We start from the raw sequence: 66,126 nt of genomic DNA on the forward strand, positions 1-66,126 counted from the left end.
TGGAACTCCTTGCCACAGGATGTGGTGCTGGTGTCTAGCCTAGACGCCTTTAAAAGGGGATTGGACAAGTTTCTGGAGGAAAAATCCATTATGGGGTACAAGCCATGATGTGTATGCGCAACCTCCTGAGTTTAGAAATGGGTTATGTCAGAATGCCAGATGCAAGGGAGGGCACCAGGATGAGGTCTCTTGTTATCTGGTGTGCTCCCTGGGGCATTTGGTGGGCCGCTGAGATACAGGAAGCTGGACTAGATGGGCCTATGGCCTGATCCAGTGGGGCTGTTCTTATGTTAGGCATAGATCCATCAGTAAATGAACCATATTGCTATTTAAGGTATAAAGTGAATGCAGTTGCTATCTGAAACATTTATGAATAAGCTATCCTGTAGGCATTTTGTTAATTTGGTGTTACCTAGGTAACCTTTTATTGCTGGTTTGGCTACTGCAGTGACATATCCAACTATAGCCTCCTACATGAACTACAGCAGACCCACTTGGTGGGTTGTGACCCGATTTTGGGTGGCTTGCAAAAACCTGGGTGATGCAATCTTGGATTCTGGCAAAATGAGCTGGGTGGCACCATCTTGGATTCTGGCAGCAGGTGCCACCATTTTCCAAGCCTGCATCAGTCGTGTATGGGAGAAGCTTCTCTCCCTCCGGGTCTAAAAGAGGGGCATGCACAGGAGTGAGACAGCACCTGTATCATTTCTCCAGTGAGCATGGCTGTGTTGGCAAAGCAGAGCCTGTCTCCTGAATTTCAGGTGTGAGTCTGAAGCTGCCCCTTCCCCTGGATGGGCTCCTTTGAAAAGCTTCTTGCACCAAGTTTGGGAGGGAGAATTCAGGGCTCAGAAAAGGATCTTCCTCCCATAATGAAGGATTCACTTGGTGAAAGCTTTGATGTGCAGCAAAATGCAGAAAGTGTATTTCTTCCTATACAGCAACTAAAGTACTGAGATACCCAGGAGAGGGAGGGGTGGGGGAACTAGACTGAGCATGTGGGTGATCAGAGGGCTAGAAGTGAGGGGGGAGAACTGGGGTGAGTGGACTGAGCATGTGGATAATCTGTAGGGCTAGGAGAGATGGAACACTCTTCTAGGTGTGCAGCCAAGTCTGGTTTTGCTCTATCTGTAGGAGTGCTATGAACACTGATGGGCATATTCAAAATATATCAATGCCATGTTCAACACTAGCTGGAAGCAAGCACACCCTTCACACACACCTCACTACAAAAAGTATATTGAATTTTACAGGTGGAATGCTTGGTAGCATGGGACAGAGAATTGGAAAAGCTGTGCTGGAATGTTTTCTCTTGTCATTTGAAGTTTGAGTTCCTAGGTGAGAACCTGGAAGAGATGTCCCTTCCTGCTTAATGACATCACTTCTGCCATTGGCATCACACTGATGTCACTTCCTGCTTGATAATGTCACTTCCAGGTTAATGACATCACTTCTGGTGGGTCCCAGCCAGATTGTCATCATGAAAATTGGGTCCTGGTCCAAAATGCCCAAGAATCACTGAATTATAGAAACAGTTTCTATTGCATAATCTACTTATTCAAGAGGAAAAACTGTTTACAATCAGGTACTTTTGTTTAAAGCTATTGTGTACTGTAGCAGTTACACCAACCTCTAATCTTGGTATTCCTTTATTTAAGTAAGCCCTTTTATTTAAGCTTGGACAAAGTGAGGGTGCAAAGGCAGAGTGCATGGCAGCCTCCAGTAGCTTTACCATTCACCTTTTCTCAACAAAGAACTAGATAAGCCATTTGACAAGTTTTATAAATAATGTCTTTGACAAACAGTATAAAAAAGTTAAAGTTGAAAATCAGATGACAACTGCAAGGAAGGGAGTTAGTGCCTTAGTTGAAAGCTATTCATTCAGCGGAGCAACAGCTCAGTCATCCTCTTTAAGGCCTCCAAACACAGCAGAAGGGACACACTTTTGCTCCAATTGTACCTCTGCAGGAGAGAGAAACAGGATAGTCAGTGCAGAAGAGAGGCAGACTTCATTAATCCCCACAGCCACCTTTTCTTACCGTCAGGCTCATTATCTTCACTCTCATCACTCTCATCTAAGTCAATGTCTATCTCATCAGGGTTGGCCTGTCTGGAGAGTTCAGCCAATTCACTGCGGGAAGCATCACTCCTAGGAATAAGCAAGAGTTCAGTAGTGAATCAAAGGGGTCCCCCCTGCAAATATTTTTCCGGTGAGCACTATGAGCAAGTACTTCCCTAATATAGGAGGTTGTTCTTCTGCACCTCCTAAAAACCACTAATCCAAACTAGCCATCTGTATGCCCAAAATGTTTAAAGTCTGAAACATTTAGCATAGGGAAGAAGCTGGGTAAAGCATCCAAATGTATGCTTGTAGACCTTACCTGATGCTGTCTTCTACTATCTGACCTCTCCCCTCAATTAGAATTCCAAGGAGGTGGTAATCTTGAATGGATGCCCAAGTGAGAATTATCACAGGCATCAGTCATGTAACTGTTGACTTCAAGCCCAATCCCGCTCTTGCAAATTCCACTGCCTTTTCTATCTTGTGGGTGGGCAGTACTCACACACACAAACTAGAAGCACTAGTTTTGTTTCAAAGCCTACAACTATTTGGAAAAGTGAGCATAATGAAAGCCCCAAAAGATGTTTCTTTAACTCTCAACTCTACTTCATAGCCTTTTCCCTACCACAATCAAATTCTGGGAGACTAAAAACTAGAACCTATAGCCCAAAACCCATACATTATTATTTATAAACCACTCAGTGCACACTATGAACATGTTCTAGAGCCTAATTTTCTCACAACACCAGCAGTGTCCACTTTGTCCTATTTTCCTTAAGGCTGCTTAAAATAGTAGGCAGGGCATGCACCATTATTTCTTCTGAAAGCTTACAACATATGGCTTAGTTCTTACCAAGCTTAAAATCTTGTGCAACCCCTGTAATCAATGCATGCTGGGCAGTGACCCACAGGGACAAACTAAGATAATCTCTTCAAGGCTGAATTATGGTACACTCACCTGACAAACAGGATCTTCTCCTTAGCTCGGGGCTGGTCTCTCTCTGCTTCAGCTGCCAGCTGCTCTGCCCTTTGCTCCAACAGCTTCATGTCATCCATGCCACTCTGCCCAGGCGCCAAGTCAGACACTTAAATGAAGAAGCAGGAGGGAGGGGCAACAGGTGCAGACAAATGTTAGAACTGTCCAGAAGATTAAGCTGGTAGTTGGGGGAGGGGGCAGAATGTAGAAGAAAGCTTGTTACCTGTGCCTGTGGCATTGCTGTAAACTTTCAGCATCTGAGAGGCCATAAAGTTGACTTGAGTATTGTAGGTGGCCTGCACACTTCGTTTAATGCGTAACATCTCCCGGATAGTGTCTTCATTACCATGCCGGATCTCAAACTCCTTCCATGTCTGCCAGAAGTTGGCAGTTGTCTGGAGAAAGAGGGGAAAAAAGTATGTGGGAGGGAGCCGTGATGGCTATGCTCTATACTTTCAACTTCACTTGTTTTCCTTAAACAAGGGGAAAACTGTGCTTAAGCTATGTACCATCTGCCCCAAGAATAGACAGTGATGAGTAACGGACATGGAAAAACAGAACTGAGAGCCCCTTGGGAAAGCAACACCAATTCCCTTATAAGTATCTTTTAGGGTACTTAAAGACAGGTATAGAATATCTATAGGGTTTAAAGACAGGGTATAGACTAAGTATTGGTCCTTCCATTATTATTGTCATGACAAGGTCTATTATTACTGCCAGCAAAGTAGCCTTTGAACTGGATGGGAAGCTGGTATTTCCCTTTGCCCTAGAAAAGAGGCCCCTGTCTTGGCCAGTCTACCTAATTAGCCCCCTAGTCAGTATATGGGACAAGTAACTTACTCGGGGATCACAAATCTGTGAACAGTAGGAGTAGATGGCTCGAGCACGATCAATTTCACCAAGCTTGCATTCCATGTCAGCAAAGCGCTGGCACATCTCCCGGGCATGCTCATCTGACAGCACCTGCACCAGAAGAGCAAGAACAAATGTGGTGGTGATGATGATCAGAGGAAGTACCAACCTGCTACCATAAGGGACACTGAATTTATTTAATTCTTAAGTGCAAAGGACATCCCCTGCAAACAAGAGTGGGCAGTCTGATTAGGGGACGAGTTCAAAGACACTGTAAATGTCAATAGTCTGCATGGTTTTTAGAGAAGAAACCAACCTCAATAGCCTTTTCATAGATGCTACGGGTGTGTGTGACCCCATAGATTTCAGCTGCCCTCTTGATGTAGATATTGTACATGTCATACTGCTCTGAAGGCTGTACAGCTTGAGTGGCCCGCTCATACACTGCCATGGCATGGCGTGCCAGCCCATATTCCTCTTCCAGCTTGGCATACAGCAGGTAGATGGCTGTGAAAAGATGGGAAATTAGAATCAACACACTAAGTCTTCTACTTACGGAGAGGTTAGGTTCTGGAGATCTGTTCGTAGGTTGAAACACAGCTGGTTCTTGCTGGCCTAGTGCTATTGCGCCTGTGCAGAAGAACCAGCAAAGAATGTCCTGTTTCTGTGCAAAAGAGGTCCAACTGAGACCTCTGTAAGTTAGGGAATGTGTGAGAGAAATTGAAGGCCATGTCTTTTAAACTATGGCTCTTGTAGGACAGACACTAATTGGCCTCAAACCAGATGGATCATGGACACAGATTCCCAATGCCTCGCCTGCACACTCTGACCAACTCCCAGAGCAAGTCCATCAAGACAAGATGCCCCTGTGACCCAGCCCCTTAGGCCTTGTTGTTTCCTGCATCCCAGCTTCCACTGGCCAGGAGAGCAGAACAGGATTTTTCCTCCCACACACATGTTGGGATTAGCAGATGGGACAGGTTAATATCTTTGTCACAGGAGAACACAGTTCCACCTACTTTTAGCATATTTCTGGGGACAGCCATCCAGGGCTTGTTCAAAGAGGTCCCGAGCACGCTCCAGCTTCTTGCCACCATAGCGGTCAATGAATTTGGTTAAGTAGGTGTTCCAGATGTCATACACATTTGGCCATTTGAACAAGGAGATGCCCCTTTCGTATGCCTGCAAGGAAGAATGGATAGTGAAAATGAGACACTGGCACTTTATTCAAATTCTCCATAGAACATTCCTGACCATCTTCCCTACTCATCCATACAAAGCGGCCCTATTGAGTCAGACCATTGCTCCACGGAGCTAGTACAGTCTGCCCTGAATGACATAAGTTTTCCTGCTGACAGAAGTATTTTCCCAGGTTGGCCACTACTTTTAAACCAGAGATACTCGAAAATGAAGCTGGGACCTTCTGCATACAATGTGTGTGCCCCTCCACAGTGCTATGGACTTCCCCTGCCTCCCTGTTAATTTGGTCTAATCTGATCCCAACTCTTGCCCTACACATAGACTAGGGGAGGCCAAACTGTGGCTCTCAAGCCACATACAGCTCTTTGACATATAATGTGTGTCTCTTGGAAATATGTTGGCTGAGTTCCTTTTTGCATCACTCTGGCCCACTGACTGGGACAGACTTCAAGATCCAGTGACCTCCAAACTGGCCAGATGGGCAACTCCCTACTTACCCCAGCTGCCATGAACAATACAAAGAGGTCCTGTCCTGGCCAGGTCAACTTACCTTGAAGCTCTCCTCAAAGTAATTATGCTCTTCCAGGAAGAGACCATAGTTGATGATGATCTGAGGGGTGGCAATGCGCAGGTCCAAAATTCGGTCATACACAGCTTTAGTAGACTGGGGGTGCAAAACAGAGAAACTTCTAGGCTGAATCACTACAAACACTGGCATTATAGATAGAACTTGGGGCTCTCAGCCATCCCTTTCCCAATTGTATTCAGATATGAGTGAGCCAATCAGTGGTGTACCTGGGAGGAGCAATGCGGGCAAATGCACCAGGCACCAGGCTTGGTCCAAGCATAGGGGAAGTGGCAACCCACTGGTTTCTGGCATGATGTCATAGCCACTGTTGGCACGGTTCTGTGCCATTCAGAGGGCTGCCCTCCTCTCCTCCCCTTTAAAGAGGAGAGGAGAGCGGTCCTCAGAACAACTGGGGAGCCGGCCTGGCAGGAAGCAGCACCCATTTCCTCCTGCTTCAAGCTCTGATAGAGCCATTTGCACTGCTGCCAGGAGGCAAGTGCCTCTGAAAGCAGCACAAAAATCTCTGATGGAGGCTTTAGTGCCAGTTAGCAGCAGTGTGAAAGCTCCATTGGAGCCTGTGCTGCCTTCTTCTTTTTTTCCGAAGGGGGAAGGGAGGAGGCAGCAGCGTGGAAGTAATTGCAGTGAGGGTGATGTCACTGCAATTACTTCCGGATTGAGGGGGGCAAATTGGGTGGCCCCGGTGGGAAAACTACCAGGACCGCCACTGGAGCTAATGCCTGAACATGCACATGAGTTCTTGCAATAAGTACAGCAGAGCCCCCCAAGCAAGGGCTGCTACTTACAACAGGTTGACCCAGGCAGCTACCCTGGGGCTTCTAACAGATAAGTTTAGATGGCTTTACAAGGGGACCTGAGAAATTTAGGAAAGACAAGTCTGTCACTGTCCAGTAGCCATTATGGCTACATTCTGTCTCCCAGATCAGAAGTAGCATGCCTTTGAAGACCAACTGCAGGTCAGCAATGTGGGAGAAGGGGAGTGCCTTCCTGTTTGTGGACTACCCAGAGGCACCTGGGTGGCCCACTGACAAAAACGGGATGTTGGGCTACATGGGCCTTTGGCCTGATCCAGCAGGTTGGTTCTTATGGGAGCAAATGAAGGTAGCAGGAAGAAGAAAGGCCTGGGCAAGAGGGAGAAAAATATTGATAGTCTGAAGCAGGGCTCTCTAGACTCTGGCCTGTGAGTCAGATCTGGTGCCCTTCCAAAGCTCTGCCCCACATGAACGGTACTTACCATTCCACGGAGGAGCTTCCGCAAAGCGCCTCCATCTGTCCCCATTCCTTGCCATGTCTACCTGCGTCTGGTTTCCAATGCTCCAGCAGGCTTCGTGCCCAGATTTCTGGGCAGAAGCAGCTGGAGGAAATGGGAGTGCATGGAAGTGCTTTGTGGCAGAAAGGTAAGCGCTGTCTGTGCCTTTGCCAGCATGCAGCGGTCTCCACTTTGGAGACCACTGGTCTGAAGCAATGGGCTCTACTCAAAATAAGTTAATGAAATATAAAAGAGTTCCAAATAAAAGAATTCAAATGAATGTGCTTATTCAGAGCCTTAAGCATTTCTGTACATAAGAAAATGTGAAAGTCTTTAAACAGAAACTTAGTGTTAGGGACCAAGAGCCCAGGCTGTATAAGCAGCAGAAACCCACGCCAAGGATTTAGGACAGCTACATACAATAGGAGCCAGTTCTCTGGCCATCCCTCTACTGTCCCTCTCTAACCACTCACATGGGTGGCTCTGGTACAGGAGCCTGGCGATGGCCCTACTGCCTCCTTCCAGGATTATTTCCACCTAAAAATGTGAGAGGGGGTTAGATGTCAAAGGAACAGTGCAAGTCTTTCATTTTGGATGACTTGGAAGAGCTCCAGCAGTTGCCAAAAGACAAAATTGGCCCCAGAAAGTTCAGGTTTGATTTCATGCTAAGGTTTGATTTCATGCTAATTTCTAGGAATATTCATTCCAATTCAACCTTTTTGTGCCTGGCTGAAACCTCTTTTAAAAGGTTTTCCAATCTTGAGAGACCTTAAGTAGTCCAAATCATTCACTCCCAGGGCAGCCTGTCCCAGTGGTTAATCCTATTGCCTGCTCAACTGGGGCAGATTTCTAATTTGTCTTTAGTCTAATTCCCAGATGTTGACCCTTATTGCATCTCTCTCTGCCATAAGGAGGTCTTTATTGCCCAGTACTTACTTCCTTGGAAGGTTCTCAGACACTTAGGGGCAGAAGGGGATTATTTTATCAGCTTAACTGATTAAACCAGTCAGAGAGAGTGTGCTTCACAGGGTGACCATAACAACAAAGAAAATGGATGAGAAGCCCCAAAGCTGATACTTCTACTATCAGCCACTGTGTATGCTCCAACCAGGGGGCTGGCACTACTTTCTCTTTCCACAGCTCCAGAAGGCATGGGGGGGGGGGATGGTGGAGTGAAGAATGAAAGTCAAGCAGTCTCTCTTACCTTGAAGGTGCCCAAACTTTCCTCTAGATCAGCCAACATGGACCAAACCTTGAGGGACTTGTATACACGGTTCTGCACAGGTTCAGAGGAATCAAAATACTCCGCCTTCTTAGCTGGGATGGCTGTGGCTTTCTGAAAGTGTACAAAACAACAGATGCAGGTGAAAGTAGGCAACACAGTGTGAAGGTGACAGGTCCCTATGGAATCCTACCAGCACACATCAAAGGTTTGAATTGTTCTCCCCAGAGGACTGCACACAGCACCGTCTCAGACAGGAGAAAATCCCCACTGTCTCGCTTAACCTTGTGACTATAACAACAAAGGAGTCTCGGCTTCCTACATTCTTGTTCTAGCCTGGTTGTGGAGTAAAAGGAAACCTGCTTCACTTTCCCTGTGGTCCAGACACTAAACCCCTTTCAGAAAGATGTGGTTAGAATAAAAGGAGCCCTCTGCTTTGATCATGGGACCATTTGTCCTTTAACTAAAAAGGTACCCTTCAGGGGAAACTTAAGAGACCCCCTGCTTGATCACCAGACCTTGTTGCTCTCCTTCCAGCCCCACTCTCCAGAATCTACCACCATTTCCCCTCACCCGTAAAATGCGCAGTGCCTGGTCATAGTTCTCATGTCGCAACTCCATCTCACCATACTCGCACCACACACTGGCCAATTCATCCACTTGCTTGAAGTTCACTTTGGTGGCCTTTTCGAAAATGGTTCTCGCCTGGGACAAGGAAAGCAGGCAACATGAGGGGAAAGCCAAGCCAGGAAGAGCTCACTCATCTTCTCAGGCAAGGCTACATATATTGTGGCAGTCATCTGGGCAATGTCGTCCTATCAAGGATGGATGCCCTCTCCACTCTGGAGCTGTAGGAACTCTGCACATGGAGAACAGCACCACACAGTGCTACAAAGCACATCTGCAGCCCAGAATGTAACCCTCTCTGTTGAGGAAACTGGAGGACGAAGCACTTCTAAAGTCAAGGGAAGGTGCAGAACTGGTCTCCACCCCAGCCCACCACTCACATCTTCTATCTGTCCATTGACCTCGTAGAACTTGGCAAAAGACACCCACAACGTGTGCGTTTTTCCAGTAGCTTTAAAAGGATCCACAGTCTGCACAGCTTCTGTGTACGTGTTGATAATCTGGAGGGAGTTCAAAGAGGGAAGGGGGGAAAAGGTGAGCACTGGAAGAAGGATCCTTCCTTTCTCTGTGCATGGTTGGGTATTCTAGTAAAGCACAGCACAAAGAGAGGCTCTTCACATCCAATTTCCAGCACAACCCAATAGAATCATAAGTACCCATATTGGTCCTATCGGTGATTACTCCTATGAGCAACTGTGCTGATCACCAGTGTTCTCATCAGCAGATTTCAGTCTGATTCTTGGGGACACAGAAGAGAAGCTCCAAAATAGTCAATATCCTGCATTTTCCATTAAGCCAGTATCCTCCTGTTTTCACACACAAATGCTAATGAGACAACTGTCTCCACTGGCCTGGGCATAGTTGGGAGGCAGCAACTCTGAGAAGAAAGTTCAGGTAAGCGCCAAACTCTGAACTTTAACATTCATTTTTGACACAGACATCACAATCCACTTTTCCAGGAGAGCTGTGGTTGAACACTTCCACTCCAACTGGTCTGATAGCCCAATGGTTCCCTACCTCCCGGGGTTTGCCTTCATACAGTTTCACCCGTTTGTGCCACTCGTGAACATTGTGAGGATTCTGGCGCAGAAGAACACTGTTGAGGAGCAGGGGCCGGCGGGTGATCAGCTGCTCGAAGCGAGCCAAGCGCAGTTCCAGGTCCACATCATCTATTTCCCCATGGAGAAAAGAGCATGGGTGAGGCAGGATAGGAAGGCAGTGCCTGTAGCTAGAACTTGCCCTTTACTTTCTTGTCTAGAAACACTCACGATTATAAACCCCAAGCTCCACAAGTTAGGAGAAAGGAAACTGGGGGCTGTTGCATCCAGAGTCACAGGAGGGTGAAAAATGAGTGGCCAACTCAATACATAAAGTGTCATCAGTGACACAAACACCAGAAATAAAATTTACTCCAAATGTTTACGAAGACTCTGAGACAGGCCCAGGAGTCTCTCACAAACAAGGCAGACAACCCTGAGAGAGCATGCTCCCCTCCCTCAGCTAAACTCTAGCCAAAGCTTGCTCTTCCTCCTTCTCCAGGGCAGCAGCATATTTTCCACCAGCTGTACTGCTCTCACCCTCCTCCTCACGTCCCATCTCAGAGGTCGTCTCCATTTTAGCAGCGATCATACTCTCTTCAAACTGGGCATAGCTGTCAAACACCTGAGTGAAATCCCGCACAGTCATCACTGTTTGGATTGCTTCTTCATACACATCTCGAGCCTAAGTAAATGGAGAAAAGGGATCAGTGGTGCTGGTCCACTCCACAGAGGGACACTGGTGGAATATGGTCTCCCCAGCAGCTCTTAGTTCTCCAACAATGAACTTGAACTCCAACACCTTTCCAAAGAGTTGGTCTTAGGAAAGCACAGACCATCATCTGCTATGCATCCACCTCTGAGGAAGGCAAGCTCTTTCCTTTGTACAATGTGCCAAGAAGCAGCCGTCTCTGGGGTGACAGTGTGATCTGCATTCAGAGGCAAACTGTAACAAATTTCTTGTGCTAAGAAACAGCAGCTCTTTAACAGCTGCCCATAACTCAGCAAGAAGTGATATCACAACATCTCTGAGTTGGAACCTTAACTGAAAACCTAAGTTCAGGCTACAGGAAATGATCTGCTAAGCTGTCCATTAAATCCAAAGTCTGCTTGCTAAAATAATGCCTTTGTTCTAATTTGAGAAGGAATTAAGTTGCAGAATCACCCAGATGATTTACTCTGAGCAGCTAGAGGGCTTGTCACTAAAGGAGGAAATGCACTGCTGAGTGTTAATACTTGGCTTCCTCCTGCTGTCCAAACATCCTGGTGTCCCTTTCCCTCCTGCTGACCTCAGTATATAACCTCCCAGTCAAGGTGAGCTGATAATTCAACAGAAGCACTGCTTGATATCTAAATCAGATCCAGAGGCTTGTAGGATGTGTCTACTTTTTCTACTTTAGCCACCCCCCCCCCAAAAAAAAAATTACAAAGGCGTACCACAGTAATCAACAATTTTCTTAAGATCCAATGAAACCAGACTTAAACCACATTTATTGCTAGTGGAATCAGGAATTAAAGGCCCAATCCAGATGGTGCATTATGCTGGCAGGCGCGTGTTCAACTGGAATACAGCACTCTCAGGCTGTCAAAATGTAACAGTATTGGAAAGCATGGCCTGGCCGCTGAGCCTGTGCAGCGATGGACCATGGATGCCCACTGCCTCAGGTAAGGCCATGTAGGGGTTCAGTGGAAAAAGGGCAGAACAGGGCAAGGGGTGGGCAGAATAAGGAGGCAACGAGGAGGAAGCTGATTGGGCCAGAAAATGGAGTGGGTGTGGTAGTGGTGGCATCCACCAAATTCTTACCCCCTTCCTGAGCCTGATCTGCCTTCACAGGTCCATGCGGACTTGTGCCAGTAATACCGCTAACACAAGTCTAAACAGACCTATTCGGCTGGCATTGGCCCTTCTCAGGGCAAGGGAACAAATGTTCCCTTACCCCAAGGAAGCCTCAATATGCCAAAACTACCCACAGGATAAAGTGGACACCATGTTGGCACAGCTGCCTCGCTGTGCAGGGAGTTATGGTGGTTTGGGCTGTAAGTGCTTCTTTTAAAAAGCTTCATTGGCAGAATGTGTTGAAATGTATTAGTATTACACTAGACCTGCACATATGGTGCATCCAGTAAAGAGTCCTATAGCATACGCAATGATACCCAACCAGATTTCAACATGTTGGAATTAGTAAGCATGGTGAAGACTAGTGCTGAACTAGAATTCAGTGCATCTGGGACTGCCCATAATTCAAACAGGTCTGGTGTGAAACAGATGCCAGCTTAACACTGCTTGGTCTAGCATGATAACGTTTTTATTTATTTACAGCAGGGGTGCTCAATTGGTGGATCGCGATCTACCGGTAGATCGCGAGGCAAAATGAGTAGATCGCAGAGCCCTGTCTCTCCAAACTGTTAATATGTCAGTTTCGTCTAGTGACTAGACAAAACTGACATATTTAGCTGACACTAAACTGACACTGAAACTGACACTTTAGCTGCTCTTCAGGCATGCAGCAACAAAACTGACGAAACTGACTAGACTCCAGCAGGGGCTCCATACAGTAAAGGGGGTGTCTGTCAGGAGCTTCCTTCCCCCCGGTAGATGTCCGGGCCTTGCTGGGTTTCAAAGTAGCTCTCGAGCCAAAAAAGTGTGAGCACCCCTGATTTACAGTATTTTTATTCCACCTTTCTCCCTGAAGGGACCCAAAAACTAAACATGTGCATAATAGGTAGGGCACATAATGGGCACTTTCAAGAGCCTAGTGTTCTGGATCTACACAGTTAAATTAATATCCAAGTTTCATTTAGCTCACTATGTACCAGTGGGGTCAGTTCCATGCTTTTTCTTTGTGCTACTATGGTAGGATTCTTTCTATCTCTTTGAGTTACAGACTAGTGATATGTGATGTACCCCACACTTCACGTCCCAGGCAATGAGGTCTCCACTGTTGCCATATTTTTGACCCTATCCTTACCACTTCTTTTAGCTCACTAGCTTCTCTCTCCCTCTGTCCCCTTTTAGGTGTTTCTCTTGACAATCTTCCATTTCTGTTTTCACTGATTGGTCAGATTCTGAGGAGTTATTTTGTTTTACGATTTGTTAACTGTTATCTGCAAAAATCAATACAAACCTTGCTTTAAAAAATATAAATGGAAAAAGGGAAAACCAAGTTTAAAGTCGTCTAAAAGAGGCTTCACTTCCTATTGTACACACGCATTTGTTGTGCTTCACTGTCACCTCAGACAGAACATGTTTTTAAGGTTTTTGGAACAATACAAAAACTTGCAAAGCCTGCTTAATAGGAGTGAAAGTGAAACACCACTGAAAAGGAAGCTCTCTTTCAATCTGCCTGCAACTCACAGTAAAAAGGACTGCTTTGTCTGATGCCAAGCCAGAGTTTTCCCCATAAAGATCAGAGTTTAGGCAATCAAGAGCCAAAGAAAATAGTTTAGGGTCTTGAACATTTTGTCATTGGGGCCATTGTGAACTGCCCACTTAAAACTGGCCTCAAGTCAAACCCCTACAGTGATGTAGCTTTTATGCCTAGACAACTACCTTCTCAAAATGGCCACTGCGGATGTAGTAGTCTGCTAAGGAACACCACAGCTTGCCCAGCTGGTCGGTGAAGCGGGTCAGGCCACCTCTGATTATGGCCCCCACATTGAGAGACTTCACCTTGTCTGGATTCTGCGAAATGAGGTCACAGAGTTCGTGCCACAGCTGCAAGGGAGAGCACAAAATGTCAGAGAGATCTTCAGACCACTGAGAAACAGGAAAAGAAAAGATCCTCCACATAATGTTGGAGGTAGAATGGAGTGGGAATTCCAACAGTCTTACTTGATAGTTGGATTTGCCCTCCTTGGAGATGAACCGTTCATTGTTCACCACAGCAGCAAGGCGGACAGCTGCCTCATCCAGTCGGTCAATGGAATGTAGGTACTCAATGTATTCCTCAGCATTCTCTGGGCTCAACTATAACATTAAAAAAAACAAGTTCAGAACCCACTATGGCTTTCAGTGTTCCAAAGAGGTGGCAGCTGGAGAGCCGTGGGTTAATCCTTGCATTGCTTTAAAGTGTAAATAAAATGTCCAACCTTCTCCTCTTCTCTCTAGGGCAGGGGTGCCCAAACCCCGGCCCGGGGGCCACTTGCGGCCCTCAGGGGCTCTCAATCAGGCCCTCAGGGAGCCCCCAGTCTCCAATGAGTCTCTGGCCCTCCAGAGACTTTTTGGAGCCTGTGCTGGCCCAACACAACTGCTGTCAGCAAGAGGATGACCGTTTGACTTCTCACCTGAGCTGTGGGACAAGGGCTCCCTCCACTACTTGCTGTTTCACATCTGTGATGCAGCAGTGGCAGTGAAGGAAAGGCTGGCCTTGCTTTGGGCAAGGCCTTTTATAGGCCTTGAGCAACTGTAAGACCTTCATTCATTCATATAAGTTCCATCTCTAGTATATTCATTTATGTAAATGTATTCAAATTTAAAATGTAAATTAATTCGGCCCCTGGACACAGTGTCAGAGAGATGATGTGGCCCTCCTGCCAAAAAGTTTGGACACCCCTGCTCTAGGGTAACCAGCTGTAAAAGAGGAAAGGGACGCTGCGTCTCGGACACATAAGAAATGTACAAGACAGAATTATGGCAGGTGCAGCTCATTATATGTGGATGAAAAACTACTAAAGGTGAAGGAATGCTGGCCTTGTTGCAACTGGTCTCTCTTTTCACTGAAAAGAAAATTATGATGGTGTCAGTGGTGCAGCCCACTCGTATTTAACCTAGTTGTAGCTCTGAACTGAACCTGCCCTCAGCTCCTTAGAGGAAGGGCAGTATAAAACAATGAGAAAAATAAATTTAAAGATAAATTTCTTCACTGCTCCTCTTTGATGTCACTTAAGAACAGCCCCACTGGATCAGGCCATATGCCCATCTAGTCCATCTTCCTGTATCTTACAGTGGCCCACCAAATGCTCCAGGGAGCACACAAGACAACAAGAGACCTGCATCCTGGTGCCCTCCCTTGCATCTGGCATTCGGACATAGCCCATTTCTGAAATCAGGAGGTAGCACATATACATCATGGCTTGTAACCCGTGATGGATTTCTCCTCCAGAAATTTGTCCAATCCCCTCTTAAAGGCATCTAGGCCAGATGCCATCACCACATCCTGTGTCAAGGAGTTCCACAGATTAACTACATGCTGAGTAAATAAATATTTTCTTTGTCTGCCCTAACTCTCACTCAATTTTAGTGGATGTCCCCTTGTTCTGGTGCTGTGTGAGAATGAAAAGAGCATCTCTCTATCCACTCTATCCTTCCAGTGCATAATTTTGTATGTCAATCATGACCCCCCTCAGGTGCCTCTTTTCTAGGCTGTAAAGGCCCAAATGCTGTAGCCTTTCCTCATAAGGAAGGTGCCCCAGCCCATAATCATTTTAGTTGCTCTCTTTTGCATCTTTTCCATTTCCACTATGGCCTAAGAACAAAAGAAGAGCCCCGCTGGATCAGGCCAAAGGCCCATCTAGTCCAGCTTCCTGTATCTCACAGTGGCCCACCAAATGCCCCAAGGAGCACACAAGACAACAGACACAACCTGCATCTTGGTATCCTCCCCTGCATCTGGCAATCAGAGGCAGCCTGCTTCTAAAACCAAGAGCTTGCACATACCTACTATTATTTGTAACCCGTAATGAACTTTTTGAGATGTGGTAACCAGAACTGGACACAATACTCCAGGTGTGGCCCTACCACCGATTTGTATAAGGGCATTATAATATTAGCCGTTTTATTCTCAATACCTTTTCTAATGATCCCAAACATAGAATTGGCCTTCTTCACTGCCGCCGCACATTGGGTCAACACTTTCATCAAGCTGTCCACCATCACCCCAAGATCTCTCTCCTGATCTGTCACAGACACTTATGAAAAGGAGCCTTCGGGAGCAGAATCCTGGAACTGTTTGCTTAGCCATTGCACAGAGAATGCAAACCCTGCTTTCAGAGAAGTACCCAGTTGCTCAGAACTGGAAATTCCTATGCAAGAGATGCACTAGTTGGAGGCAGGATAGTCCCTTACCTTCAGATACCTGCGATAGACCCGAACAGCTGTCTCAGGTAATGGATACAGCCGCACAAACTTCAGGTAGAGCGGCCAGATGCGATGGTGCTGTGTTATAGGAAGGGCTCGAAGTGCCCGGTCAAAAGTCCTGCGAGTGCGAGTGATCCGACACTGGTCCATGAGAAAATGGCAGTAATCTAGCCATATCCGAGGCATCTGCAGACAAACAGAATAGTCAAGATATTAACAGCTCCTGTCTTGGATCAGACTGAAACTCCACCAAGGCGAGTAATTTGTTTCAAGAAGGACTGTCTCAGACACCATGGGGAAGTCCACAAACAGGCTGTGATGGCAATACCTGCTCACTTTCAGCATGTGGTAATTAAGGTTGAGACTGCCTCTGCATACAAGTTACTTTTATAGATATTCTGCCTAATGGTTATCGACAGACCTAGCATCCAAAAATGTATCTCTGTTTAACAAGTCCTAGCTGCAGTCACCACTTATATTACTTATATATACATAACTTATATGTGTTATATTGAATATTTTTTTCTTGTTCTGAACTTCTCCCTCCAGTTAATTTCACTGGACGCTGCCAAGCTTCTCTGTTCCATAAAGGACCATTTTTATTCATTTTGTTCAAATGGGTCATTGTTCTACAAATTGTGTCTCCCACTAGAGTGTTTTCCCCCAGACTCAAAAGCCTCCAACTGTAGAAGAAAAAAAGGGCGCCCTTTAATTTTGGATACCTACTGGTACTTTCTCCAGTCATATTCTTTTTGAGAAGAGCGCACAGGATTTTGCATGTGGAGGCACCAAAGATTTAGGCTGAAGACAAATTGTTTTTCAGAGTTGGAAATGTTATACGATCAACACTGCCTGCCGAGTATACGAACATATCTTTTATCCAAATTCTGTCTCTCTGGTCAAACAAAGTTTGCATATTTTTGAAGTATTACACAAACCTATTGACCAAAAGAAATTGTGGAGTGAAAATACTTACCATTTACAATAATAGTTCTATTATATGAATTTGCACTGTTATTTGTGTCTAGACTTAAACGGCACTATGATAACTTCTTCTATTTTCAGTTTTTCGTATTAATATCGAACACTTAGATTTTCCATAGGTGTGGCATTCCAACCTAACATTTACAGAGCATTTTTCTTTACCATGACCCCACTTTCTCTTTCTCAGTAACTAAAGCTGGTTTAGATACCTTCAGAATATCTGCAGTGCTGTGGAATTAAACAAATAGGAGCCCTTTGCACAGATGCCTGCAGCAACCCTGTGGAAACACTAGTCATAATGACTTTATCACCCCTCCCAGGCTTTACCAGCCCTGAAAATTCACCAGCAACCACTATACCTTGTGCATGAAGACAAGGGCACGCTCGTGACAGTTGTTCACCTCTTCATAGCTGGGGTCTGTTACACACCTGTTCTTCACCTGTTTCCGCCGCTGCTTCAGATAATTATACCAAAGTTTGTAGCTGCAAAGCACAATGGGGAGGGAGGAATTGCTAGCATCACAGTAAACTATGCATCATTCCTAGTTCTCACTGTTGGATGACCCTGCTAGCTTAATTTTTGCTGAAATTAATCCTATAGAAACACAGACTGAACCAGCAAAATGCTCCATCTTTCTAGGATATTCCTGTCATCTTCTGGCAGACTTCAGAAAAGAGGTGCTCACAGATTCCCTCCAAACAGGTTACATTATTACTGCACTTTTAAAAACAGCCTTATGAAAGACCAGGTTAGGAAAAGTTTTCTTTTATCTGTACAGACAGAGAACTTGCTGAAGCCATCTCCCCATCAAAGAAACTGAGAACTTCATACCTGCCTGGCAGCTCCTTGAGAGCTCTCTCATAGATCAGGTTCAGGGCATGCTTGGGAGCATTCTGCTTAAATTCTATGTAGCGGATCCAGCACTTGACTGAGAAGGGATTGCGCAAGATCTCTTCCTCATACTGTAAATCTTCTTCCTCCTGTGGGGGGGGGGGGAGTTGATGAGGAAAGCAACATTAAGTTCGCAAAAAAAGGGGTCTCCTTCCTTGTACAGTACTGTCTACTAGGCACTATGTACTAGTAACAGAGAAGATTTAAATATTTTAGATGTATGCTGAGAATATAAGAGGAGCTCTGCAAGATCAGGCTAAAGGCCCATACAATCCTGTTGCCTGTAGCTTACAGTGGCTTACCAGATGCCTCTGAGAACACATAAGATACCTACATTTTCTTACCACTCTCTTGCAGCTGGTATTTAGAGATGGACTACTTCTAAAACACAGAGGCTGCATACAGTCATCATGAAATCACTCCTGCAAACAGCATCCCAACAACGTAATTCACTAGGTGGTCTTAGAAAAGCCTCTCAACCTCAGCTTCCCCTGCAATATGGGGATAATAATACTTGCCTATGTTAGAGGTTCAGTATGGATTACAATGGCCCAACTAAACAGTACAGAAAACATGAAAGTGCCTCCCATCTTTGTCTCTTTCCTCTGCAGATAACATGCAATAGGATGTCACTACATCAAGCACTCTGCTCTTCACATCCCACATCATGGAAGGCCGGAGGCAGAAGATGCCCACTGCAATGGTGCCATTCACCTGATGTTTGTATCAGAGATGACAAGAAAAACAGTCAAGAAAAGACCATGTCTGGTAGTCCCTGTTCCTCAGATACTTTGGGGAAGGCAAACCCAAACTGAGTTCTTCATGAAGCCCACATAGTCTCATAGTGTCTGTTTGAGGGCACAACCCTAACCAGGTCACATTTTCACAATGGAGAGAAGTGAAAAGCGGTGTGCCCCAAGGATCTGCCCTGGGACTAGTGCTTTTCAACCTCTTCATAAATGACCTGGAGACAGGGTTGAGCAAAGAGGTTGCAAAGTTTGCAGACGACATCAAACTTTTTTGAGTGGTGAAGACCAGAAGTGATTGTGAGGAGCTCCAGAAGGATCTCTCCAGACTGGCAGAATGGGCAGCAAAATGGCAGATGCGCTTCAATGTCAGTAAGCGTAAAGACATGCACATTGGGGCAAAAAATCAAAACCACAAATAGGCTGATGGGTTCTGAGCTGTCTGTGACAGATCAGGAGAGAGATCTTGGGGTGGTGGTGGACAGGTCGATGAAAGTGTCGACCCAATGTGCGGCGGCAGTGAAGAAGGCCAATTCTATGCTTGGGATCATTAGGAAGGGTATTGAGAACAAAACGGTTAGTATTATAATGCCGTTGTACAAATCGATGGTAAGGCCACACCTGGAGTATTGTGTCCAGTTCTGGTCGCCGCATCTCAAAAAAGACATAGTGGAAATGGAAAAGGTGCAAAAGAGAGCGACTAAGATGATTACGGGGCTGGGGCACCTTCCTTATGAGGAAAGGCTACGGCATTTGGGCCTCTTCAGCCTAGCAGAGAGATGCCTGAGGGGGGACATGATTGAGACATACAAAATTACACATGGGAAGGATAAAGTGGGTAGAGAGATGCTCTTTACACTCTCACATAATACCAGAACCAGGGGACATCCACTAAAATTGATGTGGTGATGGCGACTGGCCTGGACGCCTTTAAAAGGGGATTGGAGAAGTTTCTGGAGGAAAAATCCATTACGGGGTACAAGCCGCAACCTCCTGATTTTAGAAATGGGCTATGTCAGAATGCCAGATGTAGGGGAGGGCACCAGGATGAGGTCTCTTGTTATCTGGTGTGCTCCCTGGGGCATTTGGTGGGCCGCTGTGAGATACAGGAAGCTGAACTAGATGGGCCTATGGCCTGATCCAGTGGGGCTGTTCTTATGTAGGTCTACTCAAAAGTAAGTCCTATTTTGCGCCATGGGGCTTACTCTCAGGAAAGTGTGGTTAGGAATGCAGCCTCACAGCCCAGTCCTCTCCACACTTTCCTGGGAGTAAGCCCCATTGACTCTAATGGGACTTGCTTCTGAGTAGACATGCACAGGACGGGGCTGTTGGTTGCCCAGGACTGCCGCTGAATGAAGAAAGGCGGCTGCTGCTGGAGCACAGAAACGGCGAGGGCTGCCTGGAAAGGGTCCATCACGAGCGCAGCCTGCTGGCACCCCACCTGCAGGCCGCCCTGTTCACCCTTCCCGCCCGACCCACAGCCAGGTGTGCCCCGCCGGGCAGGAAGGACTTGCACCAGCGGCTCTCCAACGGGGTGGGCAGCGCTGAGGGGAGCGCTCTGCACATGCTCAACGCACGTCTCGCGCTCCCACTCCAGGACTGCCCAAGACCCGGCACCGAAAGCGGCTCCGAGGCCGTCCTGACAGCCCCGGCCCGCCCTACTCACGAAGAGGAGCTCGCGCTTCCCCAGCACCGTCTCCAGTTCCGGCATCTCGCCGTCCTCCTGCCCAGGCCCAGGCCGAGCAGGGGCGCGCGGTAATGACGCGCGAGCGTCATCCATCGCCCGCTCGCCCTCCCCCTCCGCTGACGTCACGACCCCAGCAAGCGTGTCATTGGTCGCTCGAGAGCTGAGCGTTCCCCTCCCGCCCCCGCCTATAGGCTCAGGCGCCATCTTGGTTGCGGGCGCCATCTTCGGGCGGCGGCGGAGGGGGGTGGAGTCAGTGCGAAAAGGGCGGGGAACGAGTCCGGGGACGCGATGGGTGTGAAGCTGGAGGTGTTCCGGGTGGGTGTCGCGTGGGGGGCACTCAGGAGGACCACCCCGGCAGTCGCTGCCTCGCACCTCCAAGCTTGGGGAGGCTCCTGGTGGCCCTCTGAGGCCCGGGGCGAAGGCTCCCCGTGGGGGCCTCTTGTGGTGGAGGCCCCCCCCGCCACAGCCACAGCCACGTATCTCCTTCCCTGGAGCCCTGCAGTGTTGCCCACACACGCGTGAAGTGCCAGCTGACACCTGCTGTGGGCACCTGTGAGGAGGCCTCCTTCCTCTCCCCGGACTCAGTGCCCCACAGCTGCGACTCTGGGCACTCTCCTGTGCTCCTTCGCGCTCCAGGAGTCCAGGATGGGGAAGCAGCCCAGAGAGTTGTCAGTGGCTGCCTCCTTTTGTCCCTGTCCCTCAAAGATCAAGCATTCATCTGGAGCAGGGGTGCCCAAACCCCAGCCCTGGGGCCACTTGCGGCCCTCAGGGAGCCCCCAGTCTCCAATGAGCCTCTGGCCCTCTGGAGATTTGTTGGAGCCCACACTGGCCCAACGCAACTGCTCTCAGAGTGAGGGTGTCTGTTTGACCTCTCGCATGAACTGTGGGATGAGGGCTCCCTCCACTGCTTGTTGTTTCATGTCTGTGATGCAGTAGCAGCAGCAAAGGAAAGGCCAGCCTTGCTTTGTGCAAGTCCTTTTATAGACCTTGAGCAAGACCTTCATTCATATATATGTTCATCATTAATATATTCATTTATGTAAACTTATGTAAATTTATTCAAATTTTAAATGTAAATTAATTCTTTTTTTCCCCCAGCCCCCAACACAGTGTCAGAGAGATGATGTGGCCCTACTGCCAAAAACTTGGACACCCCTGATCTGCAGCATTCCTTTTCTGCCACATTGCTAACCCAATCCTATGCACGTCTACTCAGAAGTGTCCCATTAGAGTCAATGGCATCTACTCCCATAAAAGTGTGAATGGGATTGGGCTGTGTGTCTTCCTGACCTCTAGGTAAAGGGGGTGCTGGGCACAGGACTCCTGTCATTGTGGGCCACTTTGGGCAGAATCTAAAGAAAGTTTTGCGTCTCCTTGGTTGGGTTTAACCAACACACTCCTGTTTGCATCTGACTCTTCTTTTTCCTCCTTCGCTTGCAGATGATGCTGTATCTGTCTTTTCCAGTCGCCATGTTCTGGATTTCAAATCAGGCAGAATATTTTGAAGAATATGTCATCAAACGGAAGGTTAGTCTTGAAGTTAAAGAAGGGAGAACCGTATAATCATGCTGGGGTGACCGGATGTCCCCATTTTCCAGAGCATGTCCTCTTCTTTAGCCTTGTGTCCTGGAAAAGAACTTCAGTGTCCTCCTTTTCCCTGTGAGCAGGCCCCTGGAGGCAGCTCATAACTTTCTTGTAATTAATAAATTATACTTAATATAGTTTTACATTTAATAACATAAGAACATAAGAACAGCCCCACTGGATCAGGCCATAGGCCCATCTAGTCCAGCTTCCTGTATCTCACAGCGGCCCACCAAATGCCCCAGGGAGTACACCAGATAACAAGAGACCTCATCCTGGTGCCCTCCCCTACGTCTGGCATTCTGACTTAACCCATTCGTAAAATCAGGAGGTTGCGCATACTCATCATGGTAACATAGTGTTTAAACCACATGAAATCAATATATGTTTTTAGCTTTTATTTTGTCATGTCCTATATCTTTTGGATGTCCTACATTTTTTCAGACATCGTACGTTTTGGGGTGCCTTGTCCTCTTTTGCAGTTATGGTGTCTGGCCACCATGAATCAAGTGCAGTGGTTTCCAAACCATTCCTGAGCCACATTGCCTTTTTTTGGTTTGTTTTTGAAATCTTTGGTCAGTTCCCTACCTGACCAGCCTATGCACATCATGGCCAACGTGACTTGCATTGAGAGGTGGTTGTAGGGAGCAGCAAACAGATTCTCAATGTCTTTCATACCAAGTCTGTCTTTCAGGCTACAAAACAGGAAGCGTAGGACATAGTGGGAGCCCATGAAACAGGGAAATGCTGTATTTTTATATTAAGTGGACAGAGACTAGTGACACAGGGATACTGGCTCTCCCTCATTATAATTTTTTCCCCTAAGCGTGATGCATGCTGAACATTGCATCTCCTTCAAAGTCTTTATATGTGTGGTGCTGCAAAGAATCAGATAAGGTACTTTAAAAACTTACTTTCAAATATTTCTGGAGTTGAGAGGATTAATCACACATTATGGGAAATCTCTAATATGCTGGCAATTTTTAAAAATACTGGTCAGGAATATGTGTAAAACAAGCAATAATCCTAGCAGATATATTGGGCGCTTTTTGCTCCTGGTGTGGTTCCCTAAATAGTACCCCATGTGCTTTTTTCAATTGGAGAAAAAAGTTTCCTTTACTGTTAGTGAAAACTTTTTTTAAAATTAAAATAGCACACAAGGGACAATTGAAATCAGAATCATGTTAGGAGTACAGTCCTGAAGCCCCACTCCCCCGCCATGGGTCCACCACATCTCATGGCTTTAGCTGCCATTTCAAAAAAGCTGCTAACCAACTATCAGGCCACTTTAGAGATTTTCTGTAATGAGCAGTTAATCATTTCCCAGGGAATATTTTAAAATCTTCACAGCTTAAACCATTCGGTTCTATGCAGCACTGCTTATAAGGAAATTTTGATGTGGTAGGTATGGTTTATAATTTGACTTATAGTGGTGAAATAAAACTGAAAAGGGATGAACACCCAAAAAGCAACAATTGAAATAATGGAGGAAAGGGCTGGTGAAGAAAAAAAAAAAGTTCAAGATGTATAATAAAAGGCAGGCCTTGTATGGCACAGCTTATTTTAAAATCATTACATATCTACTCTTTTCAGTGTTTGTTTTTTGTTTTGTTTCTGGTAGGGGGTGTACCACTGCTGTTTTCAGTGGCACAGGCAAAACCCTCTCTCAGTGATGCATTTAGTGGGACAGATCTGTACTAGATGTTAAGGAAGAGCTTTCTGTTCCAGATGCTGTATGTTATGTTCTCTCTGCATTTAGAATTAAGTGGGAAAACCATCATAAGCGAAATTGATCATTTTGCTAGTTTCCTTTAAAAAAAAAATTATGTGTTATGCACATGGCATGGCCTGTTCTCTTGCGCCAGCTGGATTTCTTTTTTGCTGGTAGCTTTCGTGCCAGTCATCAGATCTTTGATCATTTGATACAGTAAAATCAGATGGCGTGGACTAATCTGTCTGGGCGCAGAACATAACTTTCAAGTCATGTTATCTTGAATAATGTAATTCTGTTGTTGATCCTTTTGTTGCAGAGGGAGATCTATCCACCTGACGATGATTACCGGGTAAATATGTTACAGCTATGAATATTATGTATGACTGAGAGCCTGGGTGACAGTAGTTCATTAGCAACAGTAGTTTAAGGGCACAATCCTAACCCCTTATGTCAGTGCTTTCCAGCACTGACATAAGGGCAATGCAGCTCTGAGGTAAGGGAAAAAACATTCCCTTACTTTGAGGAGGCCTCTGTGAATGACACCCAACTGCAGGATGCAGCACATGCCCCATTGGCACCGCTATGCCAGTGCTGGAAAGTACTGACTTAAGGGGTCAGGATTGCGCCCTAAGTGACTTTGTGTGAATGATAAAATTGACACAGCGTTTCAGTTGCTGGTCTGGTTTGATATTAAGGGTCCAACTACCTGTGAAGTGCAGGTACATATGACTTTCCCCTCATTTTTTAAAAAGCAGCTGCAGGAGGCTGGAATGTTGAGGACAAGACTGCCAGGTAGCGAGGAGGTGCTTTACCCTTTTCCTTAAAATTGCCTTTATTGTATGCAGTATGCCTATAAGGTGATTATTCTGTGTGCTCTCCAGCATTATGTGTGACTAGTGACCCCTGGGCTTAGGACACGTGTAGGTGCGGCCAAATAGATTCTTTTGTATTAATATTTGGGGGTAAGGTAAAACCAAACAGATATTGTGCCTTGGAGCTTATCTGTGAGAGAATCTGAGAGCCCTTCCCTCAGAGATACATTAGGATCAAGCAAGAACAGATATGTGGTGAAGCTGTTGCTTTTGTCTTCTCCAGAGAAAGGAACTGGAAGACTTCAAAGAGCGAATGAGGAAGATGAAAGAGGAGCAGCTACTGCAGGCAGCTAAGGAGTAATGCTGTGGTATTCCCCTTCATCATATGCTTGTCGGGCAGAAGATGCACTTTTAAGAACACTGTCTTCACTATCTACTTCTTTCTGCTGGCTTGATTGTGTTCAAATGCCACTCCTAAAGACTCTGTCGATTGTGGGGTAAAGAGAATTGCAATACAGTACCACTGTATTCCTTGTAATAATTCCCTTGTAATGATGCCTTTTAAGGCATTACAGCTCTTCTGGAGTAGGATGCGGCCAAAAGGGAAATGACTGTAGCCTTTTTTAAAACAAGGGGCTGATCTTCTGCCTCTTGTTCCCATGCCACCATTGATCTTTGTCCTTGGCTGGGCTGAAGGTAGCTGGTCTCGTTTGAATCACTTTTCAATAAAAAATGCTAAACCTCATTATAGCTTCCAGGCATCCTAATGTCTTCAGAGTTGTATACTGTGTTTCATTTGCTCATCTTGGGTTGATGTTCAGGCTATTTTTGCCCCCAGGTAACAAAAGCATCCCTACAAGTCTTACTGTCTCTTGTTGAGAGGAAGAAACTAGAACTACATCTGGACCATGATGGTTGCATTTTTAACTTTATGCTTGGTGCATGTGAGAGAGAAACTCCAACATGAGATTTTTTTTTTTTGTGACTTCATAGGTACTATTTTGAGAACAAATTTCACTGCTCTGTCATACATACGAGGGTCGCCCAGAAAGTAATGCACCACATTTTTTTTCTTCAACAATTATTTATTGAACACAATGAAACTTACACACAAGAAAGAATGATGTTTCTTCTACACTCCCTATTTTTCCACGTAATCTCCGTCCAGTTCTATGGCCTTCCTCCAGCAAGACACAAGGGCATGTATGCCCTGTTGGTACCACTCCTTGTTCTGGTCACGAAGCCATTTCTGCACTGTGCGAATCACCTCTTCGTCATCCTCAAAATGTCTTCCGCGAATGGCATCCTTTAATGGCCCAGACAAGTGGAAGTCTGAGGGAGCTAGGTCAGGGCTGTAGGGTGGATGGGGTAACACAGTCCAACCCTGTTTAGTGATGTGTTCCAAAGTCCTCAAACTTGTGTGAGGCCAAGCGTTATCATGTTGAATCAAACATTCACCTGGGTTGTTATGGCGCCGAAGTCGCTGGAAGCGCTTCTTGAGTTTGGTTAATGACTTCACATAAGCTTCAGAATTAATGGTGCTGCCTCTTGGCATCACATCAATGAGTATGACGTCCTCACAGTCCCAAAACACAGTGATCATGACCTTACCGGCGGAAGCAGTTGCTTTGAATTTTTTCTTCTGTGGAGATTGAGGATGACGCCATTCCATCGACTCGTTTTGTTTCGGGCTCAAAATGGTGAACCCAGGTTTCATCACCTGTCACAATCCTGGACAAGAAGGCTTCCCCCTCATCTTCAAAATGTTTCAGCAACTCAGAAGAAATGTTTTTTCTGAGAGATTTGTGGTCCACCGTAAGACAGCGCGGAACCCATCGTGCACACACTTTTGAGTAATCAAGAGCATGGATGATTGCATCCACACTTCCTTTGCTGATTGACAGCTTCAGTGCCAACTGCCTAGTCATTATGCGTCGGTCCTCGCGAATGAGCACATCAGCAAGCTGCGTCTTGTCAGGTGTGACAGCCGTGGATGGCCGCCCCGAACGCTGCAAATCTTGAAGCTCTGCTGAACCACCTTCTAATGGCCTCACCCTCTGTGCCCAGCGACTAACCGTACTTCTGTTGACTGCAGATTCTCCATAAACTGTACACAAATGTTTGTGAATGTTCCCAACAGTTTCTTTCTCCGCAGTGAGAAATTCAATGACGACACGCTGCTTGTACATCACTTACAGACACCATTTCGAAACACTGCTGCAGCTACGCTATCTGTCTGAAGAAACCAAAAATTTGTGTGCGCACTCCTGAAAATTCAAAGAATGTATATCTAAAGTTTCGCATTCGTACCATTACTGTAGGCTGAGAAAAAAAATGTGGTGTATTACTTTCTGGGTGACCCTCTTCAGCACTGGTTCAAATCCTTAAGGCTTTGAGGATTTAAGGATTTCTTAAGACTGCAGATTTGAGTTGGACTGGAGAAGATCCACCTCGCTAAAGCACTTACTGATTGGTGCTGTGATGTAACAAAACTTCATTCCCCCCCCTTCAAAAGGCATTGGAATACTTTCACAATTCTTTTAAAAATGTTTACAAACTTTTTAAACAAAAATAAGGCATTTTAAAATGTAAATAAAAGGCGGACAACCTGCCTGGAATATGGGAGGGAAGGGAAGGTTAGTGGCTGGAATACTTCACCATGGGCATATGCCATGGAAATTGTGAAGCTAGGAGAGTGTTGGGTTCTCACTGTCAGTGAGAACTGCTCTGTACTGTGACTACTCTTTTTACTTTAGTCCTATTGTTGCTGTTTGTGATTTTAACTACATCTTCTTCCAAGGACTATATAATTCTAGCAATCCTCCTGCCCATTTACCCAGTGCTTGTGCTGTTTTACGTGGTTCAAATGTACTGGAAGCTAGACTATGTTCTCAAAATCCACACTTTAGGAAGTATTTTCCTGTGTTCTGTTCTTGCAGAATGTTTTCCTGTGCCATAAATAATCATCCATCATATATCTAGTTCTAAGAAAGTTTGTTTTATTGCAAGTGTACATTGAGGCAGAGCGAAAGGAAGTCAATAAGAGGGACAGAAACATGTAGTGGGAGGGAAGTTATAGGCAAACTGGAATTTTGGATGGGAAGCCCATGTATCCCATGGCTAATAGTGCATGTATTTGATGGATTTGAGAGAAGAGGTATGTGTAAAGGTGGTAGTTCTTGAGGGAGGTGACATTATGATAGGTTTTGATGAAGTCAAGATGGGAGAAGCTCAAGGAATTTGGTATCTTGGGAGAAGATGGAGAAACACTGGTCATCAAAGGTGATGGTAGATTAGGCCCCTAGATCTAGGGTGGGGTGTTTGTCATAGTGAGGTTACAATGAAGACTGCCAGATCTCAGTGAATGGTAGATGTGTAGGATTTGGAGGTCATATGGATCTGGGTCTCTAGGATGAAGTGCTAGGATCCTGGGCACTGGCAGGTTTGGAGGATGGATTTTTTACTTTGCCTGTAACAGCTTCCAGCTGCTTGCCATGAATGCGGGCGATGAAAGAGAAGTAATCATCTATAGGTGTGATAGGGGCAACTGGGATATCTGAAGCAGCTCCTTCTGGTGAGGCCAAGGTCTTGCCCTCCTGTTGAAGCAAACAGACAGGTCAGATTTGTCCCTTAACATTTCTTATTCTATCAACTGGCATCTTAAGAATGATCCTAATACTCCACTTGAGTGAACATTACCTATTTCCTTCTGTACATCAGATTACAATCACTTTGTGCATTAAATAGCATCTAATTTCCCACTCTAGTCCTTCTTCTGTGGCTCTTTGATACCACACTTTCCTACTGATAGCTCCTGGCACCAGGTAAACCATAGCCTTCCAATTGTTTGTCCTCATAAGGGCATGAGACTCCAGCCCAGTGTTCCAAGTTACATTACATCCTAACTATTTGGGAAAGGTAAAATTACAAGTATATTGAAAGAAGTTTTAGAGCAGGGGTTCTTAATCCTTTTATGATTGCAGACCTGCAATGGATTGACCAAAATACCCCCATACCACCAGACTGTAAAAAATCATGATTATCACTATTATGTAAGATGTGAATAGCTTAGTTTTACTTTACATATGGATAACTCAGAACAGAATGCCCCAATCCAAATTGATAATGGTAATAGTTAATAATCTAACAATTTTTTTGTTTATAAAAACAATTTTTTTAAAAAAATTGTTCAGAGATTCAGAGAACCCACCATTTGGTCCCCATACCCCCAAGCGGTTTGGATAGCCCTGGTTAAGAATCCCTGTTTTAGAGGTTCAAGGCTGGGTAAAAGATGAAAGGGACTACTATTGGCTACTACATAGAAAGAAAAAATGCAAACTTCGGGCCTGGTTCTAGCTAACCTTCCAGTGCCCATGCAGCCATGCATGAGCTGCATCCTGTGGGGAGAGGGGGCTAGTCATGGAGGCCTCCTCAAGGTCGCATTGCAGCTACATCAGCGCTGGAAAGTTGGATAAGTTTGGGCCCTTAGTCTGTACTTTAATTTTGAAGGTAAGCTTCCTTACCAGTTTGCATTAGCTACAGTGATCATCTTTGCTGATTTGACAGGTACCAGGCTGCTTTTGTTGATGATAATACCTAGTTAGGGGATATATAAACTGTAAAAGGGAGGTTGTTAATCCTGGTCTGGTGTGTGTCTAGAAAGGAGAATTACCTTTTTACATGTAAACTGTGTGTACACCAAGAGTATCTTTTTAACTGGACACTGATTCTTTTTAACTTCATCAACTTAAGGGCTACTGGTTTGTGGTGTGCCTCAATCTTAGGGGAATTGTAGTGGAGAGATGTTACACTCCTTCTGTAAATATTTTGCCATTCCAGAATGTATCTAGATGCCACCCAGCTTTAGTCTGAGCTTTTCCCCTCCCAGATGTTAATGAGAATTTATTATTATTCTGTAGTCTTTAGGAATCTTTAAGTATTTGTTAGATTTAACAAAATCGTATTTTCCCTAATATTTTCCAAAAGGCATCTCAGGAACTCTTCTACTGAACCTGCAGAATACAAGAAAGGTTGATGAATTTTGATATAGCAAAATAGTTCTGATTATCCAGAAACAGTGCTCACGTTTCCTGTCACTGCTGTTGGTCATGGGGTCATAGTTCAGTAGAAGAGTTCCTGCTTTGCATGGAGAAGGTCTCAGGTTCCAGGATTTTTAGGAAGTCCAGTGAAGCACCCTAGCTTAAAACTCTGGAGAGCCACTGCCGGTCAGTGCCAATGATACTGAGCTAGGTGGACCATTGACTTGGTATGAGACAACTTACATGTCCATATGCCAACATTTCAAGTGGTAGCTATGGAATCATCTGCCACAAGGGGGTTCATCTTAACCCTAACCTCATTGCTTGGCTTTAGCTGTAGAATTTGTCCTTCTCAGAACACCTGTTCTGTATGGAGAGGAGGACCTCTAAATGTTCCTGGGTGAATCTGAATGAAATTATAATTGTACAATTGTGAAATTGTACTGTTTTCCCAATTTAAGATGACTTGGGGGCGGTTGTCTTGTGGCAGACGGCCACATTATGTCTTTTTTCTTTATTCCTTTAGCATGAGATGGCAGAGTAGAGAGGTGGCAGTTCTGAAGAGGATGGGCCTCTTCAGAAAAGTGAGATCAGCATTTATCTATGATGCAGCCACAAAGTCTTTGCAGGTAGCTTTGCATCTGCTGGGAAGTGCTAGATCCAGCTCAGCTCCAAACATGTAAATTCTTGGAAAATGAAGCAACCCAATTTGTGCTTTGACTTGGCCTGTAATTCTCTACATATATACCTAAGCATAAGCACCACTGAATACAGTGGAACTTACTTCTGAGTAAACATGTTTCATCTTGTGCTGTTAGGTACCTAAGAGCAATGCTAAACTGAGTCCATTGCATTTGGCAATTTGCATTTGCATTTTTTTCTGTGCCTATATTTCTACTTTCTTAGTAAAAATAAATGTTTACATATTCCTATAGTTTTGGCCTCAAGTGGTCTTCAGTATACACTACACCTCTAAGCTAACATTACTGGGTTAAACTATGTATGAGGTGCGTTTATATAAAGGTGGCCTGAGATAGCTGGATGATCTCAGTACTCAAGGAGTAAAAGAGACAGACAAGCAGAGTAATGACCCCTGCTTGTTTAGCCTTCCTAACTTGAAATATAGAAGGTTGGTAGTGACAACCTTCACTGATTTGAGATTAGTTCAGACTCTGCCTATTCCTATCTTCTTGGGAGTTCAAGAGATCAGCCCTCATTCAGTCACAGACACTACTTAACAATATTTCAATTGCATTTTAATAGGCTATTTTTCTTTCTTTCTTTTTTTTTAAAGGGGCTGACACCTTTTTCTACTCATACCCTGGAGACAAGATTTTAAATGCAAATAACCAGATAAAATAAACATGGCTGCTAAAATTGAACCCTGCTGTGTTTATATCTTTTGAAGATTTTTATCCAACCTTCGTCGCAGAGTTGCAAAGCAACTAATCAGCACATCATATTGATGTGGATGCCACATGTTGGACAAATGCCACAGCACTTCAGTCACATAGGTGAGGAGTACACTGTGCAATTATATTTTTGGAGATGAATTTCAATTATTGTGACCTATGGACAAGGTGCTTGTACTCAGGGGTGTAGCATACTACCAGTTTGTTCAACCATTCATCATTATTCATAACATTCAGTGGAAGAGGATGCAAGAGGTGATTCATAGCATGACAAGAGAGGGAGTGGTCTCAGTCATCTTGAAGGAGACAGCTGTAAGAGAGCTCCTAAAGAAACCCTGAGTCCCAAAGGTTGTTGTAATGATTTGCTGATCACAAATCTTCCTTTCCGGGCCAGGTGCTTCACTGTGTGGTTTTAATAACTCCAGGCATTCTTGGATGAAACCAAAGATCCATCTCTGTTTTCCAGCACAGGTTTGACACTGAAACCATCTTCATTGCTCTATTTAATGTCCTGCACTGGGCAAAGGATAGGGAGAGTGTGTCCCTACTAATTCTCCTAGACCCCTCAGCTGCTTTCACTACTACTGACAGAAGCTTTCTGAACTTGTTGTCAAGGACAAGAAATGGTAAGGGTCAATGCTTCACTGGTTCTATTCCTACCTGACAAAATGGCACTGAAGGAATATTGTTCTGCCCCATGGTAGTTATGCTGTGAGTGTGTACAGGATCCTCATACTGATGACACCCAGCTCCATTTGTCATTTTCATCAAATTCAGGAGAGCAGCAGACATACCAAATGGGTGTCTGATCTCACAGACAGAGTGAATGAGGTAGAGGTACTGTTGGCTAGGTAGACTGACTCTGAGGTGGTGGTCAGTCTGTTCTGGATGGGGTTGTACTCACCCTGAAAAATCAAGCTGGTGGTGTGGGATTGCTCTTAATGCTCAAATGCCATCTTTGGCACAGCAGTGTATTTCTTCACTAACTGAGGCTAGTGTGCAAGCTGTGGTCCTGGACTGAAAGAACCAGGCTACTGTTACCCATACCCTGGTAACAGATTATTACTAATGTGTAGGGCTGCCTTGAAGAGGTGGGGAGAAAGCCCTGTCCTAGAGGGTGTAGTAGTTCTAAGTGTTAGACCTGGAAGATTCAGATTCAAATCCCTGCTCAGCCATGAAGTTTCCTGAATGACCTTGAGCCAGTCACTCTCTCTCTCAGCTTCACCTACCTAGGACAAAAGCAACCATGTACACCATTCTGAGCTTCTTGGACCACTTTCTCCCGCATGTACTGTCTGTTTGCGAAAAGCATCACTAGAATTCTTTCTCCAGGTCTTACCACCATCATAAGTAAGGCAGGTGGTAACTGGGAAATTGGTCTTTGCAAAAGTGACTCTAGAATGCTCTCCCCAAGGCTGTTCACCTGGCACCCAGTTTAATGGGTTTTAGGTGCTAAACTGAGACTTATGTTTGCCTGAACTTTTAGTGATTAGGACATTTGGCTTTCACTGGTTTTGGCTATTACTGGTTTTGCTTTTTTCTTGCTGTTATGTTGTTTGATCAATTTTCAGAATATTTTAAAATTTCATGTTTTTAACTGAACTGTAAAGCTTCTCTGAAATATTTAATTATAAGTTGGGGTTAGAAATTAAAATACAGAGTTATTGCAATTAAATGTATTTCACTGTAAGTTGATATTACAGAAGTTTCTACAGTCTGTTGGTGCACAGCACGTCTTCTTTGTGTGTTTATTAATTGATTCTGTTGCCAGTTTTACTTATGTTTACATGACTTGAGAAAGGATGGCACTCTTGTTGGTTGAGAGGAAAAGGGATTCAGGTTCAGTATAGCTGCTGAAGCTTCTGGGAGCTGGGGGGGGGAAACACCCAGTCTGACCTCCCTTCATTCACAATGGGTCTGGTTGTTTGTCATAGTCTAATGCTTCTCCAGTAACAGAATTTGAAGTTATGTTATCCGGCAATGGATATATCTGTAAGTAGATTGGGAGATAGGGGATTTATGTGACCTAAACACAGTGTCCATAGCATCTGATTAGATTTATCTCCAGAATCAGAGTGACCATCCTACACATGGCAATTGGGTTTTCTGCTTTCTGCTTGGATATGGATTATCTAAATGACAAAGCCAGAACCATAACTCAGTAAGAAGCCCATTTCTGCCAATGGACACAATCCACTGTGTGTGTAAGACTATTGATTTCAATGGGCACCTAACTCCATGTTGGTCTGCAGCCAATATATGTGTGATTGCACTGTTTGTTCCAGTGGGCATCTTTGTATAATAACCATATGGTTAGCTAGTGGGTGCATCCAGGGCTCCTTATTCCCATGTATCATAATGCTACAATTATCCTAACTGCTCACATGCATAATGTGCACATGTCATGTGTATGCATGCATACATTCTCTTTTCATGTATTTCTGGTTATATTTACGCTGTAAATATGCATTCAGTGGAGCCGTGAGTAAACAACTTCTTTCTACAAGTTGTTCTTGTAGAACAAGAGGCTTCTTTAACAAGCCTCTGCCTCTCTTTGTCTTTTATTGATAGCAGTCAGCTGGGTGAAGGAGATTTCATGGGGTGATACCCAAAAGGGCGTCTGCTGCTCACTCTATTCTGCTCCCCCCATCACCAAATAGGAAAATATTTCCAACAGCAGCTGTATTCCTTGGATGGAAGGGGGCTAGGCAGTAAGTGAGTGGCTAGTTGTCACATAGCCTTTGAGAAGCTTCAGTGGATTCTGACTTCTTATTGGCCGATGACTGAGAGCCCGGTATAAAGAATTACTCCATTTTGGGAGGGTGCTCTTTGTCTTTTCCATTCTCATCATGGACACCTATCTGGCCAGATGTGGTGAGGAAGGATAAAGACCTGTCCAGATTGGGCTAAGAGGTACCTACCTGGTTGAGTGATAGGAACCAGTAAGTTAGCTTTCATTATTTTTCTTCTCTGTATTCTGTATATACTCATGCTAAAGTGCCTGTCCTTTTGTTCTTTTACAAGCAATCCTATTTAAAATCCTAAAAATAAACCAATTATATCCTTGCTGTGTTTCATTGAGCACTGGAGAGAGAGTGTGTATGGGCTTGGCTGTTTTGCCTGCCACCAATACACTGTTCTAGACCAGCTGCTTGCACCCTTGGCTCTTGCCAGTTGCAGAGTGCAGGGAGGGAGCAAGAGCTGTGTGGGCCCATAGACCCAGCTTACTCTGGGAGCTGGAGAGTCTGGCCATTCTAAAGTGCTGACACATGGATTCCGACAAGGGCTGTTCCCTTGATAAAGCCAGTTAGCTGATGTTAATGTTAATTAGTGAACCCGGAGTAGAAAACTGTGTACTCAGCTGGTTTATACGCAAGAACTGTGCCCAACTGTATCTGAGACAGCTTGCCAGGGATGGGAACTTGAGTCAAATGACTCAAGTTCAAGTTGCAAAACGTGTTTTTTGCTGACTTGTGTAGACTGGAGTCACCTGCGTGGATGACTCTGGCATTGACTCAGGTTTGAGGCCACTGACTTGGCCCTTGGTCCCCACATGTGTAGACTCGAGTCTGTCTGTGCTTGCTTACTTTTTTTGCAGCGTGAAAGACCTTGTGGGGCCATCATTCAGACCTGGTGAGCAGCAGGGAAGTTCCATCCAGGAGGCAGGGAAGGGTTAATGTTTTGCTTTTGCATCGAGTGGGGGGGGGGGGGGAGGTCCAACAGGCTCTCTTTTCCATTTCTGAAGGTCATTGGAGGAAGGATGGGTGGTCTGATCTTTTTCTTTGTAGGAGGAGGAGCCCAAGGGGGTTTTTGCCCTACAATTGGCTGGAGAAGCCCGGGGGGGGGGAGGCAGGGAAGCTGGGGAGGAGATGGTTCATAGAGATCACACTTTCCGAATGCATGACTCCTTTTGGCCTTGTTGTTACTTGCAAGGAGAAAGCCTCACTGAACAACTGGTGAATATGGGACTACTTCTGAGTGGAGCTGCAAAGGATTGGGTCATACTGGTAAGTCTCCCAGCTGCTGTGCACGACCATCCTCCCTCTTGCAGCTTTTGTCCCTGCTCTCATGCAGTACTTCCCACTTCCTCTCACCTTACTTTCAGATGGGATGGGGATATCAGGGGAGTGGTTAAAGAGAATTCCAACACACACACACACACACACACACACACACACACACACAGAGCCTGGTAGCAGCTCCATTTTTTAACATGGCATCGCAGCTGACTTTTTAAAGGGAAAGACTCATGACTCAAGCCTTTTCAAGTCTCGGAAAGTCCACCTGTTAGGACTTGTTTTTGTGTTAAGTTGCCAGGAGCGGAGACTCGTGACTTAAGTCAAGCCGTGCTTGACTTGCCCATCCCGGCATCTTGCTATTTTAGATTGGTTTGGGAACAGAAGAAACCCCTTTGGAATCAGTAGCCATGACTCTGTGAATACATTATATGAATTCAAGAGCTACAGTTATTTGGAGAACTAATTGGAAGTTGTGCCCAGGAGTGGAAGTTGTGCTGAGGAGTGAAGCGGTAAGCTGGGATTGCACCGCACAATAGTGGCTGAGAGGGGAATTAATGGGTTTATGACCCCGCCTCTAGGCTTTCACACTCTCATTTGCACATGTGTGTTATCCACTGCAATTTACTGGGGAATGTCACCTTCAACCTGCCATTTGTTTCTGCAAGAAGATAACATTGTGAAATATGCCAGTACTATTTTGCTGCAGTTGTAGGTATTGGGAAGCCAGTGGGTGCTCTTCCAGGAATGTGCAATTCCCCTTTCAGCCCACTCATTTTTCTTTCCAAGTTTATCACTCTAGACAGTGCTTTATATAATATCTATTTTATAATGCATGTAAACATCAAAAAAGAAGGATTGTTTATGAGTTTTCTATGTTCTGTTTTTTGTACAGCTATGATTTTCCTGCTAAGGGTGAGTGTGCCCAATGATCTCACCCAGTGCAGCAGGGAGCTTGGAGCAAGAGCTCTCAGAGGGGCGAGCATCTCCCTCCTTCCCATCATAGTGGGGGAATGATCTTTAAATGCAGAGTGGATGGTCATTCAGATCCTTCCATTGCTGTGTTTCACTGCTTACTTCCGAAAGGAAGCTCTGAGTACGTGGAATGTATTAAGGAAAAGTGATTTATATCTGAGACGTTACTTACTTTTCCGTACAGTGTGAACAAAACTTACTGTCAGTACTGCTCAATATCTCCAGGAGGAAGCCAGGATTCCAGGAGCATCCTACTGAATCCTTAACTATGTTGGTGAGCTGCTGAGATTACTTGGGAGGTGCAATTGATTGGGCTCTCTTTTCCTTTGTAATTGACAAACCACTACCTTCCTGTACCCTCCCCCATGCAATATGATGGTATGTTACCAGCAGTGTAGTTCCTCTTTTGCACCCCATCACTAAGGGATATTTGCTAAGGAAATGGACAAGGAGGAAACCAAATGAGCCTTTATTGGAAGGGTAGGCAATGTACAGAGAATGAGTGGGGCAGGTCCTGTAGGAATGGGGTGCGAGTGGGCGAGTGGTGGAGTGCTGTGCTTGGTGGCATCAGGCTGGTGTCTGGCTGCTGCTTTCCCTGACCAGGATTGGGGAGGTACTCATTTCTGCAAAGAAGAAGATAGGGCAGTGGTAGTACTGCAAAGGTGGGAGCATTTCCCTCTCCTGGAACTGCTGTACTAGACTCAGACAGACAGACAAGTACAAACATATACAGATTAAACACAGCCTAACACATGTTCCAAGAGGCTGTACGTGTTCCCTGTTCTCTAGTCATTGCTGATCTGCATTTTCCAGTGTGACCTGTCACCATCTACCGCAGTTCCTTGTTGTCCTGTGTTAGTGCTGGCTTCTCCACCTTGTTTCAAATATGTGCTGAAGAGAATGTACTAACATAGTTTTGCCTTTGTTCAAGACACCCTTCAACAGCCAATTCCTCCAAGTGCTGGACTTACCTATGTCAGAATGTCTCTTTGAATGTCACACTTTTTTCTGGAAAACATGGGGACCCATGGTGCATTAGTGAATTCTTGGTAAGGTCACAGTCTACATTAGGTCATAGGACAGCATTTCTCAGCCTTTTAAGGTCAAGCCATATCCTTTAGGTCTCCCCCCACACCAACCTATCACCAGCTATGAATATGCAGAGATCCCTGGACACCGTTCTGTGCCAACAAGCCTGCTACTATCTGTAAAGGCCTGTGGATTAAGGCATTAAAAGAGGAATATAACAGTATCTTTTTGGCTTCTCTTAAATCCCATACAAGATAGCATCGTTGTAAGTCAGGCTGGGATGCTCAAGGAAGAGGTTGATCACTGAAGATCCATAGATTCATCTATGGCTGGAGAAAGGAGAGGCTCTATTCGGCTCCAGATTCTCTCTCTGCTGCTGTTTTAGTTTATTTTATTGTTTAATTTATCTATGTACTGTAAGTGCTTTGTTGGTTTTCATGAAAAGTGGGATACAAATAATTAAAACAAGCAAATGGTTGCCTTCCAGGCTAGCTCTTCTGTTTCCTAGAGGTCTGGGGGGCATGGTAGGGGAAAGGCTAGATTTGCCATATTACTCCCTTTCCCCCTCTTCCCAGATTTGCTCATCCTCCATCTATTTTCTGCAGAATCCCACCTTTCATTTTCGTGACCCTAAGAAATGCACCTAGCTTTTCAGGACCTTTTTGCAAGGGCTGAATGCTCTCGCCTTGCACCTGTGTCTCAAAGTCAGGCCTAGCCCCAGGGTTTTAAGGCTTTGTAGAAAGTGCCAGCTTGAAGAAGCCTCTTGTGGACATGACAGGACACAGAACAGACAAGGCCTCATGTAGCTCCAGGCAGAAAACACAGGACAGACAAGCCCCCATGTAGCTACAGGCACAGGAAAGAAATAGAAATAAAGAGTTAACCAGTTGAACGAGTAGAATATTACAAGAGAGCCCGTAGCAGGGCATGGTTAGTGACAGTCTGTCAAAAAGACCCAACAAGTAAGGTTAATACGTGCATGGATGTGTTGTTAACTGAGTCACATAAAACAAAACAGTGAGTGTGTAGCTGGGAGGGGTTCCTTCCCCAGAAGCCTACTTTGCAGGCTGTATTTCCATAGCCAGAGGTCCCAGCTTCTACTTTCATGCAGGAAGAAAGTTATAATTGGGCACTTTGCCAAGCAAAGTTTGGAAAATACAGATGTGGAGATGGTTGAGACGGTTACCAAAGCATTTAAAGCATAGATGCACTGTGTGACTGATTAGCACACAGTGAGTCATTCAGATACTTTTCCTGGCAGTGATGGTGATGTTGTGGCTAATCCCAGCTTCCTGGTGCTTGTACTTGTTTAGTACACACAGTTGAAAATGTGCATTTGCTGTGAGCACATTACAGTGAATTCTATATGTATAAATAAAATTGAAGAGGATCGAGGGAGAGAGATCATGTGTACATGGAGGGTGACTTTTCCACAAATCACATTAAAAGGTACATTTGAGTTTTTTCTTGAGGTGTTTGTGTAGTATTACAAGAAAAGATAGAATGAGATTCATTGGACCTTGGCAGGCAGTGGTTACAGGTGTGGGCATTGGGACTGGAATCCCTAAGCACCATCTGGTTCTAGAGGGCATTGCCTTTACTTTTTAGAAGTTTGTTAAAAACCAAAATGGACATTTTCAGGAGGGGATGTACAGTACTATACACTGTATTGATCTGGGAGGCTCAAGTTCAATCTGAGCTCAGTCGAAGAATACAAGGTTGGTTGGCCCAATGCAAATAACTTTTAGACTGAATGTCCCAGTCTGAAAGTAACCTCTCTTGTAGGATTGTTGAAAAATAAAAAATAAAATGGGAAGACTCGTTGAAGATAAAAATACTATATAAATGGGGGTTGCAAAATCTTTAGGTCTAGAATCTTTGCCACCTCAGCAGTCCATGTTGCTTTATCCAGAGACCATTATAAAAAACCCCACCTGGAGATGCTAATGAATTTGGGAACTAGCAGATGATCTTGTTAGTAGAAAATAGTAGCTAATAATACTAGCAGCTGGGCTTTAAGAAGACTGAGACAAACTACAATATTTTAGTAAAAGAAAAAGTGGAACTTCAGTTGACAAGGGACAGCAATGCCCTCTAGTGGGCAGATTCAGGACTGCTTTTGCAAAACAATCCCTGCATAATGGCTGTACAAATTAAAGAGAAGACAATTTACGGAGGTCTTTTTTTAGGGTGTTGACTGTGGTATAAAAGTGTTTTGGGTTGTGTATCTTCATCCCACTGTTGTCTCTGATAAGTGCATGAAAACCCGTGCGGAGAAACATTAATGAAATTTTTGTCACAATGGCTTATTAGTTTTTTAAAACTTTTTTTAAATTTGACAAATGTCTTTGCTTCTTTTTTTGCTTCTTCATTCTTATCTTCATTTGATATTTTATACATGTTGTGTTTATGTGTTGTGCATCAGAAGGATCTACTGATAGATCTGTGGATCACTTGCTGTAGATCAGCAGGAGTTTGACTCACAATTTTTTTTTTTTTAAAAGAAAGTTCACCATTTGGATGAAAAAATCAGGAGTGAATTTCTGTGTGCGAAGACCAAGGTCAGTTCAGGTCCTGAAAGCAAATTGCTGGATTGAGTGTGTGCTCCAAGGCATCCTCTCCTTTCCTGTGAAATGTTTGGTCTGCCCTGAGCCACTATTTTGCACCTAGCTCTGGTTCGGGATTTCTGTAAAACAGCAGGTTGCTCCTGCTTGTCCCTTTATGCCAGCCCCTGCAGGGCTTTTACAGTGGTAAGACAATACAGGTTGAGTATCCCTAATGCTTAATGATTGCTTATCAGTAGCAGTTAAATTCAGAGTCAGGAATTATGGTAATGCCAAACGACAGATCGTCCACATGAGTGGCTGAGATAGTGACTGCTTTCTGATGGTTCAGTGTACACAAACCTTGTTTCATACTCAAAATTATTAAAAATATTGTATAAAATTACTTTCAGGCTAAGATGTATATGATACATACTTGAATTTTGTGTTCAGACTTAGGTTCCATCCCCAAGATATTTCATTATGTATATGCAAATATTTCAACATCTGGAAACATCTGGAAAACATCTGAAATCAAACCCCTCTGGTCCCAAGCTTTAAGAACATAAGAAGAGCCCTGCTGGATCAGGCCATAGGTCCATCAGTCCAGCTTCCTTTATCCCACAGGGCCCACCAAATGCCTCAGGGAGCACTCAAGACAACAAGATGCTGGCACCCTGTTGCCACTCCCTTGCATCTGGCATTCTAAGGTAACCTCCTTCTACAACCCATCGTGGCTTGTAACCTGTGATTGACTTTTACTCCACAAATCTGTCCAATTCCCTTTTAAAAGCATCTAGGCCAAGCGCCATCACCATCGCCTGCGGCAAGGAATTCCACAAATTCATTACACGCTGGGTAAAGAAATATTTTCTTTTGTTTGTTCTAACTCTCCCAACACTTACTTTTTAGTGGATGTCCCCTAGTTCTGGTATTAGAATTTTATTTCGATTAAGGATACTCAACCTGTGTGTGTGTGTGTGTGTGTGTAAAAATAAACATAGTTGTGGTTAGTGATGTTTCTTCTGTCTTCAGCTGCTATTGTATATTTTCATCATCCATGAGAAGTGGTGTCTGACATTGTAGACATGGGCTGTACTTGTACTGGCTCACCAATTAAGTTACTGTGTCTCCCAAGCCCCACATGCCCTCACCTTGGTGGCCCCAGAGGCTGGTTTGTTGCTGGCATTACGATCAGTGTTCTGGAAGCCTGGGAGGTAGTTGAAGCTGACACGTTGATCGTCCATCCGTCGGCTCTGTGTTTGTGCCAGCATTTCCATGAAGTTGTCCATCTCTGGTGGAGGACTGGGGCTATCCTCTGCCCAAAAAACAAGAATGTCCATTAGGGAAAGGCTTGAGAGAGCACAGGTCCAGGATTCTCTCCTTTCCTGAGAATTGTATGTCCTAAGCTCAAACCATTGTAATACCCCACTTGGCACTATTGATCCTCAGTCTAGTAATCAATATTTGGTGCTTTCCCCAGAAAGATATATGATTCTAACCCAAAGAGCACCCTGTCTTTTGTACAACATTGCACTGTGAAATCTTCCCTGATGCAGGAAGCGGCATTTGTTAAAATCCAGTTTAGAACAACTATAAGACCTGCTTACTAAACACAGTGTCTGAGCATTGGTATTTGAGTTTAGCAGTGAACCTCACAGGCCACATTTATAGCTGCTAAAAGTCCAGTTTCCATAACTGACTTCACTTTGCCCATTGTGATCTTTATACGTACATTCCCACCCTTTCAACTCTGATAGGATGACTGATGTGGTTCCACTGTCACAATGGGAGGCAGCAGGGCTATTCCTCTTACAAGTCTGAGTCACTACAGAGTCTGGGTCATACAAAGCTTCCTACATAGTTGCTGTCCAGGCCCATCTCCATTAACAGACCAGTTTCCCTGCTGTTTTATTATCTATGCTGTTTGTATTGCTGCTTTTACTGCTCTTGGATTTTATGTAGTCTATGTTATCATAGATACAGTACTTTTATTAAATTTTGTGCTGCTGCCTTATAGTCTTAATCTTTAGCTCTTAGCTTGCTGCTGCCTTATAGTATTTTTAGATGCTTATGGTTTGTTTTTGAATAATTTCTATGTAAGCCATCTTGTGCTTCCACATAAGTGATGAAATGAAATAAATGAGTCCAATTATCCCATCACTTGCACTAGGAGGGATCTTGACTGATTGTCTTATCTCTTTATTGGGGCAGCAAGAGGATACCCTCTGGTCTGTGTCTCCCTTCTAATCACCTCTTAAACCTTTGGTACAGCAACTTCCTTGTTCAACCAACATCCCAATTCCATATAAAAAAAGAGTGTCTACTTACAAGTTTTAGGCTCCATGAAGAAGTGGTTTTCCCACAGTGTGGCTTTTACATTTTTTACTAAGTCCCCTCTGGATTACCATTGGGCCTCTTGCTCAGCTGGGTCAGGTTTCTCCTGACTAGACTTTGGGCACAATCCTAACCAGGTCTACTCAGAAGTAAGTTCTATTTTGTTCAATGGGGCTTACTCTCAGGAAAGTGTGGTTAGGATTGGAGCCTTTCAGTGTTATGCTGGAGAACAGGGGCACAGAGTTCTTTATGATAGCCTGTGGATATGCCACACACTGAACTATCATGCTGGTTATCTCAGAGCCACCAATCACCACAATCCAGCTCTGGGTTGTAACAATCTCCACTTTTCTCAGTGCTGGAAACAACCAGTTCTGTTGTTCACACACTCCCTATATGCTAGATTAGAACTAGAGCCAGTAGCTTTGTGAGAATGTGGGCTTCCAAGAGAGAAGATGACTTCACTTAGAGCCCAAGCCTATCCTTTCCACCAAAAGGCGCATGCAGTATCCAGCCAGGGGGAGGGGGAGGGTGGGAAATCAGGAGGCTTTGGAGGGGGAAGGGGAATTATTTCCCCATACCCCTGTCTGTAAGTCTCCTGCTCATCAATGTGTCTCCTGGGATCTGTGCCAGCTTTTTAGCTGGCGCAGTTCCAAGGAGAAGAAAGGCAACAGGTGGATTTTAAAAAGAGGAGATGGGATCCAGAGTGCACCATTGCCCCATCCCACAGCTTCCCTGCTCCTGTTCCCACCCAGTTTTGCTCTCTCCCTACTCACCCCCACCACTGCTTTACCTGGCATGACATAAACAGGCAGCAGTGTTGCTGCACCTTTCAGCAGCATGCACAAAATGGCCACTGATGGAGTGCTGTACATGCCATCGGTAGCCTTTTGCAACAGCGCAAGTGCCTTCTGCTGTCACAATATGCGATGTCAAGCAGCCCAATCCTTAATAGGACTGGACTGATTCTGGGGGTAGATGGGGTCAAGAGCATTGCTAGATCTTGCAATGATGCAGTCATCAAAGAAGAAGTTCCTGGACCTTTTCCCCTTGGGAGTTGTAGCTTTCTTGCCTTGTCACCCCAGCCTTGGATAACTTACTCTTCTCAGGATCCGAGCTACTTTTGCTGTGCACAATCTGAATGTTGCAGCGCTGCTCATCCATGCGCCCTCCTTGTACATGACTCAGCAGATTGAAGAATCCCTCCTGTTCTGGGGAGCCTGACTGCAACAGAAGAGCAATGAATGAGACAGGGCCAGGCGCCATCCATCATCCTGGGCCTTCACTGGTTTTCCCTTCTGACAACAACATTAAAAGCACACCTGTATGGTTCTCCAATTTCCTGCAAATAACTCAGTAAGAACTGATAGGTGACACATATACATATGCCTCATGTGGGTTCAACTCCCCTTCTACATAGTGCTGAGTTGTGCATATATTTTTTTTAGTTCAGATGGTTCAGGGTCATGTCACATGTGCAGTTTCTCTCCTCTGTGGAATCTTCCTTCATCTGGCAGAGCTGGAATTTTAGCAGAGGTATAGAAGAGACTGTTTCCTCAGCCTCTTGGACATAATGTGTCAAAGGCATTGGTAGCATCCACACTACACCCTGCACTATGTACAGGCATGGCTACAGTATGAATGGCATTTTTATTCCAATAACACCACTTTAGCATTAATATAGTGCATTTTTGATGGTACAAAGCACCACACAGACTATCTCAATAATCCTTATACAATACCTCTCTAAGGTAAGCCAATATAATTATTTTCCATACTGCAAAGGCTGAGAGAGAGAGAGAGAGGAGTTTGCCTAAGGTTACTTAACAAGTTCCTGGCCAATGGAAAGACGGCTTACTGGGTCATAGCTTACACTCCAAACCAATAATACACTTAGCAGAGCCTTTGTGTTTGATATACAATCATTCAAAAATTCAAGCTTCAGAAAAGATGAATCACAAATGCTTAGAACGAGGGGGAAAAATGCATAAGTTGGGAAATAAATAAGAGACAGGGGGTCTTTTCTTCCATGTTGTTTGTTGAGGTTGGGGGTTTATGGTTTCTGTTATTCCCATCAATACACTGAAGACAAATGCCCAAAAAATAATCTGGATCTGCTTAACACTACAGGTCCAACCTTGTTATACACGGATTTTTTATACACAGATTTGGCTCAACACAAATGGCCACTGCAAATGAGAAGGAATGTGCTGATCTCTGGAGAAAAATAATTAAACATAATTTTTAATAAAATAAAAAAATGATCTCTGGAGCAGGGGAAAAAATGCATCCCTTTAACGTCATAGTTTAAAAACTGCTTTTCTTATATTGTAGAGAGACATGCAAGCGATCATTCCATTCTTCTGCTGAGCCAGGCAAAGGCAGGGGATCCTTTGCATTTCTAATTGCTGATTGCCTTTCTACATTTAGAAAAGCTGTTTTTAAACCACAATTGTAAAGGCACACACTTTTTTATTTTTTTAAACTCCTTTTATTTAACACATTTTATGATATCAGCAGGGAGTCCCAGAAGTAAACCCCAATGGATATCAAGGCAAGACCTTATTCCAATAGGAGCAATGAAGGGGCAAGAAACCTGAAGTGGGTCTTAAGATTTAAGACCCACTGATTTTTTATCCATGGATTTTTTTTATCCACTAGGGGTTCTGGAACAGAACTCCAGTGGATAACGAGGGACGACCTGTATTACTTTAAACTGGACAACATCTCAAACAGACACAGGATGTATTATCAAGTGGGTGTTATTTACCTCAGATAATGTTTTTGCTTTCTTAGGGCGCTATCCTAACCATAAATTAGGCTGGTGCAAGTTCTTTGAGCCAGCCTACGAGGGTCACAAACGTGCTGTAAAGCACGTTTACACCTCCTTGGGAGCAAGCTGTGCTAGCGCACAGAGGTGGACTGGCACACGGAGGCTGCATCCAGCCTCCATGGTGGCTTGCAGAGGAAGCCTTGCATCAGCCAAGCTCAGCCAACACAAGGCTCTGGGGTGGGTGAGGAGAACTCAGGAGGGAGGTGTTCCAGGGCGGGGGAGGGTGGGTGGAGGGTGGCCCCGGGGGCGGGTGGGTTGGTGGGCAGGCGGGGAGCAGGAGGCAGGGCTGGGATCTGGCTGTTATGCCAGATCCCAGCTCCCATTCCCAAGCAGCGCAGAGCAGCTTCAAGCCACTCCACTCTCCTCTGACTTGTGCCACCTTTGGAGGTGGTGCAAGTTTGAGGAGACCTATAGTTTGAGGCTTACCTGGGGATAAGGGGAAGAGTTTCCCATTACCTCTGGCTGAGCCACTTTGGCGCCCTCTCTTGTGCTGGATACAACGCAACCCTTCTGGTGCCTGTTCCAGCACAAGATAGAATTGCACTGTTAGCCTGCAATCCTATACAGATGTACTCGGGAGCAAGTCCCATTGAATTCAGTTAGATTTAATTCTGACCAGACATGCATAGCCACATGCTGTTAACTAGGCTACTGAAAAATGAAGACCGACTCTTCTCCTCTGGGAAAAAGACAGATCCTATGCAGGCTGCCAACCTACACATTGGAGAACATATGCACTTGGCAACTGTATGCACTTGTTTCCCCCCCTCCTCTAAATAGCACATGCAGAGGACCTGATTTGGATCAGAACTGCAGCATGGAGGGAAGAGGGGTCATGTTTACATGTTGTCAGACCCCACAGTATATAGAGCACTGTTTCTCAAACTGTGGGTTGCAGGCCAATTTCAGGTGGTTCCCCATTCATTTCAATGTTTCAGTTTTAGTATATTAGATTTCATGCCAACATAGTATGTGACTGCATTTGGGGAGATCTGTACTTTTAACAGGCTACAATGTATTCGCTTTTAACAATGATAGTCAATGGGGCTTACTCCTGGGTAAGTGTGGATAGAATTGCAGCCTAGGATTGTTAAAACTTTTTCCTGCTTGATGATGTCATTTCCAGCGGATACCAACTATCATTCTAAAAAGTGGGTCCTGGGCTAAAAAGTTTGAAAACCACTGTTATAAAGGATTCACTGCATGTTGAAACAGACACTTGTGGGTTCTGGCATATAAATTTGAGGTACATGTAATTCCAACACTGGAGTGAAGAAATTTGTTACTTGTAAAGCAGCCTTAGGGCGTAATCTGAAGGCACCCATGGGCCAACGCAAGTCCTTTGTGCCGGCCCAAGAGGGTCGCAAACGAGCCATAAGGCACGTTTGCACCTCCTCAAGAGGAAGCTGGGCTGGCGCTCCAAGAAGTGCTGGCCTGTGGAGGCTAACACAAGCCTCCACGCCGGCTTCCTCTCTCAGGCTTGCATCGGCCCAGCTGGGCCAACACAAGGACAAAAGGTAGGTGGGGAGGAGGCGGGAGGGAGGTGTTCCTGGGCAGAGGGAGGGCAGGTGGTCGGTGGCCCCAGGGGCAGGGAGCAGGAGGTGGGGCTGGGATCTGGCAGTTATGCTGGATCCCAACCCCCGTTCCCAGGGAGAACGGAGCAGCTTCAAGCTGCTCCGCTCTCCTTGGTCTTGTGCCACCTCAAGAGGTGGTGCTAGTTCAAGGAGACCAATAGGGACCAGCGGCCCTTACCCAGGGGTAAGCGGAAAAGTTTCCCCTTGCCTCTGACTGAGTCACTTATGGCCACAATCCTGCACTGGATACAGTGCAAGCCTGTTGGCTTGCCTGTTCCAGCGCAGGATAGGATTGTGTCCTTAGTCACTTAAACGCTTAATAAAGGTTAACCCATTTTTGCCTGGTCCACAGGTGTACACATTTGGTCCCTGTTGCGTATATACAACATTGGGCAGAAATGGCTTTAAAAAAAATTAAATGCTTAGGACAAAAAGAAGAACACCACCCTCTAATCTATATTTGTGCTTCAGGGGCAGCAACCCCCTCCCCTCCCATCCCACATCAGCTGAGTCTGACTAAAGCAGCACATTTTTGTTTGGAAAATTTGAAGATTGGAGCATCCGCCCACCTCTTTCTCTTGCTGCCCAGCCCATTAGTTAATTCACCACACTGCTAAACACTGAGGACACATTGCCAGGCACTCCCAATCCCTGATTATTATTTGCCTTCTTGTACTAGATTTGCAAGCTCTTTATGCAGCCTCCTCCGCTTCTCACACATAAAGTTCTTATTCACATTTCCCAAGCCTTTTTTAAAATTCTTCTCTTTGACAGAATCCAATCAAATGAAAACCTCCTTCAGGACTTCCCTAGATGGTGAAGTCCTGAAGGAGATGGTGACTTCCCTAAGTCCACCAAGTTGGTGAGCTAAGGGGTGAGCCAGGGGCCAAGCTCACAGCACAATCCTATGCATGTCTACTTGGAAGGAAGTTCCATTAAGTGGAACTTATTTACTTATGCACACTTTACTGGGGCTTACTCCCAGTAAAGTGTGCATAAGATTACAGTCTCACAACCCGATCCTGAGCTGCCTGGCACTCAGAGAAGCAGTGGTGCCAGAATGGCCTATGTGTGCTGGCCAGCTGCCAGTGTCTCCTCGGGGGAAGAGTACATTCATCCCCTTCCCAAGGTAAGGGTGCAGGCCCCGCAATGGGGCTCCAGTCTGCACTGGTTATTTTGCCAGCACAGAGTTGAGCAGCCCCGTGTCCTGCCTCCCTCCTAACCCGCTCCCTACCACTGCCCCACCCTTCCCCCGCCTTGGAACACTTCCACCCACCCCGGCAAACCTCTCAGCTGCCCGGAACTCTGGGCAGCTTGTGGCAGGCTTCCAGCTGGTGCTGGGCTCAGTGTGAACTGGTGCTGAGCTGGCGCCAGTGCTGACCTGGTGCTAAATCAGCCTTACTGCATGTTTGCAACACTCAGCGCCGCCATAGGGTTGGCCCTTGGAGCTTGGGATTGGGCTCTCAGTCTCTTAACTACTACACTGCATCCAAATTAGTATCCTCAGCTATTTCCTGCTTTTTCTTCACCTGTGGCAATGGTTACATTCCAGCCGCTCTGGCAGCATTTAAGAGGAAGATTCTTTCCCAGGTTCTTTATGGCTCTCCTGTCTGGTGTAAGGCTCTTAACTAATCACTGGAACACATACAAGCCTCCTTTTTGAGGAGGATTTTGGGTTTACCCAGGTGCGTTCTCTACTTGGTTTTGTGTCTTGAGGTAGGGTTCATTTGGTTGAAAACTACTGCATGGTTAAGACTATTGAAATTTTGGTTTAGGATATTATTTAACCCTACCTCCTCTGGCTTAACATACCAATTATTGCTGCATTCAGTCCTGCCTTTGGAGATTGCCAATCTTTTAACTAAACTTAAGTCAATAGGGCTGGACACTGCAAAGCTAGGCATGATTGGTCAAGATGCAGCATACAGGATTGTTAAAGAAAGAATTCTTGATATTGAATACCAAGAGCTGCTTAGTGCAGCCAAAAGCACATGCTCTCCACTCTGTTTCCATATTCCTGTCAGTTCTGGGAATCCGGCCTCCTTTTTTGTATCGTCTGGAGTGCCCACAGGTTTGGAGAGCTTTCATGCTTGTGAGATGCAATGCTCTTCCATCGGCCTTATTAACAGGCAGGTTCAGTGGCATTCCCCACGCAGAGAGGAATTGCACATGTGGTAGGGACTGTATAGAGACCCTAATACATACCTTCTTTTACTGCCCGCTACACGATGCTTCTCGGAAGAAATATCTAGGCCCATTGTTAGCTAGGATGCAGGGCTGGGAGGACTCAATCATGCTTCAGTCTCTCCTTTCCACACCTGAATCTGAGTCCCTAGATAAGGTCGCTTCCTTTTTATCTGGGATGATAGCAGGGCGGAACTCTGGGTCTCTGGGTAGCGCATGAGGAAAGAACTGATGGTCATATTGTGTGGTCTTTGTATTCTTGTTTCTTTCTCTGTATTTTATGCCAATAAGGGCGTAATCCTAACTCCTTATGTCAGCAATGACATAAGGGCGATGCAGTTCTGAGGTAAGGGAACAAACATTCCCTTACTTTGAGAAGGCCTCTGTGAGTGACACCCAACTGCAGGATGCAGCACATGCCCCATTGCTAGAAAGTGCTGCACAGTGCTGGAAAGTGCTGGCCCTGATGGCATACACCCAAGGGTTATTAAGGAATTGAAGAATGAAGTTGCAGATCTCTTGACTAAGGTATGCAACTTGTCCCTCAAAACGGCCACAGTGCCAGAAGATTGGAGGATAGCAAATGTCACGCCTATTTTTAAAAAGGGAAAGAGGGGGGACCCGGGAAACTATAGGCCGGTCAGCCTAACATCTATACCGGGTAAGATGGTGGAATGCCTCATCAAAGATAGGATCTCAAAACACATAGACGAACAGGCCTTGCTGAGGGAGAGTCAGCATGGCTTCTGTAAGGGTAAGTCTTGCCTCACAAACCTTATAGAATTCTTTGAAAAGGTCAACAGGCATGTGGATGCGGGAGAACCCGTGGACATTATATATCTGGACTTTCAGAAGGCGTTTGACACGGTCCCTCACCAAAGGTTACTGAAAAAACTCCACAGTCAGGGAATTAGAGGACAGGTCCTCTCCTGGATTGAGAACTGGTTGGAGGCCAGGAAGCAGAGAGTGGGTGTCAATGGGCAATTTTCACAATGGAGAGAGGTGAAAAGCGGTGTGCCCCAAGGATCTGTCCTGGGACCGGTGCTTTTCAACCTCTTCATAAATGACCTGGAGACAGGGTTGAGCAGTGAAGTGGCTAAGTTTGCAGATGACACCAAACTTTTCCGAGTGGTAAAGACCAGAAGTGATTGTGAGGAGCTCCAGAAGGATCTCTCCAGACTGGCAGAATGGGCAGCAAAATGGCAGATGCGCTTCAATGTCAGTAAGTGTAAAGTCATGCACATTGGGGCAAAAAATCAAAACTTCACATATAGGCTGATGGGTTCTGAGCTGTCTGTGACAGATCAGGAGAGAGATCTTGGGGTGGTGGTGGACAGGTCGATGAAAGTGTCGACCCAATGTGCGGCAGCAGTGAAGAAGGCCAATTCTATGCTTGGGATCATTAGGAAGGGTATTGAGAACAAAACGGTTAGTATTATAATGCCGTTGTACAAATCTATGGTAAGGCCACACCTGGAGTATTGTGTCCAGTTCTGGTCGCCGCATCTCAAAAAAGACATAGTGGAAATGGAAAAGGTGCAAAAGAGAGCGACTAAGATGATTACGGGGCTGGGGCACCTTCCTTATGAGGAAAGGCTACGGCGTTTGGGCCTCTTCAGCCTAGAAAAAAGACGCTTGAGGGGGGACATGATTGAGACATACAAAATTATGCAGGGGATGGACAGAGTGGATAGGGAGATGCTCTTTACACTCTCACATAATACCAGAACCAGGGGACATCCACTAAAATTGAGTGTTGGGCGGGTTAGGACAGACAAAAGAAAATATTTCTTTACTCAGCGCGTGGTCGGTCTGTGGAACTCCTTGCCACAGGATGTGGTGCTGGCGTCTAGCCTAGACGCCTTTAAAAGGGGATTGGACGAGTTTCTGGAGGAAAAATCCATTATGGGGTACAAGCCATGATGTGTATGCGCAACCTCCTGATTTTAGGAATGGGTTAAGTCAGAATGCCAGATGTAGGGGAGAGCACCAGGATGAGGTCTCTTGTTATCTGGTGTGCTCCCTGGGGCATTTGGTGGGCCGCTGTGAGATACAGGAAGCTGGACTAGATGGGCCTATGGCCTGATCCAGTGGGGCTGTTCTTATGTTCTTATGTTCTTATGAAAGCACTGACATAAACGGTTAGGATTGCGCCCTAAAGGTTTTACTGACTACTACACTGGGCTAACACTTACTCTGTTCCTCAACAGGCTCTGAGGAATGTAGACTTGAATCAGTTCCCAATCTTCACAGGAACTTTGATATTCACTGATCAGAGAAATAAACCTGCCTCGCAGTGGACAATCATTCCCCACTTAATCTACTATGGAGATGAAGAAATTATGGGCTAAAATGACTAAGGCCACAGTCCTAACCAACTTTCCAGCTCTGACCTAAGGGCAATGCAACTCCGAAATAAGGGAACAAACATTGCCTTACCTTGAGGAGACCTCCATGACTGTCCCCCAACTGCAGGATGCAGCACATACCCCACTGGCACAGTTATGCCAGTGCTGGAAAGTTGGTTAGGATTGTGCCCTATAGAAGCTAAAATGCTTCTTTTTAGGTTTTAAAAACATTAATTAAGTGCTAATCAATCTGGACTTTGTTCTTTAATTTAAAAAGGTATAATGATTTCTGATGAACACACTGCCAAGATAGTCTAAGCACCATGCAGGCAAATGGTGCTATAGCAATAATAATAATTTCTGGTTTGGCTTCATTTCTGTTTTAATTAAGAAGCTAAGGCAGCTCTACTGAAATTTAAAGATGTTTAGATAACCCCATTGACTGATTTTTGAAATTGTTTTTATAACACATCACAGGTGCTAAGTTAAATGCTTAGTCTGAATTCCTGAAGATGTCTTCTACCAAAGAAGGACCATTGGTTCATCTAGGTCAATACTGCCAACTGCCTTGGGTTTCTGTCCAAGATTTCAGACAAGAATTTTTCTCTCTCCTATCTGGAGATGCTAGAGATTGAACCTAGGACTTCCTGCATACAAAGCAAGTATGCTACCACTGAGCCACATTCTCATTCTGCTTTTCTCCTGGCAATATGGGTCCTTGGCTAGTATTTCTGAGCATGCCCCAAAGGAGCACTTGTAGCCTCCTCCCTTACCTTGGACAGCAGGCGCAAACCTAAAGGAAATGATCCCAAATGAACCAAGAAGTATGTTAACCAGAAGGGATAACAAGTAAAATTATTTAAAGTACAAATAATATTTTATAGTATTGATGTATGGTGTACACATTTCAAATAACCACTAGATAATAACTGCTGATATACAGTCTAAAATCACGGAGGGAGTCTCAAAATGTGAAAGATTATGGAAAGAAAGACATCATATGGGCTTAAAATATTGGTGTTCATGGTACAATGCAAACTTGTATGTGCTGTTTCTTGCTCCTAACTGTGGAGAATCATAAAATATCGAGCCTGAGCAACTAGCAAAGTGCATATGGAGCATCAGGAAGGTGAGGCTGTGCTCACAAATGTAACTGTGGTCTACACTTGCAGCAGTATTGCTGGCACCAGGTTGCAGGGGAACCTGGGGCAGAGCCCTGCACTAGAACCCTCATGGCACCCCCCATGCAAGGATTATGGGATCAGTTAGGCAGACTCACTGATGGATGTGGGCCCTACATCCCAGTGCAGCAGGATCCTATGATGCAGCTTTTCCTGGACTGCACTGCTTCAGGCTGTAGAAGGGTCAGGCAGCCCACAGAACAGGCCAACAGCTAAAAAAAACAACCAAGACTTAATAATGCAGCTAGCTTGCAGGACCTGGAAAGTCAAAAGGCTGTAGCAGGCACAACCAACAAAACAGTTGTGCAAAATCAAGGGACAGGCTGGCTGGGGTCAGGCTGGCTGGTCTAAATCTATATGTGAAATTACCTCAGATTCCTTTTCCCTCTTTTTTTTTTTTTTTTTAAATCTCCCCTCATTTTCCTGTTTCTCAGTCAATTATCTACTCAGCTCCTACCCTTCACCTACCTTGCTTCTGGATACCCTGCCCCACAGTTTTTCTGCCTTCTGGGACTTTTGCCTGTTCCCCATTCTACCCTGTAAAGATACTCCTGCCCCTAGGGCTTGTGTGAGGTTTCATCTTAGCCCAACCAACAACTACTCTGACAGCAGTTGGAATGTTCCTGAACACTTTGCGTCATTACACCAACTCAGCCAACTGATGCCAAACATTTCACCAGCACTGGTGCAGTGCAATATAAACAGAATCCTGAAAGGCATCCCCACACTCTTCAATGCATTGAGCGGCATATTCGCTTTTGAAAAGATGAGGGTATTTGCTGAGGGTAGCCAGGAAGGGCAAAGAGAGCAAACCAACCTGCTGGAAATCAGTACCAAGAACTGGCAGGCTTAAGCTGATGCAGAGAGGATTGAGGCTAAACTGTAGGGGAAGTGATAGGACTTGCAGGGGGAGGGAGGAATGTCAGCACTGGAATGAAGCCAGGAAGTGTTGGGAATTAAGGCATTAATCTCATCTGGGCAGGACTTTCTAACAGTGTGGTCTGGTCTGGTCACTCTGTTGTAGAGAAGGAAAGCACTGTGATTAGATCAAATCGATGGAAGCACTAGGTTGCAAATGTAAGAGTTTGTATGTGTACAAGTCATGCGCTATGACTGGCAGGGGGTGTAAAAATTTTTCATATATTAGACTTGATGCTACCATCATATGTGACTGCATTTGGGGAAATGTTACAGACCTGTACTTTTAATTCTTTTAATTCTGTATATAATTCTGTATATTCTTTAAACAATGATTGTCAATGAGACTTACTCCTGGGTAAGTGTGGGTAGGATTGCAGCCTAGGAGCGTTAAAATTTTTGTCACTTCTGGTCATGACATCACTTCCGGTGCGTCCTGACAGATTCTTATTCTAAAAAGTGGGTCCCAGTATTAAAGGTGTGAGAACCACTGATGTAGAGGGATTTAGGGCCCAATTCTATCCAACTTTTCAGCAGCGGTACAGCCAAAATGCAGCTCATACAAATGTTCCCATAGCTTGAGGAGGCCTCTGTGACTGCCTCCCTACCAAAGGATGCAGTGCATGCCCCCAGCTGCACTGGTACTGGAAAATTGGATAGGATTTGGCACTTAATGCCCTTTTCCTCACTGTTCCCCTTTATTTACTCATTTCCATGGAATTTATACTTGTTTTTGCCCCATGTTGCCTTGTATGCACAAAAATAGAATGTGTATTTCTGCTAAAACCCTTGGATGCCTTTTTGGACTCTCTGCTTTGCACAAGACAATCTCGTGTTCAGCTGGCACTTCCTCTCTTCTTTGTCCCACTCTGCCTCAAACTACGTTAAACTTCAGGCAACTGGAAAGAAGCCAGCTGACCAAGTAATCTAGATCGCTCTGCAAATCTGCTACACCATCAATTTGGATAGCTATAGTTTTTCAGCATTTTTTTTTTACATTTACATGCAGATTGCTGAAGAAAAGAGAGAATAATGTGCATTGTTCATGTATCTAATATAATTAATCTCTGAGGAATACCTTTTAGTCTCTGGTGTTTTGCAGTGATGCCCACTTTATTGGACTACCCAATAATTCACATATACTTTTATGTGTTCAAGCTGCTAGATCAGATAACCTGTCATTGTTTATGTTGTAATATTTCATCTGAATGCACTTCTGCATATAAAATTTGAAATTTACTACATGCTCAGGAAAGGGAGCCAGCAGAACAAACTGAACCAAAACAACTGTGTAGCATAGACTGATGTGTGTTTTCTCCCAGATTTTTTTGCATTTTACCTCCCCTTTTCAGTCATGGGTTCACCCACATAGTTTTCTTCCCAACTTTGTGCCCAAAATACTTGTAGTCCATATATCCTCCTATAATCTGCTGCTCATGTTCAGAGATTCCTCCTATGATAGGCTCATATTCCCCCCCCCTCCTTCCTCAGTATGTATTGTTCAAGTGCTTGTGACTTTAGAAAGAAACCCACAACCACCACCACCCCAATATATTTGGAACTAGAGAGAAATTTAAAGGATCATCGTAAGCATTAAGTTGCTCTTTTGGAGATAAGTGAGAGGAAGTGATCTGTATTGATTTCTTAAGCAGAGAGCTGAGTGTTTGATTCCCAAATTGGTCAACTGATTGCCACATGCAGATGACAAACAGTAGGAAATAGTGACGTCTGGCTTGCGTTATTCCAGCAAAATTCACAAAAGCATTTAGTCTATCATCTGTCAAGAGACGGAGTACTGGGTTAGATCGACCTTTTCTTGACCTACCATAGAACTTTTTGTTCTTATATTATGATTTTAATTGCAGCTTACAAAAAACAACACATTTTTCTTTACCACTGTTATGCTTTTGCTATCCTAACTGACCATTCAAAGGGTATAATTCCTCCTTTCATGTGGGGTCAGTCATTCTTTTGTCATTCAATCCCTTCACTTTGTTCTCCCCTTTTCAGTATATTTGAAGGTTTCATTTAAATGGAATCAGTTAGGGGAGACAACGAAACATTGCACATCCCAGATACTGGTGAGTGGGTATCTAAACCATAGCATTGTAAAAACTCTCATTGGACAACACAATAGTTATTTTATGTTTTGCCACAGGTTTGTTAAGGAGGTGTTAAACATTTTCTTATTAATACATCCAGAAGATTTTGACACCAAAGGTCATGAATAAGATAGAAGTCTGTTAGATTCCATATGAACATCAATAATCATTACCATGAACTATAATTACCATGAACTATTACATAAGAACTACAATGATCCAGTACCATCCATATAGTTGCATTAAATAACATAAACAATAGTTAATATAATTTAATATGTTTACATTAAATTTGAGTCATTAAAACCTTTTCTTTATTATGACCAAGTTGAAGTCTATTATCTGTTCAGCGAAATACTTTTTACAAGCATGGGAGGACCCAAGTTTTTGAGGAGAGATTCTCATGGAGTATTCTAAGGAACAGGGATCAGGTTAACTCTCAAACAGGGAGGGAGACCTTTTCATCACTAGCTGTTAGAGGAAAAACAATATTGTTGTGCTTTTCATAATGCACATTTGCTGAGTAATAGTTCACAACGTCAGCCCCACTTCAAACCTCATAGTGACATCTGTCTAGGCATTGCTTAGAAACCCGCTAAAGACTCACTGTACTCACAGACAGAGCTTTAATATCACCTCACATCACCTCAAAATAAGGCTTTTCAGTTGAAGCTGTTCATACAGTACCTACGGCTGCAAGTAATCAAGTGATGCAATTGCGCAAAAGGACTTGTGTCCATGCACTTGTGAATCAGTGCTCACACAAGAAAGCACAGGTACTAATGACACAAACAACTCTGCTAATAGATGCCTTGCACCGCACAGAAATGGGCTACTTTACACTAATACCACTTAGAAGAAAATGCCCCACTGCGCATGGTAGGGTACTAAAGCCAAACCAGTACGGCTATTTGAGGGTGGGAAAGAAGGTGGAATAGACAACACAACTAATCAAGACAGAAAGATAGCAATTAAATACTAAATGAAAGGAATGCGAGACTGGAGGCCAACCTGGGCACAGCAAAGGGCTACCTAGCAGTGAGCGAGTGTCACATTTTCCTTTGTGTAACTCTCAAACAATCCTAAGCCACTCCTGGTACCATTTGACTCCTGTCCCTTCAAGTTCTACCACCCAACTCTGGACAAATGTAATTCGCCCTCTACACTGAGGCCCTAACTGTTGTTGCTGGAGGAAGCCCCAAAACTGGAAGAAAAATGAATGACAACTGGAAACCTGTATTAACCACCCATCACGCCATGTTGTGGGCCAACCTTACCCCGCTTGGTGGATTGGATGATGACGCTGGAGCCACCGGCTCTGGAGTTGGAACTGGAGCTGGAGCAGATGTTGGCTCCGAGTCTGGCTCCTTTTTCTCCTCCTCTTCAGCTTTGGCTTCTACTGTTGTCATTGTGAAGAACCCCTCCTGTACACGCAGCTGGAAATAGGCTCCTTCCCCCAGTGACAAAGCTGTTTATCCCCGTGGGTCAGTTGTGTATTCAGGACCTCTCTCAGCACAGTGCCCTGTGCCTGCCCTGTGCCCGCTGCGACAGCCCTGATGTTCGGCTGCTCTTAGTGATTTATACAGAACTGCAGAACTAAGCACCCCCTCCCCGGCTCAGTGCCACCCCCTCCCCCATACAGCCTCACTCCTTGCACAGAGATCAAAATCCATATTTTAATAAACACAGGCCTCCAATCTGCTCCGTCCATCAGATCCCCATAATCTGCATAAAGATTATCCCGGATAATTGTATCAAAAGAGCCAACACACACTTCATTAGGGTGTGCGCATGCGCTGTGCATTCATATATGTGTGCATACCTATGTGTTGTACTGTAAGAGAAATCAAGAACACACCCGACTTTCCTTCACTTAACTGGAACCAGACCTCTTGTTTGGATCTGGTCCCCCATCCACACTGCTGAAAGAGTCTCCTAGACGTCACTTCTCTGCTCTATTTCAGACGTCTAAGAGAGTCGAAGCACCATCAGGTCTAACTTCAGGTCTGATATTACACCTTTGACTTGCAGGCAGTCTTGGGTCTGGTTGTTGTGCCAGCTAAAAACTTCAGGGCTAGGGCAGCTGCTCTGAACTCTTGCTCTCAAGCAAACTCATAGTTCTGTGCATTGCCACTATCAAGTTGGATACCTCTGCCTACCATGTCTTGACACAATCAAGAATACATACATTGCTTAATATAAGTTTGAGGATAACATTGCCACCTTTTCCAGAAATGTAAACTGATATTGCTGATTTCTGTCCTAATATGTACTTATCACAGTAACAACAGAAGTAACCACAGAAGTAACTAGATAAGATCAAATGAAATGGACTAGTTTGTTAGTCCCTTACCATTTATCTGAGTATGAATATGTTCTAGAAGTTAGGGGACACCTCTGATGTGGTGTCACCACCCATGCTGTCTTTAGGAACAAAAGGAATATGGGACAGACCTGTTGGCAACCTTCAGTCTTGAAAGACTATGGTTGTATTGTATTGGCAACCTTCAGTCTCGAAAGACTATGGTATCGCGCTCTGAATGGTGGTTCTGGAACAGCGTCTAGTGTGGCTAAAAAGGCCAATTCAGGAGTGACAATCCCTTCCACACTGGGAGCAAGTGCAGTCTGTCCCTGGACTGTCTCCCTGGCTATGGGCCTTCCTTCTTTGCCTCTTTGCCTCAGTCTGTTGGCCAAGTGTCTCTTCAAACTGGGAAAGGCCATGCTGCACAGCCTGCCTCCAAGCGGGCCGCTCAGAGGCCAGGGTTTCCCACTTGTTGAGGTCAGAACCAGTGTTCTTTTAGGCAGAGGAATCTCTTGATCATACCTTTAAGTGACACTTTCACTTTTTTTGCAGTGGAACATAGGAATGAAATGAACAAGGATGGGAGGTGTGTGGGCACAGATACCTGCCATGTCACTATCTCAGGCCAAAGGATAAAAAAGATTGAAAGGTAGCATGGAGGGTGTCACAAATTCTGTGTTCAGGATGTTCACTCCATGAGACATACAGATTTTAGTTTTGAATTCTAGAGATCTCTTTGTTTTGTGGTGGTTAGAATTAGAAGTATAATTGTGGGTACAGCCTGTAAACAACAATAATCTGGGTCTTTTAAGATGTTTGTGGGGGAAAGAAGACTTTGGGCACAATCCTAACCAGGTCTACTCAGAAGTAAGTCCTATTTTGTTCAATGGGGCTTATTCTCAGGAAAGTGTGGTTAGGATTGCAGCCTTTATCAATTAAGGAAATTGTGCAAAAAAGGAATGGTGCTAGCACAGAAACCTTCACAGAAATGGATGGGAGGAAAGAAAAGGTGGTGGGGTGAATGGGTAGGTGGGCAAGCAGGCAGGCTTGGGCCACTGAACCTAAGAGCTCTACTGCTACAGTGTGAGGAAGTATCAAAGGTTGGCCTGGGCCAGCTGGTGCAGTTGGCAGGCTATTGGGTTCAACAGGTGGCAAATGAATCCTTTGGGACTCTGGGATGTTAGGGGATTACTGCAATTTTGCAAGTGCAACCCTAACACCAACTCCTGGATCTAAATTAAGGCAAAACCATATTGCAACAGCACACAATGTCTCCTACCAATGTTGGCAGCAGGGTCCAAGCCAGTGTGTGCATGGGTAGTAAGGGCAACAAAGAATAGCACATTTTTAATGGAGAAGCATAGATTGGGATGAACTCTAGCATGCAGGAGAGCATGATGAAGGGGTATAGGGGAGCATCATGTCACACACTCACTCACCGAATGAGTCATCTTGGCACACCTGTTGCTGGAGTAGCGGGTGCTGGTATCATTGTCACCAAGGAAGACACTGGGCAGGGCCTGGTACTGGCGGCCTGGCATCGATAGGGCCCGGAGTGAGCACAGAAACAACTTCCGTGGATGCTTAGTATTTCCAAGGCTTTTCTTCTTCAGCACCTGAGAAAACATCAAAGGATCAGCTGGGAAATCATGGGAAGGGAGGAAGAACTGACACTTTAGCCTCCTCTTTCCTTTACCCCACTTTTCCAAAGAACTTCCCTCAAACACTGGGTCCCCTCCGCTTAGTACTTTTCTCCCCCCTCAGCAACTTGGCATGGGCTTCTCAACGCTCCTGCTTTCTGTTCCCCTCCAAAGCACTACTCTGTGATTCCTTGCAAGCATTTTCTCACAACATATCCCAGACCTCACAGTCCTTGACTAGCCTCTCATATGAAAAACTCATACCTGGACAGACATGTTGCTACTTTGCTGCTGCTGCTGATATTGCGCTGTACTGAGGGCCCAGGATCAGCTGTGCTGTGGGACAAACACAATTAAACAATGTAAGTAGCAGGACAACTGCCAGTGAAGCAATTCAAAGTGATGATGCTTTTCTTGTAGGATATGTGGGTAATGTCAGAAATGACCATCAGTGGCTGCTTCATAAATATGAAACTCCTTTTCCCCAGGTGGTTTGCCAAAAGTTCAGTCTGGAATTCCAGAACATGCTGTGATGGAAAATGGTTCCAGGTGATCAAAAATGCAGCAAGGAATCCATCTCTTTTACCTGTATCTGCATCCCTTGTGTCCTTTGGCAACACTTGGCTTACTAAGAGTTAATAAAAATCTCTCTTACTTTGGACACATTAGAACCTTAGAGCAGGGGTGCTCAAACTTTCAACTTTAGGGATGCTGGACCTTTAACAAGTGTATAGAAGAGAGAATTTCAGCAGGTGTAGCTTGTCATCTGTGGGATGACAAGTTGCACCTGCTGCAATTCTCACTTCTATACACTTGTTAAAGGTCCAGCATCCCTAAAGTTGAAAGTTTGAGCACCCCTGCCTTAGAGTATTGTAAAGGAAGGTAAGCTCATAGGAGTTTTTTTTAGGAAGTATGCTATAATTTATTTTTTTTTAATGTATTTTCATTTCCCTTTGTGGCAATCTGTCAGGCAAATCTCCTTAATAAAATGTATAAGAACATAAAAAAAACCCTGCTGGATCAGGCCAAGGGCCTATATAGTCCAGTTTCTCATATCTCACAGTGGCCCACCAGATGCCTCAAGCAGCACACAAGACAAGATACCTGTGTCCTGTTGCCACTCCCTTCCATCAGGCATTCAGAGACAGACTACCTCTAAAACCAGGATGATGCATATACACATCACACTCATTATGACATAACCCTTAACATATTTTAAATGGATGTAATCTATACATCTGTTTAATAATGAAATATAATAAATCACATAAATAATACCTTATGCTTAAAATTTTCTGCTGTCAATTAAGTGAAATAATATTACTATACAAGAGTCTTTGTACAATGTGTGTACAATGTACAGTTCTTATATTGTTCACCATAAAAAAAGAAGTAGGTTCCTGCACTTTTAAGGAAGCCCCAAACAGTAGTAACAGTAACAGTAACATGAACTTCTGAGTAAGGAATTCCTTGTTGCTTTGCCATATCTTTGGTCAGTGGCATTACTAGGGTTTGCATCACCCAGGGCAGGAGGCCAGCACATCACCCCTATGATGGAAACCTCCTACGCAGTGAGCAGGTCAAATATCAAGATTAAAAATTTTTTGGCAAGTAGTGGTGTTACCCCCCCCCCCATGCAAGTCACCCAGTGTGGCCCACACCCCCTAGTGACACCACTGCTTTGGGCGGGTGTGCAGTGTGCATGCATGTGTCTTTAGAGATTTTCATATGTGCTCACACTGGATTCTTACTGCTTGGGTGAGGGGACCCCTGGAACAGAGAGAAGCAAAGAGGCAAAGAAATAAATAACCAGGTTATAGACACCAGTAAGGGGTAAATTATGTAGTAAAACACACAAAGATGAGCAGGCATGTGAAAATAAGTGAAGTCAAGGAGGTATACCTATAATTTCATAAAGATGAAGCAAGTAAGCAAGCAAGCAAGCAGATGAGTGCAACATCACATGCTAACCAATAGCCTATCTCTCCCTTGTCAGAGATTCCTAAAATTTTGTTACTTCCTTTCCCTTTGAAGGTGGCATGCTTTATGAATGCCTCACATACATGGTATGGTATGGAACTAAAAGCAGAAATCCCTAGGCTTGAAGATGGGGGCATCAATTGGATGAAGTTATTTTTCTTTGTATGAAATGATCTAGAATAATCCCCTGGGCCCCATAAAGTACAGAGTATATTCCGTATCTCTGCTTTTAAAAAGGATTTGATCTTTCTTCTGTGGCCTTAACCAGGTCGGAACTACCTGAGAAGAAAAAGAATCACCAGAGCCACCTGCTCTTTCTAAACAAGAGACAGAAACTCCCCTGCCAGCACCCCTAGGCCATCCATTTTGTTCTCTTACCTGAGATGCTACCCACATCCACTGTCTTTGGAGGGCTTCCCTCTTCTCTTTCTCTCTCTCAGCTATGTGGTGTAATCACTTCCAGAGTCTGTGGAGCTTTGCGGCCTCTGGAGCCTTGTTACTCACTGCTTTTTGCCAATCTATTTGAAGAAAGTTTCTATAGCACCTGACTACCTGAGGGAGAGGTGGTAGGAAAGAGAGACCAGTGGATAGGTATGGAAGGCTAAGCTGATCTCCAGGGCAAGTGTTCAGTCACAATTTCAAAATTTCACTCACAATTTCACTCACAAAATATTTGGCTTACATGGAGCATAATTAAACTATTCAACATTTTAAAATCCACATCAGGTAAAGTCATAGGTACCTTTTGTATGTTCAATGAACGTGTGGAATCCTGTCCCCATGTATTTAGCTGAAGGTGTGAATAGAGCCTATATGTATACAAGCTGTACATGTGCAGGCTCTGTCCAGACCTTCAGCTGAATGTAGCCTGGAGAGACAGCAGGCACAATCCCACCCTCCCTTTGTATTTTCAGTGTATGTGTGTCACGTGAGAAGGGCTATAACCTCTGAAGGCTGCATCACATATTGTTTTTTATGGATGAAACAGTCATGTATGTCTGGCAGTATCTCATCATTATGCAGTTAAGAACATAAGAACAGCCCCACTGATCAGGCCGTAGGCCCAGCTAGTCCAGCTTTCTGTATCTCACAGCGGCCCCAGGGAGCACACCAGATAACAAGAGACCTCATCCTGGTGCCCTCCCTTGCATCTGGCCTTCTGACATAGCCCATTTCTAAAATCAGGAAGTTGCACATACACATTATGGCTTGTAACCCGTAATGGATTTTTCCTCCAGAAACTTGTCCAATCCCCTTTTAAAGGCATCCAGGTCAGATGCCGTCACCACATCCTACAGCAAGGAGTTCCACAGACCAACCACACGCTGAGTAAAGAAATATTTTCTTTTGCCTGTCCTAACCTGCCCAACACTCAATTTTAGTGGATGTCCCCTGGTTCTGGTATTATGTGAGAGTGTAAAGAGCATCTCTCTACCCACTTTATCCTTCCCATGCATAATTTTGTATGTCTCAATCATGTCCCCCCTCAGGTGTCTCTTTTCTAGGCTGAAGAGGCCCAAACGCCGTAGCCTTTCCTCATAAGGAAGGTGCCCAGCCCAGTAATCGTCTTAGTCACTCTCTTTTGCACCTTTTCCATTTCCACTATGTCCTTTTTCAGATGCGGTGACCAGAACTGGACACAATACTCCAGGTGCGGCCTTACCATAGATTTGTACAACGGCATTATAATATTAGCCGTTTTGTTGTCAATACCTTTTCTAATGATCCCAAGCATAGAATTGGCCTTCTTCACTGCCACCGCACATTGGGTCGACACTTTCATCGACCTGTCCACCACCACCCCAAGACCTCTCTCCTGATCTGTCACTGACAGCTCAGAACCCATCAGCCTATATGTGAAGTTTTGATTTTTTTGCCCCAATGTGCATGACTTTGCACTTACTTACATTGAAACACATCTGCCATTTTGCTGCCCATTCTGCCAGTTTGGAGAGATCCTTCAGGAGCTCCTCACAATCACTTCTGGTCTTCACCACTTGGAAAAGTTTGGTGTCGTCTGCAAACTTTGCCACCTCACTGCTCACCCCTGTCTCCAGGTCATTTATGAAGAGGTTGAAGAGCACCGGTCCCAGGACAGATCCTTGGGGCACACAGCTTTTCACCTCTCTCCATTGTGAAAATTGCCCATTGACACCCACTCTCTGTTTCAAGGTCTTCAACCAGGTCTCAATCCATGAGAGGACCTGCCTTCTAATTCCCTGACTGTGGAGTTTTTTCAGTAGCCTTTGGTGAGGGACTGTGTCGAACGCCTTCTAAAAGTCCAGATATATAATGTCCAAGGGTTCTCCCGCATTCACATGCCTGTTGACCTTTTCAAAGAATTCTAAAAGGTTTGTGAGGCAAGACTTAACCTTACAGAAGACATGCTGGTTCTCCCTCAGCAAGGCCTGTTCGTCTATGTGTTTTGAGATTCTATCTTTGATGAGGCATTCCACCATCTTACCCGGTATAGATGTTAGACTGACCGGCCTATAGTTTCCCAGGTCCCCCCTCTTTCCCTTTTTAAAGATTGGTATGACATTTGCTATCCTCCAGTCCCCTGGCACCGTGGCCATTTTGAGGGACAAGTTGCATATTTTAGTCAAGAGATCAGCAACTTCATTCTTCAATTACTTAATAACTCTTGGGTGGATGCCATCTGGGCCTGGTGACTTATTGATCTTTAATTTATCAATGAGGTCTGAAACATCTTTTCTTTCAATCTCTATCTATTTATTATACTAGATATGCAACTCTATCTAGTTGTTGGGAAACAATTTTTTTTGGTCACAGCTTCTTGTTTGTTTTACAGTCAATAACTTTCTTGTAAAGGCACCATAATACCAATTTAGGAGGAACATTGGGCAAGACTGATCTGATCCAGAAAACTTGTATTGTGCAGAAGAGATTTAGAACACCTGCTTAACAAGTTGCAACAAGTTCTTTGGACTGATTCAAAGGCCTGCTGTGGTTGTTTCCCTTATAGAGAACCAGTTAATGCAAATATAATATAATCAATGGCACCCCCCTTCCCATACATGAGCCAGCATGGAACAGATGGGTCCAGGAGGTGTTGCTGGAGCCTGTCCAGTAATTAGGAAATGAGGCTTAATTTCAATCAATGGAACAACTCTAAAGTCACTCTTTAAGCAGCTGTGGGTAGTCGTTGCCTGCAAGGTTTTAAACAGCATTACGGGCCAGTTACGTAACTGTAAAACCAGCCAAAGCTCTTCCCTCTTCTCACCCTCAAGAACAACAGGATACCTGGACTGTGGAAAATACCAGCTAGCAGTTGAGGTGACACTCTCCCCCTGCCAAAAGCAGAGATAACATGAAAGCCGAGTCTACTCAGACCTGGGCCAGTGATATTGCTGGTGTTAAGTCTGCATGGAACCAGGTCAGGGGATCAAGGCTGAGAAAGGGGTTAGGATTTGGTGGTTGCCGCTACTGCCCCTTCCTGGTCCCAGTCTGCCCTCCTCCCCACCCCCATTACAGCCCAGTTCAGCCCACCCTCACTTTCCTCCTGTCTCCTACGCACACTTACCTGTGCTGGTGGGCATCCAGTGGCTACTGGAGTGCAGAGTCAGCTGCTTGCGGCAGTGGCCAGTCCGTGTGCTCTGATGTGTCACCTTTTGTAACAGCCAGAAATGAACACTACCAGAACACTTGTTCCAGCAGTGCTAGGTGCCAGTAGGAGTGGGTCATTTGAGGTTTGTAATGTTTTACATATACATTTTAAATATACAGATATGATGAACCCACGTGATTTATATGAAATTGTGCTTTCCTTAAAAACACGGTGTGCAATGCCTTGGTCCAAAATGTTGGTATTTTTAAAAGAACAACATACACATACTTTGCCTAGAAGGCTTCAAAGAGGTGACTTAGAAGTATCAGTGTATGCAATAAAACAAAATAAAAATAATTATAAAAGCCTTCTAAAAATGTGGTGATGCATGGTGAGAGCCATCCTAATGGACTGAGTTTGGATGTGACTTCTAGCAATACAAAGAGTTCATACAGAAACCAGAATAGCCCTGAATTCGCTGGTGCAGCTTGGAACCACTTTCCAAGGTTCTATGCAATAATTTTATCTCTCTGAGATCCCTACAGAAAATGCAAGGAATGTGTAAGCATGAGAGGTATTGGTTTGGGAATCACGATGGTGACACTGAAATCTTGACAACAGGTATGGTGGGTTTGGGGAAAGCAATCCCTCAGAGACAAGAAGGACAACCTTGCAATAGTCAGTGACAGGTGGGGGCTGATGTAGTGAGAGGCTGCACCAATGGTTTTATGTGACTAGGTTGGAGACAGATGGTGCTCTCCATTGTTATCCTGGACATGCACACAGTAGGCAGCAGACGGAATAAAACACTGAACATCCATTACAGTCAGTTTCTAATAAGATTGCTATTTTATGGCACACTGTGTGATGATTTTTACATTTTGTGCATCCTTACAACTCTATTTAGATTTCATGATCAGCCTTAGCATAGTTTTCAGTTGGATCAAATCACCAAAGTAGATGTAGCCTCCCTACATAACTGTGGGCTAACGTGCTTTCAGAAACAAAGTTCCGTTAGCACCCAGTGGAAAGGGGTGCTTGTTTGACTCTTGCTCACAGGATTGGGAGAAGGAGCTCCTCTCAAGATTTTATTGACATCTCCAGTCTCTGCTCCTCATGACTAGGCCTAAACCTATCCAGGCTCTCAAGTGAACATTAGCACTAATTTATCACCTCCAATTCACTACCCACCCACTCACACAGCAGCTGCTGTACAGCAATTATCCAAATGGATATTAATTGCAGATAATTCCCAAGCAGGGATCAGGACTAAAAGCTCCACACAGAGCAGATTGGGCTGGGGGTTTCCAAGGTATATCTGGAGCAGGACATCATGTAAATAAGCCTTAGTTGGCTGACTGGGGTCCTGACCCAACTAGTGGACTGAAGCCAGTCAGTTGTCCCTGGTTAGATCATATATCTAAAAATGAAGCCAGCAGTAGGGTCTCAGAGGAAGGTGGAAACCAGCACACATGAACACAGACCAATTCACATATTTCACCACAGAAAAAACTAGCTTTGCTACGAAGTACACTTAGCACCAGGGATCTTGAAAAAATCGCTAATGACATTACAATCACAATACACATGATTGGAACACTCACACCTAAGATTTAAGCACACCAAACATCAAATGGGCAAAATTGTCCCCCCAAATTTTTATTATTTTATTTTCATTATAAAATATTTTATTTTACAATATTTTATTCCCATTTTTCCCCTCAATGAATTGAGGCCACAGTTAGCAAATCAACCAAGGATGATAAAAAACGTTCCTTGTCACTGAGATCCAACTGGACTTCTAGAAGCTCTGGATCAAGGCATACCCCCAGACCACAAAAC

At 44.7% G+C, this 66,126-nt stretch overlaps 3 protein-coding genes across 3 annotated transcripts; 1 reads left to right on the forward strand and 2 right to left on the reverse strand.

Moving 5' to 3' along the window:
* Positions 1-1,630: 1,630 nt before the first annotated feature.
* XAB2 (XPA binding protein 2) lies at positions 1,631-20,415 on the reverse strand. The gene is made up of 19 exons (XM_066612894.1): positions 20,173-20,415; positions 17,701-17,849; positions 17,228-17,351; positions 15,873-16,070; positions 13,641-13,775; positions 13,359-13,523; positions 10,349-10,493; positions 9,789-9,940; positions 9,152-9,271; positions 8,718-8,849; positions 8,127-8,258; positions 5,638-5,751; positions 4,907-5,069; positions 4,204-4,394; positions 3,876-3,998; positions 3,259-3,430; positions 3,018-3,144; positions 2,037-2,146; positions 1,631-1,959 (listed from the first exon to the last, which is right to left on the reverse strand). Exons 1-19 carry the CDS (start codon positions 20,413-20,415, stop codon positions 1,895-1,897), a joined length of 2,760 nt encoding a protein of 919 aa, XP_066468991.1. The 3' UTR covers positions 1,631-1,894.
* Positions 20,416-20,438: 23 nt separating this feature from the next.
* PET100 (PET100 cytochrome c oxidase chaperone) lies at positions 20,439-25,048 on the forward strand. Its single transcript, XM_066617014.1, has 4 exons — positions 20,439-20,508; positions 21,634-21,720; positions 23,808-23,840; positions 24,587-25,048. Exons 1-4 carry the CDS (start codon positions 20,482-20,484, stop codon positions 24,662-24,664), a joined length of 225 nt encoding a protein of 74 aa, XP_066473111.1. The 5' UTR covers positions 20,439-20,481; the 3' UTR covers positions 24,665-25,048.
* A 2,662-nt stretch (positions 25,049-27,710) lies between these two features.
* On the reverse strand, positions 27,711-56,203 carry PCP2 (Purkinje cell protein 2). Its single transcript, XM_066612895.1, has 4 exons — positions 56,072-56,203; positions 42,755-42,878; positions 40,472-40,635; positions 27,711-27,899 (listed from the first exon to the last, which is right to left on the reverse strand). The coding sequence occupies exons 1-4, from the start codon at positions 56,201-56,203 to the stop codon at positions 27,711-27,713; spliced, it is 609 nt and encodes a 202-aa protein (XP_066468992.1).
* Between the last annotated feature and the right edge of the window lie 9,923 nt (positions 56,204-66,126).

Source organism: Tiliqua scincoides, chromosome 2, assembly GCF_035046505.1.
Source record: "Tiliqua scincoides isolate rTilSci1 chromosome 2, rTilSci1.hap2, whole genome shotgun sequence".
In the NCBI taxonomy this organism is placed as follows: domain Eukaryota; kingdom Metazoa; phylum Chordata; class Lepidosauria; order Squamata; family Scincidae; genus Tiliqua; species Tiliqua scincoides.

Bases quoted from the DNA above. Each gene is read 5' to 3' on its own strand.
- XAB2 (XM_066612894.1), bottom strand. From the start codon at position 20,415: ATGGCGCCCGCAACCAAGATGGCGCCTGAGCCTATAGGCGGGGGCGGG. The intron at 16,071-17,227 runs GTATAGTGGTTG...GTTTGTCTGCAG, and splicing joins CCCTTGTCTTCATGCACAAG to ATGCCTCGGATATGGCTAGA. The intron at 3,999-4,203 runs GTTGGTTTCTTC...CTTCTGGTGCAG, and splicing joins TCTATGAAAAGGCTATTGAG to GTGCTGTCAGATGAGCATGC.
- PET100 (XM_066617014.1), top strand. From the start codon at position 20,482: ATGGGTGTGAAGCTGGAGGTGTTCCGG. The intron at 21,721-23,807 runs GTTAGTCTTGAA...CTTTTGTTGCAG, and splicing joins AATATGTCATCAAACGGAAG to AGGGAGATCTATCCACCTGA. The intron at 23,841-24,586 runs GTAAATATGTTA...TGTCTTCTCCAG, and splicing joins CACCTGACGATGATTACCGG to AGAAAGGAACTGGAAGACTT.
- PCP2 (XM_066612895.1), bottom strand. From the start codon at position 56,203: ATGACAACAGTAGAAGCCAAAGCTGAAGAGGAGGAGAAAAAGGAGCCA. The intron at 40,636-42,754 runs GTAAGTTATCCA...TTTTTTGGGCAG, and splicing joins TAGCTCGGATCCTGAGAAGA to AGGATAGCCCCAGTCCTCCA. The intron at 27,900-40,471 runs GTGAGGGCATGT...TTGCTTCAACAG, and splicing joins CAGCCTCTGGGGCCACCAAG to GAGGGCAAGACCTTGGCCTC.